This window comes from Pagrus pagrus (genome assembly GCF_965226575.1).
Source record: "Pagrus pagrus genome assembly, chromosome: 6".
Classification (NCBI taxonomy): Eukaryota; Metazoa; Chordata; class Actinopteri; order Spariformes; family Sparidae; genus Pagrus; species Pagrus pagrus.
The window spans coordinates 29,451,920-29,524,008 of NC_140190.1; the positions used below are offsets into that span (position 1 = coordinate 29,451,920).

The 72,089-nt window shown below is 40.3% G+C and overlaps 1 protein-coding gene across 2 annotated transcripts; it reads left to right on the forward strand.

Annotated features, from left to right (window-relative positions):
* The first annotated feature begins 877 nt into the window (after positions 1 to 877).
* LOC311258640 (BMP/retinoic acid-inducible neural-specific protein 3-like) lies at positions 878 to 57,749 on the forward strand. 2 transcript variants are annotated; one of them, XM_084355111.1, is made up of 8 exons: positions 878 to 1,457; positions 1,737 to 2,047; positions 23,717 to 23,907; positions 25,900 to 26,084; positions 42,926 to 43,031; positions 43,480 to 43,716; positions 48,577 to 48,799; positions 55,769 to 57,749. In XM_084355111.1, exons 2-8 carry the CDS (start codon positions 1,794 to 1,796, stop codon positions 56,883 to 56,885), a joined length of 2,313 nt encoding a protein of 770 aa, XP_084211237.1. In that variant the 5' UTR covers positions 878 to 1,457; positions 1,737 to 1,793; the 3' UTR covers positions 56,886 to 57,749. The 2 variants fall into 2 exon arrangements, with proteins under 2 accessions (XP_084211237.1, XP_084211238.1); XM_084355112.1 differs by having other exon boundaries at positions 1,740 to 2,047.
* The last annotated feature ends 14,340 nt before the right edge of the window (positions 57,750 to 72,089 follow it).

A 72,089-nucleotide genomic window follows, 5' to 3' on the forward strand; every position in this document is an offset into this window, starting at 1 on the left:
TTGAACGTCTACAGAAAAGCTGAAAGGCAGCACATATCCCTCCCTCCGTTCGCCTGCTCCCTGCCTCTCTGATCCACGCTCGGTGTCCGACGCACAAGCGCGCGGATAGAGCGGGGATAGAGCAGATCTAATTAAGTTTGCTGATGGTGGAAGTGATGATTATTCTGCAGGAAGAAAGGAGAGGGAGGACGAGGGCAGAGAAGATAACGAGAATAACAGCAGGGGGCTGACTACACCCTCTCCCTCCTACTCATGACCGCCGTCATCACCACCACAACCATCATTAAAGTCATTATTCAAATAATTAAAACTTTTTTGGGGGATTCATCTTCACCAAGATGATATCCATTATGGCAATCTACATTTAGTAGATTGACTCCACATGTAGCTGAGTCCTGGATTGTTAATTTATTAAACCTAATTCCATTGTGATGACTTTTCCTCTAGTTCTTTAAATAACTCAACTTTTATCAAATATCATTTGAACCACAGATTTCATTTTTCCGGGTAATAATGTGTGTTTTTTGCCTTATTTCTTGAAGGAAATTGAAACTTTTAGCAGAATTAAAGAAGAAAGAAAGAAAATTAAGACTTCAAATGTTAGTCGACTTATTTTCCTTCTTTCCATCCTTAGTGTCCACTTTCCCTCCATCCTGCTTCATCTTCATCGCTGTTTTTCTAAAATGAAGCATCTGACTCCAGCACATCAGCATCCTCTGACCGTTCCTCATCCAACCTGGCCCCCCCGCCCTCCTCCCTCTGAACACCTCCTACTCTCACTTCCTCCAGTTACGTCTCAGCCAACCGGGAGTGTGCTCGCTGCTGGAATAAATTAAATTGCGGCGGTGTGGTACAGGGGAGGGAGAGAGAGCCGCGAATGCCATTCACACATTCCGTGCGCTGGAAGTCCAGGCACCGTCAGCAGCATCGGCAGCTCTCCGTGCGCCCTGCGTGCGCCCCGAGCGCGTCTCTCCAATAAAGAGCAGAAATGAGTTAGAGGACAGCAGTTATCGACGCTTCTCACATGCGGGTGGTCATCTGGTCCCCGCACATTCACCGACTTTCTCGCATCCCGGTGTGTTTTAAATAATTAGTCCACCTGGAAGGTTTGACCCTGTGCGCTCTTGAAGCATCGTGTCCGCTGCGGCTCATTCCGTTGGATTGGACCTACAGTATCTTACTGCGCATCGTCTGAGGCTCTCCGCTGGAAATATGCCACTGTGAGAAAGAGGAGAGGAGTGCGCTCTGAGGAGGTTGGATGTCATCTTGTGTTTCGTTCAAGTTGCGCTGCCTCTAATTGTGCGTCTGTTTGCATTTGTGGCGATAACCCTCTCCAAAGTCCCTCTCCAATGCCGCCCCGTCTGTGCACCGAGCCGAACCCAACTTCACGGTCCTATCAGGGGATTTTGCGGAGACTAATTCTGACCAGCCACGGACCACAGTACTTGCACAATAAGGTAAAAAGCAAGCAGAACAACTGCATTTTAAATATTAAAGCTTGTGAAACATCAGATTCAGTTTAAAATACATTCTTTTAAGATTTAATTTGCTTTATTATCTACATTAACTGCACTGTAGATATGCTGACCTCTAAAATGAGTGACCCTTTGCCATAATTTCTGACCCAGCAGTGCTTGACAAAGGCATCTCTCTCAGGTCCTTTTATTTTAACACCACCTCACTGTTTTCTGTGATTACTCTGCTTCAACTCCTCTCCCTCTCCTTCCTCCTTCCAGCAGAACTCATCCAGAGTGCAGGGAGAATGAAGAGTCACCGGGGCCGGGGGAAGCAGCATGAGTGGCCCGTGCATCTCCATTAGACTGACGGCCCTCATGTTTCTATGGAAGTGGTTAATACTAAGCCTGCTCCAGAGCTGGGTGTCAGTAGGGGCCTGGGCAGCGGACCCTGCCGGAGCTGGCTTCAGCGGCTCTACTGGGCCCCTGGGCTGGCTCCTTTCGGACAAGGGTCCTTTTCACCACTCACAGGAGTTTGTTGATTTCACGGAGCGCTACCAACAAGGATTCACCACCAAGTACAAGATATACAGGTGAGAGACGGTGGACAGGAGGGTCAGGGATCATTGTCTGCATGGTCTGCACAGCTGAGAGGCTGTTTGCGAAATGTAAAACCACACTGGAGCAAATGCAGATATATTGTGCAATTACATGAAGCCCGACATAATTTAGCCTTTCATTCTCGTGGCTTTGCTTGGAGAAAAAGAGGGATTTTTTTCAGGATCGTTAGAAAATTAAAGGCACGAGATCACACAGTACTTTTCTTTAGACTATAAAAGATGCAGATTTAGTAGGTGGCAAACTGTGGGATGAAGCATTGAGACGATTACTTAGCAGAGTTTTGCATACAAATGAAAGCTCTGCATGCATTCTGTATAGATACAAGCTTCTTTGGGTGCGACTGCCTGATTCCCCTTTCTGTGGGCTGCGGAGACATATGGTTTGAGTACGATACAAACCGTCAGAATGTTGCATATCAGTGGAAACTCAAAGTGGAGATACCGCAGGAGGGTTTGGGCAAAGCAGCGGGACGTAACAGATATCTGACTGAGCCAGTTGATGTGTGACAGTGGGAAGACAGGATGGCTTCAGAAGTGTGTGGTGTGAAGTATAGTGGGTGTGTGCTTAGAAGCAGCAGGGTATTGTTTGAAAGCTTGCTACAGGAGGACATTTTTCTTCACTTTTTTTTTTTTTTTTTTGCAGACAGCAGAGTGGAATTACAGGGAAAACTGAATGTTTCCATATATAAACTCCCACGTATGAACTCGCAGGATATTATGTACTTGTCTACTTGTTGTCAGTCGGATACGTGGCATGAAATAGTATACAACATGTGTGTTTTATGCTGCTTCCAAGTAGTGTTTTTAAAATGCCAACAATTCAGAATCCAGCATCTTGTCGATTTATAGTTCACCCGCCCTATAGGGAGAAAGATATGGGCTGAACAGGCAAACCATAGTGTTACAGCTGTAAAACTCAAGTGCACCTTGCAGGCTTTTTCCATTTGTGTGTCTGCAGATGTGGTTGTGTGTTTGTGCTGGTGTTTCCCTCTGTGTTTTATTGTCTTGAGGACAACATTTAAACTCAACTCACACCAATTAAATCCCTCTCGGCGGTGGTTCAGTATCTGTTTTAGGCAGGGACCCACACACATTGTAAAACTATAGGGCTGTCAGTGTGTGTGTGTGTGTTTGTGTCTCATCTAATGGACATATAAACTTATATATGTTTACTTTACAAATTGCCACGGTAACTTCAAAGCGTCGCAGTTCTCTCGAGGTTAAGAAGTTTAGTGCAACCATTTCATAATGCATTTTCCATTATTCACTCTTTCTATGAAGAGCTGACCTCCTGTTTTCAGCCATCACCAACAACAATAAGCTTCCCTACAGGATACTGTCGGTTTGCGTGCGCATACTTGAGTGTCTGTACTGTATTGTGCGTCGAGCCAGGTAAGTGTTTTGATACTCGCTGATGAGAGCGATGCTGTCAGAGCGTCCACAGCCCTGCAGTAGAGGGGCTGGTGCCAGCTGAACAGAGGTTTGACTGACACTGGCATTTAGCAGCTGACAGGGGTGACAATGCCAGGCAAAGATAGGGAATGTAGCGCTGTTGGCTTCCCCACATCCATCACTTTCTCCCTTGCTGCCTCTCTGCTGGCCTCTTCTCTCTGTCGCTCAGGATGTCTCTATACCTTCCTGTCTTCCTTATTGTTTTCCAACCTTGGCATGAAAATCATTTGCATACACAAGATTGGCAGTTTTACTAAAACTCGAACGGACATTGTTTGGCTTGTCATCACTAAAACTGTAGCGTTAAACCTTTTTTAGCATTCTGTAACCTACAGCATGACTTCTATTGACCTCTGTCAGCAAATAACCAGAAATGCAAACTTGACAAGTCCATAACCCTGCTTTCCCCTTGAGCTCTAGTGGCCTTTTCTGTTTTACTCTGAAGAATACGAGTAAGCGGACTAATTAGAGCAAAAAATTCGACAAAAACTCAAGAGAGGAAGTAGACTTTCAGCCTGTTAAAAAGTGGAATAATGTCCCTGCATTGTCATTCGCCTTCCCCGTCTTGAAAAACAAGTCTTTTTAGGCTTTAAATATCTTGCACTCGGAGCACTGTCATCCATCGCTGAGCAGTCGAGGATGCCAGTTAGTGGAGAACTGAAGAGATCAGAAGTGCCTTCAAAATGCAATGGGCTGCACAGTTTTTTTTTTTCTTCCTTCCAAAAGAGACTCATGAATTTTGAAAGCCAGGCAAAGTAATCTTTGAGTCATTCGTATTGATCAACGACACTGTTCTGCTTCTTGCAGACACAATACGGTCCTTTATGGCTCAGTAAAAGTCTCGTTATTGCCTCTTGAATCGTCACCACTTCGTGTTGAAATTCTAAGTGCCAAACCGATGCTGAGGAGCAGCTTAAATGTCTTCAGTTTGGACATAGACATTTGTTCCTTGTAACTATAGGAAATCAGTGGCACACACCGAGTTCACGTACATCCATCCACAGAGAGGAAGACGGGGGATTAGTAATCACTTTTAATTAACCAGCAGGCTGAAAGAAGTTTAAATAAATACATTGAAATCCAACCTCTGTCTTTGCCTTTATCTCCACCTGCATCTCACATTTTCTCCCTTTTCCCTCCCTCCTCCTCGCCATCCCCCGCTTCTTTTCTCTCCCTCCCTCCCTCGTCAAATGATCTCAAACCAATTGCTCTCCCTCGCTCATAAATATTCTCCAGAGCTCGGTTGGCCTTTCCCGTCAGGGGGCAGGGGAGAGGGAGTCGGCGATGAGGGGGAGGACCGGAGGAGTTTGAGCACCGAAAGGAACCAGAGCTTTATCCCCCCCTGCTGGCCGGTCACTGCACCAGAACAGCTTGTAGCCATTTCATATAATGAATTTAGATATATGAAAATTTGAATGGGGTATTATTCAGAGTAGAAGTTATAAAGTTTATAATTTTTACACTAACAACCTTTCATTGTCTGTCTGGACTGCATGAGAAGGACATTAAAAAGCTGGGAGAATTAAAGCTCCCCGTCACACCAGTGTGCTGTAATGTAAATGTGATTTTCAAACTGCAAATCCTCTGAGTGAAAGAGGTTTTCTCGTCTCAAGGTCCGATCAAGTGCACAAGTGGAAGCGACGAATTAATGGATTCGTTGGATTCAAAAGCAGTGAAACCAGGCATATTGGCACTTAGCAATCTTACTTCCAATGTGATTGCAGAAAAATGCGCCTGTTATGTCGGGAATAATGACAGTTTTAAAACACCTATTCATTATATCATTCCCTCTCATCTCCTGGCGAGGGTCACAAATCTCATTAATGTGGCTTTTCATTTTAGACTGACAGCCGCCAGCTTGTTGCATCTTTACTTTTCTCCCACATACATCTGGTTATATTTGAACAAAAGACACAATTAAATTAATTACCAACATTTCTTTGTTTAATCCTTTTGTCCACAGGCGTAGCATGAATTCACGTTTGATATTTGTGTGCAGTCGCTGCTGGTGCACATCAGTGGTGGAAATGGGTATAAAATGAACAAAAGCATGTTTAATAATTTAGAAGCTTGTGGAGTTGTGAAATCAATTCAACGAATGTGAGAAGCTCTTGCTCCATGATTTCTTGTGTGTAGCCGAGCCATATCCACAGACAGTAGCATATTAGTCAAAATGTCAGCTCCTCCTTTCTTCTTCTTCATGGGCCATAAGTTTTATAACACGCCTCATCTCCCGTGCTTTCGCCTCTCTTTTCTCCTGTCAGCCCACAGGCTTTTACATTGACTTCATTTGATGTAAGGAGTTGTCGCTTGTAATTATGAAGTGATTAGTGTTTCAATTATATGCAAACATGTTTGTTAAGCCAATGGAATGTGGAGGCATGGCGCTACAATACCTGTGCTGTAATCGTGTCATTTAGAAATGGAGGAGGAAGAGCCTATTGTGTATTATCTGCCTCGTCTTCATGATTCCTCCGTTGTGTTTTGAATGCTTTAGATGGGACAGCACATTTAAAAGAGATTATAAAATGGGGTGGAATAGATGGCAAACTGCTGCATTGTGTTTACGAAGCAATGAGAGAAGAGAGGAGAGATAATATCGTAATGCACTGCAGTGAAACACAAAACTATACGAAGCCCTACTGTATATCAGTCATCTGAAATTAGCAGCCCGTCACAAATATACTGGTATCAATGTATGTGTTATCTGATATACATCAATAACAACTTTCTTTGTACTGAACATAATCCAGAAAAAATTGCTTGGGGTAATTAAAAATTAATTCCCAGTAAGTCCCAGTGGGTACTATGTGAGTGCACTGATGTAATTTGAAAAATAAGTGCTAAATAATGTGTTTATGTTTATATTCTTTATATGATGTGCATATTAGAATATTACCGACATATCAACGTTGGAATTCTATTAGTCCCTAATATCAGTGTCAGCATCGGCCGCAAAAATCTGTATCAGTCAGGCTGCGTTACTATAGTAAACCATACTGTAGATAATACAGAAGGTGTACAGGAGATAATGATATAACATTTCTAAATGCAAAAATCTTAAAGTGTTCACTTCTCGTAAAGGCTAAATGTCGTATATTTAATACAAATACCCAAAGGACGGCTAGATTTTGGGGAAAAATTTCACACTCACCTTCACACCTACAGGCAATGTAGTCACCAATTGACCTAACCTGCATGTCTTTGGACTGTAGGAAGTATCCAGAGCACCCGCAGGAAACCCATGCAAACACGTGGAGAACATGCAAACTCGACAGAAAAAGGCCAACACGTTTTTGCTGTGTGGTGACAGTGCTAACCGCTGCACCGCTATGCCGCTCCTGGATTTAAAATACTCCAAAACAATTACCAAAAGACTGGCTTTACAATTGTTTAATGGGAAAGGAATGGAATACAGCACATTTGTCAGGCCTCAGTGCTCTGAGTGTAAACTGAATTTATGTTTACATGAAAACATCTTTCTGCACACCTCTATGACGATGTATTTAAAGTTGAAACAGACTGCTTTTCAAATTCCCCCTCCTCATGTTTGCCTGTGGAGGTACTGCTGGCGCCACTGTCACAGCGACAGTGTTACCAATGTGGCTACCGCTACCGGCCAGGCTACTGTCCAAAGCAAAAAACAAACACAAGAATCCCAATTTGACCTAGTTTATTTTGTACAAAGTCCAGCCTGGTGGCGGGCAGAATAGTAGAGAAAACAAGTTGATAGGAAACCAATCTATATGCAGATGATGTTATTTTTCTACAGCCATTACACTTTGCATTTGGCAATTATTTCAGATGAATCAGTTAAAACGTTATGGATATGGTCTGGTCATATTAAGGAAATTAAGTTGCTGGGTTAAAACACCCCAAAACAATTATTGGTCATTTGTTCAAATGCCTGAAATGGCTTTTTACTTAGCCATAAAACGTCTATGCAAATATTGACAGTTGTCTCTTAGTTGCTACAGCACCACAAAACCTCTCATCAAGGGCGTCAGGGTGGACAGTTGGGTTAACAAAGCATGAAACTTTAACACCGTTTTAACTTTTTTTTCTAAAAGTCTAATTTGATTTCTTTGAACAACCACAGTGATTTTTTAATCGCCTTAACTTAAGTAGTGTAGGTGCCAATACAGAGCAAACTTTCATATTTATCATTTTGTAATGGTTTTGGAGGGCACTGACAACCAATTTGTCCTGCGGTGAGGGATGCCAGATCAATAAAACACTTTGGAAGGCAGTGACAAACGACCTATTATGTTGTTTCATTTGGAGGAATATTTGGGAAGATTGCTTTAATGGTTCATGTTGAGACTGAATGGGACATTAACTGTGGTCTCTGGCTTCAGTGTAACATGGATGTACACCAAGACACCAACAAGTCCTTCTTAAGAGGTCTATTACATAACAGGACTGTGAGATGTTCGTTGTCATGGAATCACAAACATTGAAACAATTTGAGGACACGCTTCGTTTATTGTTGGTGCTGTTTCTTTAAATCCGAAATATATTCCAGCACTTCCTCTCTGCTTCTCTACTTCCCTGACAGCCAAAACAAATCTGACCTTGTTGCACACAATGCAGCCGCAGGTAGAGGCTGTGAATCCTCGCTGCAATGGTCTTGTTTGTTTATAATCAATATATTTGTTTCTGGAAATTACTATGGTAGAGATTTATCTGGAAACACAAGGCAAAACAGACCCAGAGAGAGTAGAAGTGTAGACCAAGATACAGTTTTCATCGAACTACAGTTTTTTTCTCATGCATGAATGCCTGGGCGGCTTGTTCAATGAGAGAGTTGTGCTGGAGACTCCCAACAGAGGGTGAATGTGTCTCCAGGACAGAAGCAGAGCAGCCTCCTCCTCTTGATCACCAGCAGCGATGGCAGTGACGAGGACTTCATCCAGCGCAGAGCTTATGGCTTCTGACAAGTGTGAGATGGGGGAGTTATCAGGGCCAGAGGTCCATGGAAGCAGCTTTTATGAAAGAAAGACTCTACATGAGTGTTTGACTATGTTTTGTACGGATCATTGGGCTTGGGCCTCATACCAGTTTCTGTAGGTATTTTCTCGTGCTGTAAAGGTCAGTTTATAATTGGGAGAAAGATTTGGATATCAAAATGTGTATCAGTATCGTCTTACAATGGAGAAGGAGCCTGAAACTAAGAAAACATCCCTGCTACTCCTTTACTAAATGGTCAGAATTCACTCTGTTTGCCCAAATTTAGCATGTATCACCAGTCATGGCCTTTCATGAAGTCATAAAGATGGAGACACTTCATGTCATGATGACAACAAACTCCTATTAACTGTTAACTAAAGGAATTCCTTTAACCATCGTTACAATTTTCATTTGTTTGATTGTCACTTCTTTGTGTTATGATTGCATGTAACATAAAACTGCAAGATTCATGAATGCAGTTTTTACCACATGCATTTTATCTGAGAGAGAAAATGAAAGCAAATGTTAGAAGTAGGCTATTATCCAACCTGTATTGTAAATTACAATACATATTGCTAAACATAATTTTGGTTTAAGCATGTTCCATTATTGTTGTGAACATGCACTTCCTGTATAATAAACAAATAATAGCATGCTTGCTTGTTTTTTGCAAATCACAGATATGTCAAAACTTTATATTTCCTCATGTGGCAACTTTACATTTCTTTAGGTTCAGGTTTCAATTTTACATTGTACTTAAACCTCACCTGACCATTGCACATTGTGTAAAGGGTTAGGAAAGATCATGTTTTTGCTTAGTATATCTCTAAAAACACCCAGTTTTGTCACTAGATACACAGCTTCAAATGGACCGAAATCTCCTTAAAAAGCGGCTTGACATGTGCTGACATTTAGTAAAAAAAATATTTTTTTGTTCCCACTAGCACAGCTGAAAAATGTTCCTCCTTGAAGATATCCAGAGGTTTTGAGCTTGAATGTTACCATGTTTTAACAGTGGTCTCTGACATGGAAGCCTTCTTGCCAGCTGTAAGGAGACGACCATTCCCTCCACCTCCTGACATGGAATTCAGTTCATACACATGTAATGTGAATGTAATATATGTGAAACGTATTGTGGCATTGTTCATCCATGGTTTGCAGAAACAGAAACTGCCAACATTTTATTCCAGCGACTCGGTTGTGTCCACTTTGAGTGTTACTTCAAATTAAAACCTTTTGATAGTTTGGTTCAGCTGGTGACAACCTGGTTCAGCCTTCATGTAACTGGGCCTGCTCACTGTACTGATGTCACTAAATACTCGGTAACATTGTTCACTGATGATAACACTGCAAAATGTTCTCGTAACTGATGGGAATGGGAAAAAAAGTGTTAGGCAACTAAGTGTGCAATAAAAAATGGAGAGCTGTAAATGTGAGCGACTGTGTCATGAGGAGCAGGATTTAGCGTCGCTGGTGGCTCTTCTGTCTTCTGTTCCTTTTGTTTGTGTGTGTATTTGAGGTTGAGTGTGTATGCACAGCATGTATTAACAGTATGTGCACGGCTCATTATATACACAATATGATTCCAGGCTTTCCTTGTTTTGTGTGCGGAGCAGTCTCTTGTCAACAGTGTTATGACAAATTGCAGTACAAAAGGGATCAGTAGTCTTCATGTCAGCTCACCCTCCTGCAAATCACGCTCTCTCTTTGATTCGCCCTTGCTTTCTGTTATCAGAGGTGTAGTGATATTCACGGGAGCTGCAAATCAATAATGCAATTGCTTTTTTAACAAAACTCACCCTCCTACAACATTTTAGCTGTTTTCTTTCACGCTGAGCAGCATTTCACAGTTTCACAAAATTGCCCATAGTCTGAATGACCTTAGTAGGCAAAATAAGGTGGCAAAATCGCATGTGGTTGTTTTCCTTTTCTTCCAAAAGGAATATAAATGTAAAAGCTTTGCTAAAAGGCAGAAGAAAAAAAGACAGAGATAGCCACTTTGTTCTATAAAGGGTGTAAAGAAATACAAATGGTTTTGGTAAACAGCTCAGTCAGAGTGATTTACAGGAAGTGACCATTTGAAACAAATAGTTACACAGTACCGATTTCTGCTCTTTGAGGGACGTCTCAAAGAATCTGAGCAACAAGGATGATTCCTCTCAACATGCGCACACACACACACACACAACCATAACATTTTAAGTCAATAATATCAAAAGCACAACATCTACGAAGGAGGTTGGGGTGGTGGAGGGGCAAACAGCATCAGTGTGAGTGTTTCAGCAGAGTAGAGTGAGAGGAGTGAGTCAGGTCATGTCATAAAGGCCACTGTGTGCAGTTGCCAGTGATGGTAAAGCATGAATGAAGCCGATCAGCTAATTCAACCGCTTCTTTAGAGCTCTGCCTGAGCACAAGTAGCACAAGTAGCATTTTTAAAACTAGTCAGACCTAGTAGAGGTTGTCAGGGTCAGGGACAGGGCTGAGAAAGTGTCTGACTACAGTTTGCATCCTGTCGCCTGTGTATGCTAAATATGTAGCCTCAGCCAGCAAATAATTAGCTTAACTTAGAATAAAGGTTGGAAGCAGGGGGAAATAGCTAGCATTACTCTGTCCAAATGTAAAAAGTTTTCCTCTCTCAGCACTGCTACAGCGCACTAAAAATGTGTTATAATTCCTCTTTTTTTAAAGTATCAACATTTAAGCATTAAAAAGTCAAGTTGTTGTTTTATTGGGGGATATGTGGAATATTTCCTGTCGGGAGCTGGGAGCCAAGGAAAAATCCTGAGTAATGAGCAACAAAGAGCGACTTAAGTTTTGTTCTCTCTGACTTTAGTTCTCTTTAGTCCATCTGTTGAGTATTATTTAAGAACCTTAACATTTAGGGCCGGATCTACTAAGATCCCAAATTGCTTGTACTAATCTGCGTGCGCAATCTAGAAATTTGCGTGTGGGGTTGAACCGCGGTTTGCGGGCGATTTACTAAGAGTGATTGCATTAATGACAACAGGTGCAAACGTGTTGGAGACATGCCTATTTAAATGAGGGTTTAGCGTGTTTCATGGTTTTCAGCATGGCGAGTTTGAGAGAGCGAAAGCGCAAAGTGAAATTCGACCCTTTGGAATTAGAAGTGTTGGTAGAGGAAGCGAATAAACATTTCAATGAGCTGCAGCAAAGGAATCTGACGGTCGCGCAAAGGAACGCCGTGTGGGAGAAAATCGGTGAAAAAGTTAATGCTGTTGGAAAAAACAGGCGAAAAGGAGATACAAAGACATCAGAAGAAGAACAAAAGAAAAATTGGCGTATAATAAAAGGTCTGCAAAAAAAAAAGGCGGGGGCACCGTGGATGAGATGCCTCTGACCAGCGTTGAGGAGCAGGTGCAATCCGCTCTGAGTTCCTCCAACAGCTCCAAAATGGCAAGGCTGGATAGGCGATATGTTCTAATGATAGTTTCCTCATTCATCCCAAAAATATTCACACGCGGGTGAAAAATGCATTCTCGGCGTCTCCTTCCATTGTTTCGGTGACTCCTTCTTGCAACAATAACGGCAGCCATGTGTGCGCAATTACAAACCGTTTGCACCTCCCTTTGAGACGTGTTAAATATAGACGCAGTTTCTATTGGTAAAATTGTTTTCAGGTTTGATAAATCACTTTGCGTGTGCTAAATTAATATATTTACATTTTCTCCACCCACAACACGCACAACTGCGTGTAAACGCCCCATGTTGCATATTCATTGCTGCAAACGTACTAACTGAATGCAGACGCGTTATTTTGCACCTTTGACAGACGCAACCCTTTTTGTGCACTAGTGCACTGCCTTTTTGTGTTAGTAAATCAGTTTGTACATTTTTTTGCGTGTGCAAGCAGTTTGCACACGTTTTAATACACGCAAACCTTTAGTAGATCCGGCCCTTAGAGTTTATTCATGTAGACAATATATCGATATGATAACAATATCATGATGATTGTCTTTCTTGGTTTTAAAGGCTGCATTACAGTCAAGTGACCAAACTGTTCTAGCTGTATATCCACATTACTGATTAATTTTTTATCAAAAATCTCATTCTGATAATATTAGCACCAATAGTCATCCCCACAGTATTGTCACAATACACAATGTTGAGGTATTTGGACAAGACTATTGTGTAATTTGATTATTTTCCCATATTGCCTAGCCCTACGTCCACAACAGAGTTTATGAAAGTGTATTACACATGACATGAAATTCATTTATTAGATTTTTAATCCTTCCAGCCTGCATTTAATGCAATACACAGCTACTGCATTAAATTGCATTGGACTTTATGGAAAGCTACTGCTTGCGTGACAATTATTGGCAGTTGGTTTTGAAATCACTGTATGGTTGATGAGAAAATGAGGTTTCAGGAAAAATGGATCAACTCTTACTTTGTGACCCTCAGGGAGTGGATAAAGCGATCTGACTTAACAGCTTAATTCAGTGCTCAAGGAATAATTTAATGTCAAATGCCGTTACTAGACTACAGATCCTATTACAATAGGCTGGCTCCCTAAATTGGTACTCAGTCATCAAAATTTTGAGAACCCCTGATCTATGACACAAAATATTCTCCTTACATACTTGTATCTACAAGTTTCCTGGGGATGTTATTGGGGACACGATTATGGGGAATACTTTAACTTCTTGGCAGAACTAATGTATCATCATAACTAACGTATCAGCAACACATTAAATGGGCTAAGCAGTAACAATAGTGTTAGTAGTATGTTCCCACATCATAAGCCAATTCAACTAGCTAGATGTCAGTATTGAACAAATGTACATGAAAATGCCGGTTCAGTTTCCATCACCAGAGACGCCGGAAGTTGTGTCCATAGTTCGCACAAGGTATCATGAGGGAATAAGGTGGATACATCAATGTAGTAACGGTATTAATATGCTGATTAAGATGTCCATTAAGGCGGAATCCACTTCAGCCCCTAAAGGTAGGACTGAGCTGCTTTCTTCTGCACCATTTTGCCTCCCCGGTGCAAGTCAGTCTAATCCTGTGCAGCAGTTTTAGTGTTTGTGGCAATGGTTTCAGTCTTAGGTGGTAATCAGGTGCTTGATGCTACTAAGTGTTCCTCAAGTATACAGTTCAAAGGCATGCAAAGCAAAATGAGCAGGAAACAGTATGTTGTCTTGTTTATAGGACCTCTCAGCAGGTTTAATAGGATTTTCACAAATTAACGTCTGATGTTTGTTTGATGTTGGAAAAACTGTTGGTGGCAATTTCATGAAGCGTTCGCAACCAGCAGCTATTAACTACATCATTACACTCGGTTCCTCCGTCTTGATCTCGCTTTCGTTCCATTTGTCTCCGCCGGGGGTGAATAACTAAAAGACATGAGTCTCTCCATTTTTTTTTCTCCCTCCGTCTTACTTCCACTCTCATTTGAGTCCGCAAGTCTCCTCTTGTTAAGACTGGATCATCAGTTGATTAGTGCCACTATGAAGGTGCCTTTCAGGAAAAGGCTTGCTTTGCACTGGCATGTGTACAATCTCCTTTGATGTCGCTGAAATGAAAAGCCTCTTTGTTTGTAATTCTTAATTTCTGAAATAATTTCTCTGTTGCTAATAGCGTGTGCATCTTGAGAAGGATCAATGTCACATCAGATTAAACCAAGAGAAGAATAAAAAACAGGAAAGAAAATAAATTTGCAACATTGAAAACAGCAGAGTGGTTTCAGATTGCTTGCAAGGTCTTCCAAATAAATGTAATTTGGTTTATCTTACCATGTGAAGCATGAAGGACTTTTCTTCCATTTTGCACAATTCTCTTTGGGGAGGTCCTTGAAATAACTTTGAGTCTGCATCAACCAACTGTTTTGCACAGCGGGTTATTTTGGTATCTGGGGTAACCCAGCTACAAAACACAACAATGTGTTCTGGCTCAGGTCTCTTTGATGATTAGAAAATGTTTGTCTATCATCTCAAGGTACATCTCTTGGTAGCTTGTGTGAGTTTTTGTCTTCTTTTTTGAAAAATTAAGATGTAGAGAAATTACACAAAAATAATCATTTTAATTGACCTGATACCTTTCTTGTTTGCTTTTTGTTTTTTCCCTGTTCTCTTATGTTTTTTTAAATACAGACCTCCCAGAGCTTTCATTATTTAAAAACGTGTACTTTTAGGGTCAAAATGTAAAAGATTTAGAACTAGTCTTGTCATCACTAGTTATAGATTTTCCAGGTCAATTGTATCTCCTAGAAATGACATCTCATTTTGAACAGGAAATATGTTTTAAAGGAAACATACCGCTACCCGAATTAGTATTTTAACAACAAAATAGCGAGATTTTTTTATATATAATTATCTGCAAAGTTGCAACTGAAAAATGATACACTTAACACATATTTAATTTGTTTTACCCAACCTAAGCACCAGAATAAATGTTGGAAACCACTTACATTGTGGAAATGTACCATTTCTTTCAATTAAAAGTTTTAGTTTTATCCTGTGACAGTGCTGTGCTTATGCTCTGGTTAGGTTTAGGCACAACACCCACTTGGTCAGGGTCAGGAAAACATCATGTTTGGGCTTAAAATGTCTGTTCTAGTCACCACAAACATGGCTTGAGATGCGGTTGAACACAAGTTGAAACACAACCTTGAACTGCGGTCGCTGGCTTGGCAGCGTTCTTGCTTGCAGCTCCACTACCATCCTCTCCACCTTTGGATACAAAATTCGGTCATAAACTGTGAACGTATCAGTAGTTTGCAGAAAACATTTCAACGTGGTGACTGGGCTGTTTCCTCTCTTGCAATACATATCTGAAGCAGGGGTCTTCAATTCAATTGCATAAAAGTCCAGTTTGAGAAAATGTCCTCAAGTGAAGGTCCAGAACTTCATAATGTCTGACTTGCATTCAGTGCCATATACAGTAGCCTATACTGAAGTAGCCTAGTAGTTGTGTCACCGTCTGTATGTGGTCAACAACTGACTGTCAAATTAAATGAAGTACAATTCTTTATTTTTTTCTCGATTTGATATATTTCAGCAACATTGTCAGTTTTTACATTGAACTGGAGGGGCTGTAAATATGTACTTCAATAATAAATAAATGTTCTTTTCTCATTGTAAGTAAAATAAGGGTCGCGTTTTAAAATAGAATAGGCTACATAACAGAGAGCTTTTGAAAAACATGACTCTAAAGTGCTTAATTTTAGAAAAAATACAGTTTACCTTGAGTTTCCCCTTATTTTCTTTTTTGTTAACTCCATTTCACATCTTAACATTCTCAACCAACTGTATGAAAACAATCTCAACACCTCTTAACAACTGAACAGTTATTCTTTCCCTCTCATGCCTCACTCCCCCATCTTCGCTTGTCAGTGAGCAAAGTGAGCTTCAGCTATTCCTGCCAGGACTTTAAATCTGGGCTGTAATGGTTTCAGGGCCGTCCTCATACACCTGTGTAGGTGCTCAATGTGAGCCTGGAGCCATATTTTCTTTAAATAACGTTCACAGTGGAGAAAGCTGCCTTTATTTTTGGTGCCCTTAATTCAGATTTGAGTGTGTATGTTTGTTTAAAAGACTTGTGCTTCATCTCACAGCAGTGCTTAACAATGTTGCTTTTAATAACCTCCACGGTATCAGAACGTATGAGACGTACTGGTTGCCTGTGAGAAGAATCAACATGTTAGAGTCCATTCTGGATTAAAAGCTGTTTTCGTTGTCCACTTTTCTCTTTTTAGAGCACCACATGTGAAATACCTCTTCTCCGAATGACAGATTCCTGTCTGTATTATATCACTCACTCGAGTCGCCCCGCTTGTCCGAATGTGCTGAATTTGATTGGCTATGTTGCGTCATGTGAGATGATTTACAGCACATGCAATTGTTCTGTGGGTTTCAGGGGGCCACTAACCAGTACTGTAAAGGCTGGAAAAGTGGTGCCATGTAATATAGAAACACTGGATAGGATGGCCTCTGGGTCTGGACCCGGACCGGGGTCCACCGATTGGTGACCTCTGATCTAAAGCATTATTAAACTTTTTATTAAACCATAGTCATGGTTGGGTACTTGAAGCACTTTGTACAAATCTTAGTGCTTTCTTCCCCTGAAAAAACTTTGCAAGTGAACGTGATCTATTAGATTCCCACTGAAACTGAACTGGTAAAACAAATGAGTCGTATAAGTATGTAAACAAACTCTCTGGTAGACAAATGAGTTTTTAGGACACCTAATATGTAACAGAATCTTATGTGCAATGAAAGACAAATATGTGATTTAAATAAAGGCTCCATATTGCATGAAGTCAGATGTGAAATTAGACTTTCCTGAGTGAATCCATTAAATAAAGTAAGTCATTTAATTAACCTCATCCCCTTTATACCACTGATATGGCTCAAAATGTCTACTAATTACTATATAATGGAAGAAAATTGCCTCCACTGCATTCCACAGTTTTTCCAGTTTGTAAATATTGTGCAGTAAATCACAGTTTGAATCCAGAGTGTTGATATGAAGACCATCGATGTGGACCTAACTGCTGTAAAGTCATTACACAGTATCTGAGTAAAGCGGCGAAGAGATGCGAGTTGGAGGAAAACCGTGTCTTTGGCAGTAATCAGCTCGCTGTCGGGAACTGTGTGTAAATGCAAATACTCAGAACACCTGCGACGACAAGTCGAGTCATTTTGACTTTCTCTGATTTATCTTCCTGTTTTTCGATGTGACATTCAAATGTTCTCATGATGAGCTGAAATGAGAATGCACTGTAGCTCACCACATTATAATTAGCATGATCGAGACACCGGTGACGGAGGAATTATAGAGCTGTTAGGTTTATTCATGCTAAACTAATTAACTTGCATACATATAGTGAGTTCAAACATAAATTATATATATATATATTTTAATGAATCTGCTTGCTCTTTGCTGTTTTAAAAGTTGTGTGTATCTGTGCTAACTATACTGCAAATGTTGACATAATACAATTAAATCTAAGATGCTGGCAAAGTGTCATCCAGTTTCACATCTGGTAACAGAGGTTTGGGTTTTGCATCAATTACAGAAGACCCTCGCACGTTGCCAGTCACATGTGACCTTGTGTATACGGCTCATGAATTGGCCACACAATTGTTCAGGCTAATAGGAGCAAATAACTGAATTAATATGCAAATCCCTCTGAAAGGATTTCAAATTGATCATGCATTAGCACAACCTCATTTAGCTTGATTTATTTCCCAAAGTTTGAAAGACATGGTTTGGCCCTCCCTGTGTGGTTTCCAGTCATTAAACAGAATTATGAAGCAGTCAGAACTTATCTTTTGGGCTTTTTTTATTAACCAGAGGGTCAGGATTTCACCCTGCAGCAGACTTTATATAGACACTCCCTGAGGTATTTTTCAAAAAGAATAATGACAGAGGCTGATCTAAACAACAGTGTATGTGGGCCAGTGCCACTGTAATTGTTCATGTGATACAGTATCACACATAATACAGTTTTACTTGATGCTTGAAATTAATTCAAGAAAAATAAAAATAAAGACGATACATTTTGGTAACCTTTAATTTACAAGCTGTGATTTAAAATCCGTGAAATCAGGATAAAGACAAGTTGTAGTTGTGGAAATATTTAGTTTTTGTATATCCTAACCTAACAGAAAGAGGGTGTTGGCATACATTACCAAAGTTTACCAAAATCAAATCAAAATTCTTGTCGCACAAAACAAATGCAGCAGCCAGTTTCCATGGCCAGGTACCTTCACTACAATACATCTAATGTATCTGTGTTTTCATTTCAAGGTGAATGTGTACACTTGATAATGTTACTATGTCGTTCTTTACTTTGTTGTTCCAAAGAGTTCATGTTACACAAGGTAACAACATTTCATGGTACCTACCTTGTCTTCATTTCATATTTTTTTAATAATTTATTTGTAAAATATTGACATATTTCATCCAGATGGGTTACCAGCCACACTGGCCATGGGAAAGTTATTACAGATTTACAGTTAGACTTATTTGTGTTGAAACTACCTATATGTTTGAAAGAAACAACGCACACTTAATGTCTGTAAATTTAATGAAATGAAAAAAGAATTCAACAAATGAAAGTAGTAGCCATTTTGTATTAAGGTAGCAATGTTAAAAAGTTTGAACTAACTTACAGAATAATCCTTTGAGCTAAAAAGCAGTTTTAGATTTGAATATTGCTTTAATATAGACTTTATCTGCTACCAAGTGCCCTCTTTTGATTTTGGAAATCACAGTGTTGTCCCCTTTTGATAACATTTAATTTCCTTATAATAAGGTCCCCATTAACATGCCTCAGCAGTAGCAGACACTAGCCTTCTCAGTCACATACTGTACTGAACACTGACACAATCTGCATTGCTGTGCTTGTAGCGTGTTTCAACTGCGTCAGCAGGTTATTCGCCGGGTTGATCCCCTGATTTGTTATGTTGGGCACCAAGCGGATCCCTCAGGCTGCCTGTACGCTGTGATCAATCTCAGACACCTGGGCTTTGACGGACAGGTAGCAAGGTATGACTCCCCCGGTCTGATCTCGGCCCCCCGTACCCCCTGCAGCTGCTCACCTCCTAGTGCGCAACGCTCCAGATCGCTCAGAGGGGGGGCTGACAGGTAGATGTGCAGCGAGCGCCCCGCTGCACAGAGCTGCAGGTGAAATAAACCCGCTGCCTGTTTGTGTGAGTGTGTGTCTTTGATAGGCTATTGCAGTCGCTCAGCTTCTCACTGAAAACAGTTAGGGGTAAAATAAACCTGCAGTCTTCCATGAAACCCAAGATCTTTTCGGGTGGTGTGTAAAAGGTGAGGTTGAATTTCACGTGCTCGACATCAGATCTGTGCACGTGTGTGTGTGTGTGCGCTGTACTCTCCAGCCTAGCTGTGGCACCATTTATAAATGTCCATCAGCGGGCAGCATAGCGAGGCACTGTGTCGATCACAGTTAAGCTCTCCCTCTTTCTCTCTGCGCTGCTCCCTTCTTCAGCCGGCCCCAGTGGACGGAGAGAAACACTAATGGCCGCTCGTTATAGAGAAACACTGACATGAAACGGGTCTTAATGAGCTGTTTTCTGTTTTGTATTTTTCTCTGGGGGTCATTGTTATTGGTGGGAAATTGATTGGCAGCAGGCCCGCACCCATGGGGGCTCTGCGATATTCTGGGCGATAGCAAAGTTGTTGCAGCAAGGGCAGCTTTGTTGCGATGTTTGCAGCTGCGGGGTGTGTGAATGCATGTGTTTTTGCATGAGGGAGCCGGTGTGTGTCTACTGGGTGTTGGAGGGTTGTATGCACTGTTAGAGAGAGAAAACACACATCGGAATACCCAGGGTTCCCATTTGCTCCCTTGCAAAGAATATTTTAAGCAGTGTTCGGAGAAAACTTTACATTATTGAAAGTTTGAGGGATTTTTCTTCTCAGAAACCACATTAGTGGCTCTACAGTATCTCTTTTTGCAGTCCTGCGCTATTGAAACCCAGCTTACCTTCAAATTAGATTGTGTTTGCCTGCCTGTCACAAATTGTTTGCATTGGATGTTACTAATGGTTGGAGATAAAGATAAGTAATGGTGATAAAAATGAACATACTGATTGCCATATTGCATTTTTTCTTAAAAATCAATTGAGACTCAAGCAATTGAGATAAAATAACCAAATAAGGAAGTGTGTTTTGGCCAGAGGTGGACAGAGTACACAACTTCACTACTTGAGTAAAAGTACAGATACTCCTTGTCAAATATTACTCCAATACAAGTAAAAGTAGCTTAGTCAAAATATTACTTAAGTAAAAGTACTAAAGTATTTGCTTAAAAAATTACTTAAGTAAAAGTATTTAAAAAATATCTCAGGAAATACAGGAAAGGAAAGTAGCTTAATGTCATTATACAATACACTGATGCGATTCTGCTACAGACGTGTTTATAGCTCAAAAATAAACAAATAAAGGCAAGAAGCCTCAGAACACAGACTCAGCTGCATTCACCAACACATGAAATATATACTATACTCACTCTATGCTACTCTCTCTCTCTCTCTCTCTCTCACACACTCACACTCACACACACTCTCTCTCTCTCACACCCACACACACTCTCTCTCTCACACACCCACACACACACACACACACTCTCTCTCTCTCTCTCTCTCTCTCACACACACACACACACACACACACACACACACACTCTCTCTCTCTCTCTCACACACACACACACACACACACTCACTCTCTCTCACACACACACACACACACACACACTCTCTCTCTCTCTCTCTCTCACACACACACCCACTCTCTCTCTCTCTCTCTCTCTCTCACACACACCCACACACACTCTCTCTCTCTCACACCCACACACACTCTCTCTCTCTCTCTCTCTCTCTCACACACACACACACACACACACACACACACACACACACACACACACACACTCTCTCTCTCTCTCACACACACACACACACTCACACTCACTCTCTCTCTCTCTCACACACACACACACACACACACACACACACACACACACACACTCTCTCTCTCTCACACACACCCACTCTATCTCTCTCTCACACACACACACACACACACACACACACACCTAACCCCTACCTTGGACTCTTTGATATGAATTGTATAAAAAACATGAACAGAAAGTCAACTCAATCATTTAACTGCACTGCAACAGTTGCCATATTTTTAAACCGTTTAAAAATGGCAACTATGATACTACAAACACATACAATTACGTTTAAAATGTTCATCTGCAATTTAACCAACATTAAGCTAGCTAACGTCAGTAACAACTTCACATACCGCGACGTGCTTTTTCAGGTTGGAAGACGAGTTTTTGTAGGCCGTGATATAATTTGTTCGCGATAAGCACAACAAACATTTAAACTGAAACGAATCAAACATGGGTTTGAGATAAGGCCACGGGTGCTCGGTGGGAGTTTCCCCCGTGTTTCTCCAGTTTCTTCCTCCATTTCTTCGTATGGCATGACGTAGTACAGGTACGGCAATACGACTAAGACAAACCATACGCAAATCAGCAGAAACAGTTTATTTTCTCTGAATTTTGCACACACAAAAAAAAAAAATCATCAGCTGACGTAAGCTCAAAAGTAGCGAGTAACGAGAGCATCAATAGAAATGTAGTGGAGTAAAAAGTACAATATTTGTCCTTCAAATGTAGTGGAGTGAAAGTAAAAGTATCCCCAAAAAATAATACTTAAGTAAAGTACAGATACTCAAAAACTGTACTTAAGTACAGTACTCAAGTAAATTTACTTCGTTACTGTCCACCACTGGTTTTGGCTAATCCAGTTGAATAAAATACCTGACTTGCATTAACTTGCGTTGAAGTATGCAAAACAGTATAAGAAGATGGAGCTTTATAGCTTCATTTAGCTCATTTTATAGTTTTGTAACACATATTTACCGCATGGTTCAGTCTCAGTGCTCTCATCAATCCTGTTTCCAGGAGCAGCAGGAAGCTGTTTCTAGCAAATGAGCTCTGACAAACTCATTGTATGCTACCTGCCAAGCACTGGAAAAGACAGTCAAAGTTAGTTGCTAGCTTGTGAAGACAGAAGGACATGTACTGTAGCTGCTAAAGAGGCAGAGATTTGTCTCAACGCTTGGTGGAGACCAAAACAGAGCTACAAGGAGAGGAGATACTGAGTTTGTCAGAAACACAGCTCCCAGTATTGTGACATTAGTTTCAGCATGTAACTATTAAATTAGCACGACAATAGCATTATGTTAGCCTTATATTTCAGAGGTTTGTGTCTGGTGGCTTGTTTTCTGTCCAAAAATACATTCATGCAGTTTTGATGGTGTAGCCAGTTTGGTAGCAATTGTGGAGTATAATATATAACACTTAATATCTTATATTCTTGGACAGTTGTCACTCAAATGTGAATAATAAAGGAGGGACTAATAAAGGAATTCTGAATTCTGATTCTGAACTCATCCACCTAAAAGGTCAGCATGTTAACTTAGCCTGGGTCGAAGTTGTCGCAAGCAGGATGCTGGAACTTGGGCCTGGTTCTTGAGAAGTTGTAGCATTTATTCCCCCACAAACAGCATAAACTGTACATACACTGCACTGCTACCATCACAGCATGACTCCCAACGTCATACTCTCTCTCTCTCACTGTCTAGCACGCACACTCACTAAAGGTACCCAACTCACTGAGCTACTTGTATATCACATTTTGATTTGAAGATCTTCGACAATGACCCAATGCTTAGGCATAGTGGGCTACCGGTCTTGCCGGAGGTGTAGTATTAATGTAAAATATGGAGATCGAAATGTATGTTGTGTTGCGGCCATCCTTTGACAAAACACGGTGTATTTTTACATGTAAATCTCACCTTTTGCAGCTTAACACAGCATACAAAATTCAAACTCAAATGCATGTCAAATTGTGTCTGTGTTCTTCTTCCCATTAGACAAGTCATCCACCTACCCAACAGTGATCGAAAGGTCTTCAATTTCTCCCCTCCTATGAACCATGTTTTTTTATCAGCTGTATTTGAAAAGCCCTAATCTATGCATCAAGCAGCAGCACTCAGTCTGCACTTGGTAGATAAAGGCAGCTGGCATGCTCCGAGGCCAGACTGAATATCAAACGACTTTAGATGAAGCCCGTTCCCTCCAAGAGAGGCCCTGAAAGCAGCAAGACTCCATCCATGATTATAGCCCGTCCAGCGCCTCAAAAAGTGACTCGAGATGAGAAAAGATTGCGCTATTATTTAAAATCGGTGGAAAAACACAATGTTTTTCACTATGGTGCAAAGCAATTCTCCGAGCCGGAGGTAGAAACAGCATGAGACCATTCATCTTTTAAAGAGTGGCACATAAGATTCACTTAGAGGTCGTGCTGACATCATATTTTATGCCTGGCAAGGAACAGATCTGGGTATGAGCCTCCTCATGTGGGGCAAGCTGTGTTCTGTCCACTTTAAAATCACAACAAAGGGCTGCGTTTTCTTTCTTTTCAAGAACTGAAAACAAGTGTTCAGACCAACTTAGTGGATTTGGTGTTTGAATTGTGTTTCCAATGAAAATGTCTCATAACAGATTCCAGATCCCTGTCACTTCTGACAATGATAGATCCAAACAGGGAACTTACAGTGTATGAGTTTATATGTAGCTTTCGTCTGACAAATGTGCCTGCATGCAGCATTCATATGTTGTTTGTCCTTTGCTTCCATTGAGTTTGTGTTTGTGTGACATTGCAGGGAGTTTGGCCGCTGGAAGGTGAACAGCCTGGCCCTGGAGAGACAAGAGAACAATGGCTTTTCCTTGCCGCTGGACCCAGAGTTCCTCCAGACCATTAGGCAGCTGGGCAGGAGGCCCAGTCTCGGCGCCATCACTGACAACATTATCAGAAAATACGGAACCCATTTCCTGCTTTCTGCTACACTGGGAGGTAAATAAAGTAGATGGGCAGGGGTTTACTTTGATTTTATTAATGTACATTAACACAATAAAAAGGTGAGGCTTTGGGCATCCAGAATGAACATGTGGCCTTTTTCCACTGCAGGAAATCTACCAGGTATCTTTTTACAACCTCAGGAAGTTTTATCATGTTTTCATCTTGAGGAACTAGAGTCTGAATTTAGTAGTGAGTCAAAGAAAATGTAACTATTCTGTATTTGCTTTTTTTTCAAAAGCTCACTAGATCTTTTCTAATTTGAAGACATCTTAAAGTCTTGTTCCCAAAATCCATACAAACAAAACATCATGCAGCAATAAATTACAAAGAACTGCGAGATGAATCTGCAATAAAAATATTTTTTTAATGAGTTTTCACACTGTTAACAAAAGTCCAAAAGTTCAAATATGTTGTGGTACTGTATGTGACCTATTTGCCATCTTTATTCAGAAAGTCTACAGTACATGCATGCAAGACATGCATATTACGTATTATTGCTTGACCACGGAGCCCTTCACGTACAAAAATGACTCTAGAGGAGTAGGTAGAGCATCGTAATTTTAAGCTGAAGGCCACTGATCAAGCTGCCATTTCTGACAAGTTGGGAGTGATGATGTGTTGGCTGGAATCCCAAGTAGAAATGGGATGAAGGGAATTTGATTTTTATATTCTGAATGTAGTTCCTGCGGCTCATGTTCCTAGAACTACTTTGGTGGAAAAAGGCTGTTGTATAATTCCAACAACAGTGTCCTAAATTTGCCAGCCCCTTCTTTCTCTGCTTGTCCATCATTGTTGCTGTTGACCATCAGTTGTCAAACACAGGTGAATTTCATCCTGCAGTTAAACATAATTGAAGTGCTATACCGTTGCTTCTCCTACTCACACCACTACATATAAAAAAATATTGTCTCAGCTGTGACTGAGGGGCTGTTTGTGGTTTTTCCAGCTCATATTCTCCAATTCGACATGTAAAATCTGTATTTGGAGTTGTCTGACAAACATGTCAGTGGATCCCGTGTTTCCATAACAATAGATGTAAGTTAGCCAGGGTACTGTAATGCTCAGCAAAGCTCCCGTGGCTATCTGCTGCACAATCTCCTCCCAGCTCCTCTGCTGGCTCTTTTCATCTCATATCTCTTGTGCATAAACTCAAACAGTCTCAATGAATACCAGCGGTATTTAGAAAAGATCGGGGAGACAATCTTGCACATGATGTGTTGCAAACAAAAAGAAAGAGGTATCACAGCTGAAGCATGGCCTAAAACAGCCTTGGTATTACCTTTGGCTAGTGTTAAGGAACAGGGTAGTATTCATCTGAGCAGTTTTAAAGTGGTTTTATTTTCATTTAAAGGATAATCTAAAGTGTTTCCAATGGTTTCCTTATTTCAATCCTCTTCTTTCATAGAAAAAGTGTCTATACTGTGCTATTCTTATGACTTATGAAAAAATGTCATCTTTTTTTTCTCTGGTTGTTAACAGATAGTCAAGACTTGCTAATAGACAAAATGAGTTGTTAAAGCTGTTTTTTCACACTGCTGTAGAGATGTGTTAACCTTTATCTACCCCCAGCGGTACTGTATTATACTGTTAGTTCTACTGTAATTTCTCTACAAATTAAGACCACATTCCCCATGAAACCCAACACTGTTAGGAAAGATTTTTCCATCGATCTTTCACTCTTTCCTCTAGTCAATACACCATCCTCTGAAAGCTTCGGCCCTGTTTGTATTGAAAGACTGGCTTCATAAAGCATCTCAATTTGTCAATTACACTGTAAGCTGCAGACTTATCACCACATTTGACACCAAGGTATTAAATTAGCAGAGGCAGTTATGTTTTTTTTGTTCTGAATTGTTTTTATTTTTAAAGGTGATTATATGCAGATGAAATGTGTTCATGGGTCAATATTTACCCATAATGTGAGTGTGTGTTCAGGATGAGTCATTAGCGAATTTTGTGTGCATGTCTGCGTGTGTGTATTCACAGGGGAAGAGTCATTAATGATCTTTGTGGACAAGCGGAAGTTGAGTCGGACGTCTGAAGTGACTGAATCCAATGGCACAGCTGTGACTCTGGAAGCTCTGCACCAGCTGGCTGCCTCCTACTTTATTGACAGAGAGAGCACCCTGCACAAGCTGCACCACATCCAGATCGCCTCCACTGCCATCAAGGTAACGCCCACTGCTCTCTGGGCTTTTGTCAAACACAATAGCAATGAAAAAAACAAGCAGATAGACAGGTTCAATTTGCGCCTATTGTTGGATTTTTATTTTTTTTTTTCATGTATTATTGCAACAATTTCAATGAGGACACGGTTCAAATTAGATTTTGTTTCAGTGGGTAAATGTAATTATTGTATTTTGAAAATATGGCAAGTGGTCTTGATTAGCTCCCTCGCTAAAAAATTAATGAAATCATGGCCAGTATGGAGCGTTTGAATGGAAACCCTACAATCAGCAGGTTTAGCTCAATTTTAATGAGGATAGCTGCTATTGCCAGCCAATCAGGGTTCATTTTTTTTCTACTGTCTCTGTGGAATTACTCTCCAAATTAATTCAGTATGTACCCTTTTTTTTTGCCTTGCAAACATTACAAACATTTAGTGACCTACATAACAAGAGTATGTATCAAAACAATACGATGATAACAGAATATTCTGGGATCATTACCATGAAATATTGGCTCATATTTCAAGTCTTACTGAACGCGATGACATCCACAAAGTTAGTTTGTTATTTAGAAACTTTGTTTATTGTTCTGAGAGATGCTATTGAAGCCCCTTGGACAACACACAAAGATCTATTAAATTTTCTTTTCGTTTTTTGTGCAGTACGGTAGGTGCGAAAGGTTTTGTATAATAAATACAAAATTCTTGCTGTGCAACGGCTGTTTGTGTTTTTTTTTAAGATATTAATAGTGCATGTGCTCCCCTCTGGGCATAAGTATTGGAACAAATTAAGACACTCTACAGTGGTCAGTACTTGCCAAGTACTTACCACTTACTACCAATTACTGTACGCAGCTTACGACCCATCAATAGGCCCTCGGTGGGATACTCTGGCCCACTTCAATTGCAGAATATCATTATGCTGCAGAATATTAAAGCACATTTTAAAAGACATAAAGGAACTTCAGTCCTTGGCTGACAAAATTAGAAGCACATTTACAGGCCGGACCCTCTGTATAGACTGATAAACTTAAGCTACCTTTTCCATTTTTAATTAATGAACCCTTCATAGTGAATGCACTTTAAGACCTCACCTAATGTTGTTGCCAAGAACCCAGTGGCAGCTATTTCATAGGTTACCTCCGGATATTTCAATTGTAGAACTTCTCCAAATAAATACTTTGATGGTGCATTAAGAGAAAATTATCCAGAGAGAATGCCTTTGGTGAGGAAACCTCTCTATTACTTCTCTTTTCTCAATTTTCTTCTCATCATAAATCTGTTGATGATGAGAAAATGTGTCATCAAAAAACTTTTTAAATTAAGGAACTCCTTCCCACCTCTGTTTCCACTCTTTATGCCAAGTTCAGCTAACTTGCTGCCAGTGGTACCTTTATTTACTGTAAAAACATCGAGCCTTCAAATGTAACTCAGCACAAAAGCAAATATGGATATTTCACAAAATGTTAAACTAGTCCTGGAGACAGTTAATCAAGTAGAGGTATATCTATTAGTTAAAATGTATTTACTGTATATATTTCTTTATGTTCAAGTGATGTCAAGTACATGACACCGTGCACTGATTCTGTTTTTCATTTACCTCTCTTGAAGTACTTTTGTGAGCTGCAGAGGGTTTTGTCTAAAGATGTCTCTTCATTGTGTCCAAATAAAACTTCTTGTCACTTGTTAATGCCTTCTGGGAACACACCTATAAGTGCTTTCTTTCTCTTGGAGATCTACAGGATGGCCACATTTGTCGGTGTGTTCCAAAACCATTACAGATCACTGTTTCAAAATTGTGTTCTTATCTGCCACTGATTAAGTCTTGGTTTAGTTCAGGCACAAAAACTAATAACAACTGTAAGGGACCTTCATCATCATTGTTCCAATAATAATCACTTGGTAATTATTATGGAATGACTGCCATTATGGTTAAAAGAAACCAGCATAGACTGTCGGAGACAAACAGTGGTCTCCCAAGTTTAAGTTTAGTGTTTTGTTGAGTCATCTATGCACCTTGACCTCCACCCTCTGTGGACTACTTCCCTTTGTTTTCCACAAATATGAGTCATAATTCATATGGTGTCTAGAGGGCTTTGTCACTTGAATGTAAACATATCCATGTTGTTTTAAAGCTTCTCTTCCCTCCATTCTGGTGTGGTGCAGCTAGTTCGTAAGCCAAGTATTATGTTGAATGTTGAGGACTGAGATATGTCAGTGACAAATCTTTCCTTAAAAGTGTGTTTTTTACGATGACATTAGGTAATGTTGAGTGAGCTGTCATCGCCAGTCTGAGCTGCAGCATTACTGCATTAATTAACAGCATTAATGATATTTTAATGTCATTTTTGCATTTTGGCACTTGAAGTTCTTTAATGTGGTGAAGCATTATTTATACGAAACAGGAAATATGCAGTCAAAAAATGGAAATAAATCTTGCAGTGCCCTTGGCCTGTCCTGCGGCACCCCAGGGTGCCATGTCACACACTTTGTTCATGTTGTCAAGACTTTATGAAATTTAAATATTCTTTTTATGGAAAAGAAACAGAATCTATATGCAAAAGACTGACTGATCTAGTTGACAGTCTTTATGTAGACGATTGATTAAAAATTATACATTTCTTCTTGCTAATCTTACAATGTATTCATTTTATATGCTGCTTTGATTTGATCGGAGAAAACATGCACACATGCTCAGTGAGCGAATGACAGCTCAAGCAAGAGAAGAGATGAAGTCAGCAGTATTGTTTACATCCCTCCTTGTTCTTTCATGTGTGTATTCACAGGCTCATATATGGAGCAGTGTGCTATGAATATCAAGATATGCTTATGATGTAAATATCACCTTGCATCCTTTACTGCTTAATACCTTCGGGGTGTGTTCATTCATCACTCTGTCAGTTCTTATCAAGAAAAATGAATCGAATCGGCCGAGTTTGCCCTTCGCACCACAGACTGAATTCCCCGGGCCTTCTGAGGAATCTGTTTCCTCACGTGGCTTTAACGTGTTTACACGCTCGTCGTAAACAACACAATGAAGTCATGCAGTGTGGGTAATATCAGCAACCTGCAAAAACCCTCATCTGAGACAATGTCAGCTTCCTCATTCTGTTTGACTTGTGTGTCTTCTGTGGTTACACCTGCCTCTGCAGTGGTGGTTCTGTGACTGGATGTACCACACCCAGACACATCTGATACGGAGAATAGATCCCCTTTTATTATTTTAGCTGTGTTTAAACCTGTGGTACGACCCATTTATTTGTTGTTGTTTTACTGCTGCGTCTGGTAAAATTGAAATTGAAAGAATGCTGACATTTCCTGAAGTGCGCATATATTTAGGTATTTATTTGCTGTATTCACAACATGTAGGGCTGAGGTAAGATGAGATGACATGACATAGTATCCGACAGAGAACAGAATGAGGCTACAATGATGATAAAATACCTTTGAAACATGAGCGCTCTATCTTTACCTTCAGAACATCACTTCCTCAGCAATCAGGCTCGGTGTCATCATGTGAACGTGTGTACGTATTGTAGTGTGAAAACCAAAACATCAGCCCCCCTTTTCCAATTTTGCCTACTTATAAGAAACTATTCTAAGTCTTTAGGTTCATCTAAAGTAAAATTACAAAATTATTGTTAGTGATGATATAGCCCAGCCCATTCTCCCGTTGAAACTACATTTAAAAAACGTCTGTGGTTGCAGGTGAAAAGATGTTGAATGGCTCTCAAATTAAAGTTTTTTCACTGACTATTTGGAGATGTTGATTAAATGTTCACATTGAGTATATTGCACTGGGTGATCACGATGTGGTGTCTTCGTCAAGCTACAAAATCACTATTATTATGAAAAATGTCTGTAGTTCAAATCCTGCACTTGAGACATTTTATAATTTCACTGCAGGGGTCAAGAATCTAACCACCAACCTTATGACTGGTGGATGACTACTCTACCTTCTGAACCATAACCACCCCTTGTAGTTTGGTGGCATCAAGCCTCATATTTATTTCTTCAGCTTGTGCACCTCACCCCACATGTTCATGTTTGGAAAGGTCAGAGCTGTAACGCCTAAGTACTATATGCATGTGCTGTAAAGCAGTAAGCACAATGTTTTATTTTACATGAATCTATAGAACTGTTCCCATTACAATGTCTGATAAGCTTCTCTGTGGCAGCTCATGGCCTTAGGGGCTCATAGTTCCATATTAATTACATCTTAAATGTGTTGAAATCATGTCTGTGTGTTGTTTATCACATTTCGACTACCAGTGCAATATGACTTAGGAGATATAACTTCACACTAATAAATATTGTCTCTCTTTCAATATCAACTGAACAAACTAGCTTGTGTTTTGTTACACATTGATGTTGTAACTGCATTTCAGCCAGTCGAAAAGAGGGTGGAAAGACATCTTGAACGTTCTGACTAGATATCATCCAGTTTTCAACCAGAAATCAGTTCTTAAATCCCAGTTAGTGCTGACCGGCATGTATCAGCATTTGGTCCATTGAATGTCAGCACACTGTGAAAGCATCCGCAATTTGACGGAGCTGAGGCTGATGCATTCCAAGCTTGTTTTCTGTGACCAACAGACCATATGACAGTTATATAAAACAGAAAACAAAAAATATTCTCACATTGAAAGAGCTAGAGCCAACATGTCTGGTATTGTCTGCCTTTTACCAAATTCATTGATTGAAAAATATTTCTACCCATCAAAAATAAACCCCTGATTTCATGCTAAGCTCACAAAAGGCTGGTTTTACTTGCCCATGTGTTGCTAACCATGCTGACCATGTTGTGCAAAAGACCTCTTTGGTAAGATTTTATACAGGGCTGCTTTGTTGTTCAGGCTGTAAATAAAATGGGAAAAACTAAGAAAAGGTGACCACACGTTTTAAAATGCCCTTCTATGATCAGATTGTCAATTTCCCAAGTTACATTTGGGGTTTGAGCGAAGAAGAATAAGATGAAGACTCTTAACTGACATACAATCATACTCATATCTGACCCACAGGAATGCTCATTCACCATACATGTAGTATAATATACTGTGACATAAACTCTCAGTCTCCTTAACATGTACATGCCCAGATTGTTATAGTTATCAGTCTGTTGGGAAGGGCGGTGTCTTATATTATATTATATCAGAAAGAAAACAAGCCTTCAGCACTGGAGGAGAGAACTCCGCTAGAAAAGCAGACATCATGGTCTATTTCCTCCATTCTGACTGTGTAGCTGCAGCTACAAAACTAAATTGCTTGCCTTTTTCTGTGCCGCAGCCCATTTTTCATTGACTTGTCCTTAGTGATGCCCCACTATACAGTCCATCAGAGATAAAACTGTACATTCTCTAAAGTGAATTGGCAAGTGGACGTTGAGCTGATTTGGCAGCCACCACTGAACCAAAGTGCTGCTAAAAACCCCTCTGATTGAGATGAATAGAGAAGGAGCCCTCTGGGGTACATTTGTTTGTGAGGCGTTTTCAAGTGACTGATGTAAAATATTCACAGCATCAGCAGCCTTTAATTCTGAACATGGGTCTTTTTTTACCTCACCCCAATGAAGACGAATGCCAAAACAAGGCTGCCTTTAAGAAGAGCACTGGTCCCCTGGTTTCAAGAGATAACATATTTTAAATGGTGGAAATGCCTGGCCTGGAGGACTGAGCACAGCAGCACTGGAAAATAATCAAAGACGGGAAAAATGAGATAGGAGTGTGGAAAAAATGGCTTTGCTGTTATGTAGTGTGATGAATCAGCTCTTCCATTTCAGTAATTTCCTTTGAGAGTCTCTGTCATTTGTCAAACATTTTGTGGTATAAGTTAAGGTGTCATATTGCGACTGAGCAGACGAGACGAGAACGAGACAGACCAGCCTTATTTAGCAGGCCTTTTTAGCCCGGGATCAAAGTGCGGCAGGTACACAGGAAATGCTGCATCAATCAATGTGCTTAGCTTTTATTTGGGGCCCAGCTCCTATGTATTGAAGATTCATTAAACTAAAGTTGGGAGGAGAATATCATTGACAGGGAGGAGAAGTGATAAGGAATGTTTGACCCAATTTGCTGTGCGGAGCCTTGAGTGTTCAGTCAGTCATGCGGCGTTACGCTTCATTTGTCGGAGTAGGAGAGAACACAAGTAAGATTCGAGCTAGAGAAATCAGATAATGGCTGCTGAGGAACGGTTTGCAGGGAACACAGCTGCCTGAGTTTGGGGGCAGTTTTGATGGCCGGATAAACAAAACAAAACCAAATAAAAAACAAAGCACTTTGTTATCACAAGCATGGATGAATAATTCATTAGGGGCAGATCTTCATTATTCAAAAGGAACATAAATGTTCTTCTTTTGTCTTTTCACAGTGTTTTCAACCCCTTTAACCTTTACAAGATCTATAGGTTTCTTTCCTGACAGGGGAAGAGGCGTTAGATAGATAATTGTAATAGCTGGAATCAGCCGATCACAGACCATTGATTATTATTAAATGTACTTGTTAGTAATGAGTGACGTAATAAACACACCATTAAAATGTTGAGTTAATAAACAGATATATGTATTTTTTCTTGATTTCAAGAAGTAGGTTTGAACCAAAACTATTAGAATTATTAAGCTTTTTGCTCCCCTAGACAAACACACTGCAGAACTCTGCTGCTCACTGGCTACTAACTGCTAACAGCTAGCTAACTCTCCTGCTGATTTCAATACATATTTTGCAGTGACCTCTTAGTTTAACCAGTGCAGCATAGTTGTGAGGTCGTGCTAGGAAGCTTGGACTGAGGGGATAGATGGTCTTCATATGTTTCATAGGGCTTGTAGCCAGACATGACACTAACTATTCTTCTATCAAGCAAAAGAACAATGGGATACCCTTAGTCTCAAGCCCTGCAGAAAGCTATGGCATTTTAGTGGTGCATCATCTGATCGGCAACTCTGATCAGCCTTTATAGAATCCACTGATCAAACTATTGAGAACAAACCCAGCTGGCAAATTGTATAGGTCCACACAGGAACAACATCAGCTAGTCTAAGCACAGTCTTGGTCATAAAGTACAGCTGAAGCCTGTACCAATAAGAGCGTGGATAGTTCTGGACTGAGTCTAGCAAAGTCTTAGCCAAGTCTGATCCAAGAGATACAGCTCAAGGTCAGCAACACCGCCCAAGTCCAACAACACGCAAGTACACCACACATGCAGTATGGCCCATTGTTAGTGCTTGAATCTTTCATTTCTAGATGTGGGCCTCATACATCATGCCCAACGTGGCCCGAGCTGGGTCATCCAGTACTCGGCCATGTGTCTTACTACAGCCTTGATTACATCACTCAAGTCTGACTGTGTATGCAATATGTCCCACATCATACCCATATGTGGCCCAAGAGTACACTGCTAGCTTGGAATCAGTAATGATCGGTGGGCACACAGTTGGATAACCTTAAACCTTTAAACTTCATGGAGGATGGCTCCTGGCTATAGACTCATATCTGAGGTCCAGTGTCAAGATTTTTAAGAATTTCACTTTATCCAGCTATTTCTCTTTAATCTTCTCTCTTGGCCCCCTTTCAAGTGACTTTCTGTAAAAGGAAATAGCTTAGTTTCTTTCAAAGAGACTCTGTGACTCAGTGAACATAACACCACATACAGTATTATATGCCACTTTCCCTACCAAAGGTTCCCCTCCGCTCCCCTGTGGCTTGAAGCCGCTTTTTTTCCCTTTTTTTTTTTGAGGGCATGCAATAATCTCATTCTGATGCTATTTTCCTCCTTCTCCCCTTTTTCTTGCTCATAGTTTATAAGCTTATCCCTTCGTGGTTGACATTAGAGTGTAAGCCAGTGCAACAAAGTGGTCTTAAAATGTGCATTGAAATCCTCAAAGACTGAATAAACAGGCATAAACGTATCCCAGATGCAAATGTGGATTTTCACATCTTCTACGGCGTGGTGATTAAGCGAGTGACAATTCTTGAAGGTGCAGTGAATGAGGCAATTTTGAAATGAGAGATGATTTTCATGAAACATTAATGCCATCTCGTAGTTTTTTTCCAGAAAGCAGAGTGCAGCCATTTAAAGTCCATTGTTGCTCAATGTGACAACACAAGCCCCACTAAGTGACATTTTATGCTGTTTTTGTGGAATTATTCATATGAGGGATTCACAGCGGTGATGAATCTTCATCAGTAAAATGCTCTCACCTAACTGGTCTTACAATAATATTAAAGCCTTACATTTTTAAATAATGGATGTGCCCCAGAGCCATCGCTATCAGTGGACCATGTTAACAGGCTAAGTGCTGCGTTGCCCTGCAGAGGCCCCACACCAATAACACAGAGGCTATCATCAATCTAAATACTGTGCAAGACAGGCCATAATCTGATTTAGATAATACAGGTATTTTATTAGCCAACTTGTGGCGTAATTTCATTTCATTGTGTTCTTTTAATTCAATTTATTAGCTCTAAATATTCATTTACAGCTTCTGAGTGAGATCAGGCATAGTGGGGACTTTCTGCTTAGTCTTAGTTCTTCTTTTTATGATTCATTTTACAGAGCTGATTGATGAACATTTCTTTATGTATGTTCTTGTTTTTCACTATCCTGCTTTCTTTATTTGCTGTGTCATCTCCTTGCAACAACTCTACTATTTCACGTTTCCGTGGCAAATACAACATGATTGAACTTGAGAGGTGTGTGTTTTTGTGTGTGTGTGTGCATTACCTATCCAGTGGGAACACTGGAACCAACAATCTCTCCCCCTCCCTTGTAGAAACTGAGTAAAACTAGCAGCTGTGCAGTGTTCAATCCAGTTACAATGCCAGATTCACTGGCTCTGGCTGGCAAAGTCGAAACAACACGTCCTGAACCACCGCACTTGTGTGCTGGGTCGCTGGGAGTGGAACTGTGTCAACTTTCTAAGCAGCAATGTTTCCCTGAACGATGTCTCTGGCAGCAGGCAGAGCGGCATTTTCACAGACAGAGTGTGATGCAGAGCTAAAAAGGATGCCCTCAGGGCTCACTTGGGAATGTTTGCTTGGTGCTTGAATATACAGACTAGTGACAATTAGAGGAGAAACACGAAAAAAGGAATGGAGCAACATAACGGATTCGGATGCTTCCACACAGGGCACGAGAGCTCAGTGAATGATGTAAATCATATACGCAATGACACTCACAGTCACCAGATGTCAACTCGGGTGAGCCACTGTGGGAGAAGAAAGTCATGCATGTGTTAGATAGCGCTTTCATCATCAAAACACTAAATGAGAGAAAATCTTTGGAACTCTATTAGGGCAGTGAATGTATCCCTCCCAGGAGCACTGGAGCTGGTATAACAGCTCACGATGATCAAACACCTAACTAAGAAACTTCATAATAATTTGGCACCCATCTATAATTGACTTGCTCAGTTAACTTGCTCTCCTTTTTCCTTGATGTGGTGCAATACTTTATAGGCCTAAGCCCAGTCCGCATGGGACTCATATTACTGGGGGACCTCGTGATTTAGAAATATAACCCCCCACATCTGAATTTCGTGTGGCACATTCACACAGAATATGCAGTCTGTATTTTACTCAAATTTACTGACATTATCCACCGAATATGAAGTCAAGGCTCCGTGTAAGATCAACATTTTAGAAGCAAAGCATCTGTTCTTCAGCAGCCACATCAATAATACAGTTTAGAGTTGTTTTGCCTACTTTCTGCATGTGTTACAAGCACAAATACATGTTTGCAGCCCATTTAGATCAAGCAAAAGATGCTTTGTGGTTGTACCTGAATTTGACAACCTTTTGTTGCTCCTAACTTTCTCTGTCATTACTTTTATACATCAATATAAACTATCACACAGCTCTCAACTGAAAACAGATTTCTTTTTTTTTTTTTTTAAGTTTGACCCCAAATCAGAGATGCCGATTCACAGGGGACTAATTGACATGGTTTTGGGATTTATTTTAGTCATTTCCCGGTTTATTTTGAAAGTTCACTCTCTTTGTGTCATGTTTTGCTTTACACTTCCTGTCTTTGTCTTTTTTCCACCTTTCTCCTGTCCTGTTTTTGCACCTCGTATTTCATCTACATTGCTACTCTTGTTCTACGTGTCATCCTGGTTTGTTCTGTTGTTTTTAGGATTCTTGCTTTTAGTTGCCTGCCCTTTTATTGCTTACCTTTTGTTTTGCTTTTAATCTTTGTTTGTAAAGCTCACTTTTGGTCACTTCCAACTGCCAGCTGAGATTCTTGCATTTGGGTCCTTTTTTTGCTAAACATAACACAAATATTATCACATGACCTCCATGTTGGAAGAAAAATGGTATATAATTTGCAGTGGACCTTTTTTTGGCAGATCTGCATGGATTAAAAATCACAGAAGACCTCCACAATTAAACCCTGAATTAAAAAAAAAAGGTGGAATGCTGTGTAAAACAACAATAAAAACAGATTTAAAAAAAAAAAAATATGAAAGCCTTTACAACTAATGTTTAATTTGATGTTATAACTGATAAACTTAATTCCTTTTGTAAATACTCAATATGAATTTGATGCCTGTAATGTGAGAATTAAGTGAGAAAAACTACAGCATCTCAACTCTTTTACAATCAGGGTTGTAATACAACAGAGAAGTCCTCAGGTAACATTAGTCCCATGCAAATACGGCTGTATAGGAAGATTCTCACTGTGACTGAGCCTTTTATTACCTGCCAGCTTACAGGCTTGCTGGTTCAAGAATTCTGTGCAAGTGAGTGGCAGAAGACGGACAGATACAGCACCGGAGAAAATGACTTGGAAAAAGGAAAGAAAGCAAGAAAATGAAAAGGAAACTGAACCATGCATTAGCTTTTGTATGATCAGAATTCTGCTCCAGAATTCTTGCAATATAGCTCACGACATTGTTGTTTGTCCAGTGTAATGTATAACATTTTGATACAGTACATTTCACTAAACATCAATATCGATCCTCTATGATTGGGATTTGTCATATTGCAATAAGAAATGTATTCTTGTTGCTATAGGGATATTAATTTTAAACAGATCAGTCAGGCCTGAAGATATGTTAAAAAGGCAAACATTTTTACGGCTCTACGCGAGGAAGATGGAGGATTAATAAATTCTAAGGGAGCATTTAGATGGCAAGAAAGACATCAAAAAAGGCAGGCCTGTAGGGCAAACTGAAATTCATGCTGATAAGATAAACAAGTCACGTCCACAGCATGTGTAAGTATCACAAACTGCTTATTCTAGGAAAGCCTTTAAGTGCAATTAAATGTTCCATTAAATGCAGCTGTTCGTTATTCCAACACAGTCAGCGCAAATTATCTTGTACTCAATTATGGCACATTAATAATTCCCCCTCCAACCGATCCATGTCATTTACATATCACATTTTTGGAATCACTAGTATTTTCTTGCTTTTAGCAAACATTGCCCCATGAGGTCTCGGAAGTAGTGAAATATACAAAAAGGATTTTTTTTCTTTTTGCGGTCGATTTCTAATAGAGAAGGCTGACAGTGCACACAAGCTCTGCTCCACTGGGTTCTTTTTGCAGATGGTCTCATTGCTATGCATAGAAAAGCCATCTTTAGATTTGCATTTGGTCAATTTTCCCCTTTAAGTTGGACATCTGTCTGTGTTGGAAATTAATCTGCGAGTCCCTACGGAGCCTGTTCGGATTTTAATTAATTGTGTTAACGCATCAATAATAAAAAAGAAGAATGGAAGTCAGTTACTCTCTCCCACACTCTCTGTACCTTCTGACTGTCCTGTCTAATATGATGATATCTCATTCAAAGGACTTTATTTGAGTCAATGTAAATTGGAAAACAGTAGCTCAGATAATTATTAATTAGGGAGAGACTGAAAGAGATGCTGGGTGTAAAGAGCTCCCAGCTTCTTTTCATCCTCATGTCACTCCCTATTTAGTTTCCTTATTGACCTTGTAGTTGTCAAAAGTAGATGTCAAAAGAAAAACAACTTTTCTGCCCACAGCGGCAAAAGTCTCAGTTTACCTCCTGGCTGGAGTTGCTGTCATTAATCTGGCAAGGAAACGTTGTTACTTTTATTGGACCTTTGGGAAAATATTAAAAGAAGACACCGTCATGGTGTTTGGCAATAATTCGCGAGTGACAGCAAGGAGATGGATTTCCCTTCAGGTTGGCAGTTTATCTTTGCTGCCCGTGGAGTCTGGATATACGCATGCTCTAAATCAGGCTTTTGTCAAGGATGATTGAGCTGAGATTGTGAACAATCTAACCATGAGTTCAAAGGAGAGGAGTTGTATTGTGTGTCTGTGTATCATCGGCGCATATCTGGTGTTATGTCTTTGAGCCTCGGATAAAGTAGCATCTTTCAGATTTTTTTTTTATGCCTATCACAGACGGTATTCTGTTTTGTTGTAACTCTTGTTTCTCGCTTCCAAGTTTATACGAACACAAAGAGTTTCTTTTCATTCTCTTCATGCAGTTTGTCTTTGACATCGTGCAATCTGTAAAAGTGAAAACGATTTTTATGTTGAGGTAGTCTATTTTCTACTTGCAACATCCGTCATGGTCCTGTCATTTCAGTTTAATTTTATTTATGTTGTATGTGTTATCTGGGTTTTTGTGGTGGCTTTTGCTCTGTTTCCCTCCTGTGTTCTTGTGCTCCTCCCCAGTCTGCTTTCCCTCCACACCTGCAATGCATCTCCATCATTAGCCCAGCCCTGTTCCTAGTGTTTTTCCACTCATTACCCTCACCTGTGTTTCTCTGCCTCTGTCCACCTGCAGCTCACCCCCTTGCTAGTTTAGTTTGTATTTAAGTCCAGTGTTTAGTTCATTCTTTGTCGAGTCATCTGTTGTGTGTCCCTGATCCTGATGTTCCGTTGCGTCTGCCTGTTCCTGCCGTTGCCGTGATTCTGAATAAAACCTCTTCCGTTGTACTTCCTGCCTGTTGTCTCCTGCTGTCGGTTCCACCTTCTCTACTCCAGTGTGACAATAACCAGCTAGACTTCCAAAATAAATGTTGCTTACAAACAGCTCACAGATCATGACATATTATGACTTTAGGACTAATAACATTGTGAAAATGTCACACACAAGAACTATGAGGTTAAGTGTAGGAAAAGATCAGATTTGACTACCCACATTCAGTACTGTAACGAACGTTACCTAAGTACCATGAGGTACAGCATGTATTGCATTTCTGTATGTCATCTTACTTATTTAAAATGACTACAAAACAAATCAATCTGACTATTGGTCACGCCCTACCACCCAACCACCCTCAATTCTGATTTTTCCTCACTCTTATACTACTGTACTTCACAAAGCCTACCTATAGCATCAAACTTAGAATGGTAGAGCCACAGACCAGGCAGCTGTAATTGATGCATTGCTGGACAGGCTGGAATCTCCATACTTGAGGCATTTATTAGGAACTTTATTACCACGTTTTACTCAGTGAGTTTACTTTTCTTTGTTGCATGTTTACCACCCAGCAATTCAAGCAGCCATCAGGGTTACTTTTTGCACTCTTGCCATGGATGTTAGCCGATATTTGCTGCAGCAAAAAAGTTTTTCTTCAAGAGAGTCTCTTCTCCAAATGTTTTCATGTCATTACATGAACTCGTATGATATTAGATGCACTCAGTCTCTATTGTGAGTGGGCAAGCCTGCATGAAAACCACTGCACACACAAGTACTGAACACAGCACAGTGAGAAACAAGCCCTTGAAATGTTTTACTCTCCAACTATGGAGTGAAATGGTGCTCTGAGAGCAATCACAGGATTTGGCACGACAGGGAGCCCATGCACGGACCCAGACCACTAGTCCATGATTTAAAACGGCAAGGTCCTCCAAATGAGCATGATGGGAAACTTTCGTTCGTTGAGAGTATGAAGAGTATGATCTTGCCTGCTGCATGTGCTTGCACACAGTTATGTCTGTTAAAAACAGTTGTCTACAGTTCTACATCAGTCTGATTAATGTAGTCAGCAGAGTACGGAGTAATAGTTTCCGAAAACTGAAGCAGTCTCTATAGAAATAGCTGCTGTCTCTGTGTTTTCTATTCAGTCAACCTACATGGTATTACATCATTTAAATTTAGAATTAATATAAATATGGAATATTTGTCGGAGTTAAGCCAGCGGAGAATTAGCAGTGAGTTTTAATAGATTGCCCAACTGGTAATAGAAATAAACAGCCTGAGTGGAGCTGTGGATCAGTGATCTGTCTGAACCGCTACAAAAAGCTTCATTTGTCCCAGATAATCACTCCTTTTATTAAGAAGACAGGATCATTCTACTTGTTCATAAGTAAATACAAGCAAGCAATAAAAGGAACATTATCTAGTTGTCCACACTCTGTTAGGTTTGCTGTCATTTCGTTCTTGCTTACCAAAATGTTACATGAGCATCGGAGACTGGGTGCTTAAATTCCACTTCACCTCCAAAAAAACAGCTTTCACTATTGCTATGGCAATTTGGACTTCTGTCACAGACCAGGTGAAAGCTCAGAGTACAAATAACAGAAGCTGTTTTCATGAATTTGTTAAGCGTATTCCAAAGTTATTTTCACATGGCTCTCCAGCAGAGATACCAGGACACGGGGATGTTTACCGCACCGACTGTTTATTCAGGCACAGAACGGCTTTTTGACAATCCTTGCAAACACAAGCCGCTGCGTAACAGTCCACAGGCCTCTGCATGTACACATTTTTCATCAAATAAACTCTCACTTCTCAAATATGAGCAGGGAAGAGGCTGAACAGAGTTCCCAGTATGTGCGTAAATCGATGTGATTTTCTTCTTCTCCTACTCCTACACACTTTAACCTGTTCTGAGTCAATTAACCTGACTCAGAATAGGTGTGTAACCATGCGCCCTCTCTGCCTCCAGCTGCTGCTTCCAACACGCCCACTCATCACAGACCACTCATATGCAGATTTTCCTCCCAGTACTTTTTGTCAATTTAAGCTGTCTGACGTGACTTGGAGATAAATCTTTAAACAGGGGAATGTTTTCATTGCTAATTATGTAGGCATAGCTTTTGTGTGACAGATTGTCAGATATTCAAAAATGCCATGTTGACGCATGGCATGTGAATAAATAAGACGGTCATATCCTCTATAGACTGCCTGGTAGATGACCCCCTCTCAGCGCCGAACCAACAATTTCTGCCAACTTGTTTGGCGCCTCATTTCATGTCACTGAACCGTTTCCTAGATTGTAGAAGAGTTCTCCTGGGACAAGACAAACTCATGCTAACCAAATGTGTTTACGCTCCTCAGGCTGCAGTGATTTCATATCCTCCAGCCTTCAGTTCTCTCATGGAGACTTTACAGCTCCCAAGCAGAAACATAGTTTCCTCTGGGAAGATTGTCACATTGCTTGTGTGAACTGCACGTAAAAAACATGAAACAATCATAGTTGAAGTAATCACACCTACTGACATTATGAATCCGATGTTGTTTGTATTTCTGCTACAGCTGTGCCACAGGTGCAACACAATTACCAAATATCTAGTGTGAAATTAATCTTGCGGCCTTCTAGACTTTCCACGATTTATGAGACCAAATGGCTCAAATTGTGACAGTGAAACGAGTCATTTCACGGGCGTGCGACACTCAAAAACATGTGTGACATGTATCCACTGTTTTACAGCTGCTTCTTTCACAATGTAAGCTTATGGGAAAAAGTATTTTTGGCCCTAGTGCAGCATATGACATCATTACATAATTTGGCCATGACAAAAGTTGTATTATACACCCAAAATTCTCAGCAGTTAGAGTTGCATTGTGGGTAACATACTGTAGGCACCAACATTTGATAAGGAAAAAGAAAGTTTGGAATTATGAATATATTGTAGATCTTGATACTAGGGCGCCGCTCCAATTTTGCCCAGTGGCCACTCACAGTGTTCCCTATAAAGCACCAGTGTAAAAGAGATGTCTGTAAAACTGTTGACAGGACACTTTGAGCTTACCCTTCCTATTATTTTGATCCATGGAGGTTTTATATTTGTAAAACTGAGTAAAGCGTTTTAAAAACCTTTGATGTCACCACAATGTAAAAAGAAGTGAACCCAGAAGCTATAAAACGTTTTGGTGTGTGCACCAGGTGAACAATTCTCATTGGACTGAATGAGTTCACTAGTTTAAAATATATGCTGGAATACATTTTAAAAAAACAATAAATGTAGTTCTGCTTTGTTCATTTTAATACAGTCCCTTGTGAGTTCGACAAGTCATAGGAGTGCAGTGCTGAATCTGAGCCCTTTAAGCCCCAATTTTAAGAATGAGCCCACACTTGACAGCCATTATTTTGTTGCCAAGCCTCTCGTCACATTTGAGCCTGTGCAGCCCTGTAACAATATTACATACTTCATGTAAACCTTTGCACCAAGCAATTACATGAATCCTCAGGTGTGCGTATAATTGAATAGGATGTGCTTACACTAGCATCACAATGGATTTTAGCATGTTATGGGTGTCAGTGGGCACTGTAATGGGTAAACGCAATGTAGAGATACATTTGACAGATGACATTAGAACTTACTTAATATGCTTTATTCCAGGGGACCTTATCACAACTCAATTTCCAGCCCATAGCTCACAAAGCCATTCTCCTGTCCTGATCTGCACAATGGAGTGGCCTAAATAATGCCTAACGTATTTTGTGTTTCTCAGAAGAGCAGGTAGCAAAGGGAAAAGGTGTTTTTAATCTTATTCTGCATGACATTTAGTCATGCAGAATGACTGTTCGCCTCTTTCGTTCTTCTCCCTTTATCTTTCTCTCTCTTTGTGTATATTTAATGCCATTAGTGGGTTTCTTTCGCAGTATGGATTATTGTAATGTGCCTCTTTTTCTCCCTTTAGGTGACCGAAACAAGGACGGGCCCTCTCGGATGCAGTAACTATGACAACCTCGATTCTGTCAGCTCCGTTTTGGTTCAGAGCCCCGAAAACAAGATTCATTTGCAAGGTTGGCCATCCATAATTGAACTCCCCCAATTTCTGATGGAATTGTCACAGTGTCTGTTCTCTGGCAAGCTTATAACTGCAGCACGAGAGTGTCAGAACGAATTTAGCTTCAATCACTCTTCTTTTTTTCTTTTTTTTTTTGCTGTGCATGCTTGCAGAGTTCTGAAGTGAATCCCAGACAGTAATGATTCAGAACAAAAGTAGCAGAACTGTGCAGTAAAAATAAAACTTTAAGTGAATCTTAGCATATTGCATGTGACGCCAAGCATATGTCACTGTGGCAAAAGCAAACAAACAGAGGAAATGAGTTCTGCCTTTCAGTGATTTACAGATCTAACAAACAACTGCCATAAACACATTTTCTGCAATAACTAAAGTACTTACAGCTCCCTCTTCATTCATCCATGTGACATTCTTATGTTTTTGTTTTGTTTTTGTCCTCGCTGTAGGTCTTCAGGCCATACTGCCAGAGTACCTGAGGGCCAGGTTTGTGCAGGCAGCTCTCAGCTACATCGGCTGTAATGAGGAGGGCCAGTTTGTGTGCAGGGACAATGACTGCTGGTGCCAATGCGCCGTGGACTACCCCCAGTGTAATTGCCCCGAGGTGGATCTGAGGGCTATGGAAGCCAGTTTGCTGAAAAGCCGAGATTCCTGGAAGATGGCCAACCAAGACTTTGAGGAGTCAGGTCAGTGTTGTCTTTTTTTCCCCCCCCACCAACAGCCAATTAGACCCTATTGCTTGAGGAGCCCATGGGCACAGAAAACTAGGGACAATTGCATCCAATTCATGTAATGAGAGGAATCAGAGGAGCAATTTTTAAAGCAGCATCTTGCAGGACAACAGAGAGGATCATTGCATGCCTGTTAACTGAGATGACATAGATGTGATGGATTAGGTGCAGTCATAGCCTATAAATTTGTAAAGAAAAATGTTGACGACAAAACGGGCAATGTGCAAAACTTTTATTTTAAAGCCTTCAAAAAATAATCTAACGTTATTGACGTTATGTGAAGAAACAACAGCGTTGATGTTATGTCAAAGACATATAAGTACTGTTTTGCAGAAATATCTGATGTTAGCATGCTAAACAGCTAGCCTCTCTTGTCTTAAAATACAACTAGGGGTGTCCTGTCCCCAGCTGATGAGCCTTCTTGTTCCAGGAGTCACAGGCTGTGTCCCAATTCAGGGGCTGCATCCTTCGAAGGATGCATTTGAAGGCTATGTAACAATGCCGTGCGAAGGCTGTCCCTATTTGAAGGCTCCTCCAAATGCACCCCACAAATGCAGCCTTCTTTTCCCTCTTTTTGGAGGACGCGCTGCTACTATCTCCTCCCTGCCTCCCATATCCCAAGATCCTTTGCGCAGCCGGAAAAAAAAGAAAGAAAGAAAGAAAGAAAGAAAGAAAATGGCGACATCAAATGGTGTAAATCGTCACTTTCACCGGCCTGGGTGGCAGAAATCGTGACGGAAGAGTAAGGGGCAGGAACATCTGGTGACGCAACCAGGAAATGCTCCGAAGGTCGCATCCAAAGGACTCGCCTTCGAAGGCCGCAATAGCTGGGTCCTTCGAAGGATGCAGCCCCTGAATTGAGACACAGCTATAGTCTTGGTCAGAGCCGCAGTTATCTGCCTCCATAGTTTATGCCGTCTTTAAATGGCATCCTTAGGTCTTGGAGGCTGTGTTCAGTCGCAGTCCGGTATCCAGGCATGTTAACTGGGAGGCTGCTCAGCCCTGTTGCCAGCAGTGACTTCCCCTATTATTAAAGGTCGGTGTCCAGGCAGACTCCAGTCAGCGAATAGGGCCACTTAGCTCTAAGGCTAACTGAAGCTATTTGATAAATATTCGTAATAAATATTACAAATTACACCTTTACTAGCTCTGAGCTTTGAGAGGTTTTGGTCTAAACTGCATCACAAAATAATTGATGGACATGACTATGTTGCAGCTGATGCAATGACACATATCACCAAAGAAACGGTGTACCATGTGGATAAACTAATGCTATTTTCATTTTACAATATCATTAGATATTGTGGTATTCTTCAGATTTCTTTCTGCTAAATTAAATGTTTGACACATAAGGGTTCATCACATTGATGAAAAAAATCCAGTAAATCCAATACTGCCATAAAGCAGGCCTGTCTATTGATCGGTAACATGTTCCACAGCGGACTAATACAGCAAAAGATATTAAAGGCATTGCTCAGCAGAAACGGCACTGAAAAATCTGTACTGGCTGACAGATTTGTCATCTCACAGTGTGCGTTGTCAGAACGTCTAAACCTTTTCTTTAGCATTCAAACTACCTTTTGTTGAGCCTGTCTGTATACAGAAATTGCACTTTGCAAATCTCACAGCCCAGGAAATGAAAGGGCAGCATTTACGGTAATGTGAATGGGTCAGCAGTGATTCAGTCGAATGAATGTTTTTCAGTATCGTAAGAGGAACTGTCACTCCCAGACTCAAACCACAGTTACTGTGACCTGTTACCAGCCTGTGATGTAACCTGTGATTTAATACCTTGCTTCTTTCCTATTTTAACCAAAAATCGATCGCACGTGCTTTCAAACAAGCTTTTTGCAAGGTGATCTTATTGATGGAACACTGTCTAGTGACCACTTTGACATTTATCTCAAATGCTGCGCTCTAAGTGTATCATGTTTTCCACTGAATGTTCCAACGTAGCTCCTTTTCTGTGTCCCCATCGTTACTGAAACTGTGAGTTTCAGTCATTTCAAACCCTTGCCTTAAGCTGTTCCTTTTGCACCTTGCTGGTGTTATTACTGGCTACATGCTTCTGCACTAAGGGCAACTTGATTAGCACTCAGCTGGCAATAACTTAAGCAGCAAGGTGCCCTGGGAACCACAGTTGCAGTGCTGCATTAAATAAAGAAAAATACAGTTCCCTTGAAACCCCTGGGCATCCACTTGTATTTTTGATCTAATAGAGAACAACTAATATCAGCAGCAGAGGAGAGGGATTAATAATCATGACTGAGTGTTAAATGAGTCAGCTGATGGCCGACATGACTTGCATTGACCTTCCACCGAGTGTGAAATACTTTAATTAGGAAACCTTACATTCTGTTGCTGGATATATTAAGTTTCTTTACTGCTTAATGCTGTGGCCTGATTAAGTTTTCAGTGAGACAAATAATAAAGTGACGGACATATTAGTACATTGAAACCCCTTGACGAGAGGGTACAATGTGGGGATGTGGTCAGAATGTATTTCAATATTTTGCATTTTCCGTATAAGAAAATACCCCCTGCTCAAAATTAACCCAACTAACAAGACACATAATGTATTAATTGTAACATTATAATATAGCAAGTAAAAAAAATCTCCCAATGAAGCCTCTTGACACGCATCATCTCGCCCCCTAAAAATGTTATTTTCATGCCCAGAAAGTGTCTTTACTGGTGCTACTCCAAATCTGACAGTGTCTGCTATTTCTGAAGCGCTGTTACCCTCCTGGGTTCAGCGGATGACAAGATAATAATGGTGGGTAGAGAGTTGGTTTCCAGGGATGAGGTATCGTTGTGTTGGTGATAAAATAATAGCGGTGTTCAGCAGCAACTTTCAGTTCCCATTTTCCACAGGATACTCCCCACTATGAACATGTTTAGTTACTGTTATAATAATATCTCCTCCTAACATGGAAATACACAGTCAGTTTACTATAATGACATGTTTTACATTAAACAAAGCTTAGGGGAAATCGCAGCCCTGTCTATTTTCATTAGTTACCATCCTGATGAGGCACTTTTAAAAAACACTTTAAGACATGTTACCTAACAGCCAAAGTTTGTTTTTCACATTTTGTTTTAATTTTTGTTTCCGGAGTTGATGTTTCAAATGTGCAAACAAGTAAAGAAAATGCCCATTGTTCTCGAGCACCCCCTTGCCCATTAGAACAGTTCTAAGGGATAGTTGCTGAAATCTCCTCCTATGAAATGGGGCAACCCTTCAAGACAGTCAAAGGTCATCAGTTGTCGTTGATGGTGTTTATGTAAAGAGATGTGACCAGACATTTCTACTATGCCGCCTTCAGCTGTGATGATTTCTCTTGCGTTACTGTTGTAATACTGTTACAGAAACAGTGCCATTTACCACTTATCTGATGCAGATGGAAAATAATGGATTCTAATCAAATATAAAGGAAAACTGCTTCATTAAGTCAAAATACGTCAAAATTCGGGACGGTCATGCACAAACCAGCAATAACAAGCTAGATAGCTACTGAGACATCAAACTAGTAGCGATTGTTTTATGCTTGTTTTGAAGAAAAGTAGTACCACAGGAGCAACAGAGTCCTCATAACCCTTGGTTTGAAGTGTGCCTCTGAAGAACCTCCGTTTGGAAGGCCATGCAGCCCCAACCCTTTGCCCTACCCCTCTATGTCAACAGGTATCGGGAGACTCCGTCCCCTTGGCATGAGCACGCAAGCAGAGGGTTAGGGCTAAGCGGTAAGGGCAGGGGGTGTATTGAGATTGGATCATTATCTCTATTAATATCCCAGGTTGCATTAGGATAAGGTAAGGATAGTTATATTAGACAGGGACTGGGAGACATGCAGTGTAACAGGACAAAAAAAAAAATTAAAATTAAAAAAGCAGCCTCAGTGCCGCCCCCTTGGCAACAGTCCCATTAATGAGCCTGTCTTTAAAAAAATGATTGACACAGGCAGGGTACAGCAGAGACGCAAAATTGGTTTTGGTCTTTTCATTTATAGGAATTTGTGTATCAGGCAAATATATACTAACAAAAGAGTTATTCTTGAAACTCCCTTTAAAATATTAGACGAATGAATATGTAAAAATGCAATATCTTGACTGATAGAAGCTGCAGCATGTAGCCTCTCTCCTCAGGAGAATGTCTCTAATTTAAAAATGTAGGCCAGGGAAAGCTATCCCAAATACCCCTTTTAATATATTTTATTACAAGCTGTTTAATCAACGCATTAATTTTTGCAGGAACGTGTAATACACCTTGCATAATCACCAGGGAAGCCATTGACACAATTGGTTTTCTAATCAGATGCTGTATTATCAAGAAAATGCTAACTTATTACAAACAGTGCCGACATTTTATCATCAGTGTTGCACTTGCATCGATTTTCCATACAGCCAATCATGATAACAATGCTGGTGGTATTGTTATTGAATGCTTTGTAAATTGCATCTGTTTGCTGTACATTGTGTGTGCCGCAGACAGACAGCAGCTCTGAGGATATTATCCTCTGTGCTCACTGTCCACACTATTTCCTTACAGACAGACCCCGAGTATTAGCCCTGGAAAATCTGTCGGCTGTTCATTAATGGGGGAAAAAAACTCCCAATACTCATATTTTGCTCTGCCCTTCTGCATTAGCATATGTGTCAGACAATATCACTTCCAGTTTGCCCTGCGGCTCCTGAGCCCATGTGGCCCCAGCAAAGTGATTCTCTCATTTGGCCTGACTAAATTGAGAGTAAGTTTGGCCTGTGTTGGAGGAAAAAAAGGGTCTCATCGTTCATATTGCATCTCTCTCTGACTTCCAGATGAGTTTCAGAACTTCGTCCGAAGGCTTCCCACGTTCTACGCCCTGAACACGTCTGCCATTCAGTACTTCTGGAAGATGGAGCCGACCATTCACCAGCGCTACAAACAGCTGGAGCTCAGCACCCAGCAGCTCCTGAGCAAGGCGCGACGCATCGTCAACAAGCTCTTCACCCTCAGCAAGAGGTGTCGAACTCAGCCCAAAATTATTATGCTGAGGGAGAGGTGAGAGGCTGATAAGTATTCTTGCTGACCTTTCTGTTGCTACGGGTGTGGAAGAGTGTGTGTGTGTCTGTATGTGTGAAAATGAACAAAAATTCCAAAGCCTGCAGCCACATCACAAGTCCTTTCAAGCAAGCCGTGAACGGCAGCGCTCATTTATTTTCTTCAGCCCACTCTGTGCGCAGCGCTTTGTTATCCCCCCAACTAGGCATTATGCTAATAATGCACGCAATATATTAGTGCTTTGATATTCAACCGAGGTCCTTCTGAAGTGAGCTATAGTGTCACACCTGATGACTTGGCTGCACTCCCAGCCGAGGTCTTCTTACATCCAGGGAATCAAAGCTATCCTCCTGTGAAATTAAACTTTGCAGTGTTTTTAAAGAATACACTAAGTTTGTGAGATTCTCCTGTTGGTAAATTAGCCTGTGATGAAATCATAGACAAGAAAAAGTTTTCCTCGCCTCCTCAGTAGATCATCATCATTATCTATTTTTGTGTTTTTCTAAAAAAAAATCAGTCATATAGTGTGCAAACTCTGAGCTTATGAAAAAGAAATGTGATTAAGTTCAGTACAGCTGACGCAGCCAGGTTTATTTTAGGAGCTATTTCAGGTGAGAAACCAAATATTCATCTTCTCCAATGTGATTTCTTTTTTTTTGTTGCTGCAGCTACAGTCTCCGCTCGCCCACCTTCCCTTCCTGTTAAATAAGGGAACATAATCCCTGTTCATTCAAACAGCACATTATTCTTTATACTGGAATTTTACCAGTCACACAAAAAATACGTCACCCCATACATACATGCATGATCTGTATTGTTAACTCCAGAACCATTAAAGAAAGATGTCTTTTCTGCCTGTTCAACATAGCAGATGCTAAAGTTTCAGCATACAGCACAGTGGCTACAGAGCTGGTCCACACTTTGATGGGATATTCAAGGATTTACAGCCTTCTTAAGGTGCTAAAATGCCAAATTAGAATTCTCCTTATTCACTAATAGACTACACTGAGATTTTATCCGCCAGTGAAATGGAAGAAAAGCGGCACTGATGAAAAATGTGACTTTGGTCTCATGCAATATGTATTTAAAGGCTTTTCTTGTTTAGAGGCGCGAAATATAGGAGGAGGGAATGGTAATACAAATAGCCGTTACACTAGATTTATCACCGTAGGCTGACCACCGCCGTAGAGGAAACTGCATCTGAAATTTAACATCGAGGAAAAAGCAGGAGGAAAAATCTGCTGCAATGTTTTATCGGACACGCGCACGGAGTGAGAGTCTACATCCTGAGAGAGAGAGGAATGGTGTTTGCTAAGACTCAAGACTAAAATCAGTAATATAACACCCTGTTACCTGTCACACAACTTTACCTTTTTGTTTTTCCTGCACGTCCCCCTGCCTCTTCCTGAGTCCTAATGGCTCACTGCAGCTCCAGTCTGGTGCAATATGATTGAAAGAGCCAGAAATACTCATTAAGTAGGCTGTGATATTATCTGTTTACAGATGTTATCTAGTCCAGGGGTCTTCAACATTTTTCCAGGCCAAGGACCCATTAACTGATATAAAGATGGAGAAGGGGCACCATACTACACATAAACCGGGCCTGCAATAACATGCACGTAGGTGCCGTTTATAAACAAGCCGTGGCTCATGTTAGACATGTTGGCTTCACCATCCTGAAAATTCTCTGGTGGTTTCTGAGGTGGAGGGTATGTCAGAGTCTCTTGCCTTGATAAGTCACTAAACGATCCACTGTGGCTCACAATAATTACTGCACACATGGAATAATATTGCAGATAGCTGGCCAATGTGTTTCAATAATACGTAGTTAGCCGAATGGGTCGCAGTTATGAATTGGTGACACACACTGATTTAGTGTACGGTTAGGTTAACTTGCTCAAATGATTGCACAAGGAATCATGGGTAGACTAGGCAAGACAGTCACAGACCCACTATAGACCCAGGATCTAGTCAAAGGACTTTTAGCAGTTTTACCACCTACCCACATTGACTATTCATAACTCAATAACTGATCTCTTTGTCGGGCTGACATCAGGCTATTTAACTACCATTTCCTCACATATTGTATGGTCCAGATACTCAAATTATCAGTTGGTTTTCATCTAGTTTATTTTTCTCAAGCGTGTGTCATTATTGTCCCATTATATCCTACCTTTTGAAGAAAGATTACACACAGTCTTTTCTTACACAATAGTCCAGCCTCAGATGCTACTTAGCAGCAATTTATGCAAGCAGGTGAACTGCAGCTGGCCGCATTTACATCCGTCGTCTTTGTTAAAACCAAGCTAAATAAAGAAACTGCAGTGACGCAACATTTGCAGCCCTGACAGCAATTTGCAACAGGCTCAGTCAACATCCCCCTTTGTTTCTAAGAGCTCACAAAGTACAACAGCAAAACGCGAAAGAAAAAACAGACGATGAAATATAAAGTGACTTGTCAGATATGTGGAGATGAATTGAAAACAAGTCACGTCTGCATATGCACCAAATTTAATATTCAATGTTTTTCAATGCTTCAGTATGTGAAGCAAATTCAGGGAGAGCAGTAAATGCATTAATGAGATATAGTGGGACTGATGAAAGTAAATACTTAAACTGGATCATTTGGATCCTGCTGTGATATAAACCTGGTGCTCTCAAAGGAGAGTCTGTCACTTTATATTAACATGGTTGAAAGCAAAGCACTTAGAATAAGAGACGCCTTCCCTGCCTCGATTGAAATGTTGCATATGACTGTATATCAAAGTCATTTAACTGCGGGATATCATGTATACTATTTCTAAAAATCTGCCACAACATACATATTTGGCTGACTTTAACCAGCTGCAATGGTGTTTTTTCTTGTTTTACACACAAAAGAAATACAATGATTTCCTGTATTCAAGAGTGTATTTCCATATTTCATTGTGTGTAGCGACCTAGTTCATGGAGAACTTTTGCCTTCTCTGTGAAAGAAATATGCATTTAAGTTTGCAGCCATTATTCACGTACTGATGGTCTTTGATCATGGTCTTTGTCAGTTAAAGAAAACACAAACAGAAAAAATATGCTTTGTGACTTAACGTTGCAAATCCATTTTGCAGTTTCTATTGTAACTTTCTAGTACAGCCTTTGAAGATGAGGACAGTATGTTTTCGCGGTTTTGAGCTGCACCGTCTGAAAATACAAGGTGTCAGAGTAGCAGTGATGGACGCGCAACACAACTGATGTTTTTTTGTGGTTCGCCAAAGTAAATATATATCGTTTTTAATGGAAAAAATGTGCTGTGTCTTCAGTGGAGTGAAAAGGCAAGCTCACTAGTGAAAATTGAATCTGCAGCAGAAGGAGAAAGTTTGTGTGTGGCACTGATGTGTGTGAAATGAGCTGACAGACAATGAACAGATTGCAGAGTGAACACCCAGCTTCTCTTCGGCCCGTGCTGCACACTGCGTCTCCATGACAGTTTACATGTCCTGCTGATACAATGCGCTTTGTGAAGGCGGGACAGCTTCCTCTGTCTTGCTGTGCACAGCCTCCACTCTGGAGGTGAGATATGCACAAGTGACTCTGATGAGATTCGGAGGAGCTCTGTACTGATAAAACCGTTAACACGTTACATCAACTGTGTTTTGACAAACTGCGACCAGATTTCAACTTTAATGATGCTAGAAAATGTCTTTTGCTCAACTATTGTACACTGTAATGTTGGAATATTGTATTAGAGTGGCTTCCTGTTTCCAAGCTCTCATCTTTCAACTGTGGACAAACACTGCAGCGGACATTTCCTGTAGCCTTCAGCTGCACATGAAAACAATTTTTACCGTTTTCATGCTTAATACGGAACGCTCATCACAAAACAAAACAATCTGTCAAAGTACTAGACTCTATTTTTCTTCCCATTTAGAGAGTGTACTTCGCCTTGTGCATCTTTTATATACTTTTTTACCTCATCATGGCGGTGTGAACTGTATTTCTACTTCCACTGCTTAACAAAGGCAGCACAAAGTGATTTAAAACACATGTATTTCATGCACTGGTGGTTTCTGGGATTTTGGTGTATTTTGTCTTCTGTGCAAAGAAAATGTCCAGGAGATCGTTTTAGTTCATATTTCTGCTCTGGACATTAATATGAGGGCGGAGTGGCTGAGACAGAGACACCATTCACTCTATTACAAGACACTGTACCATCAAAATGATTTTTAAGCTGTTAGTTTAAGGTAAAAAAAAAGTTACATTCTGTTGCTTTAATGTAAGTAATCAACTGGGGAGGTTTCATGGTGAAATCTAGTCGAAAGTTTTACCCTCATCACCATTTGTGTCTGAAAATGCATTAAATCTTGCAATTCATATCTTCTAAAAGGTCATTTCTCCATTTATTTTTTGGAATCTCAGCCAGAAATTTTCATTTCAGTAGCACTTGCACTGACTAAACTGTACAGTTTTATTCCGATCTATATTCTGAGGGTTTTTAAAGGAGAGTGTGTTAATATTCTTTCTTTAGACTCAGACTTCCCAAGGAGAAATTCCTTTGCACAGCACCTTACACATCAGACGGATGGTACATAGGAAAAAAAAAACATACATTACCAAACAGCAATTACAATCCACACTTGATCCTGTTCATATAAATCATTCACAGAGTGATTAACATACAATTTTATTTCTAAAAACATGACAAAAATTGATGTTTTTAATCAATGTTAACTGTTTTTTTTTTTATTTATGGAGTGGTAATAGTTGTTGTTATTTTTTCACCCTATTCACTTGTAATATCTCCCCCATACAATGAGCACCTGCCTTGAAAAAGTGACCAGTGCATCTGCAGTTTTAACATTACCATCACATAACACAGTGTGATAATATCACACTAACTTTGCCCTCTCTGTGCCATTCCTGTAATGATGATTTCCAAGTGGCCCGATTACAGTCTAAAAATATGTCTCTTTTCAATTCATAATCAAACCAATTTGCTTTTTGAATACATTGTAATAGATCAAACAAAGATTAACATGGTTCCATCAGATTACGTTCTCAAAAATTCAGAACCTCTCCTGCGCTGAATATGTAGCAGTTTTCAAATCAGAGCGTTTCAAATGCATAGTCAGTCCTCTTCAGTTAAAGTTTCAGTTTCTCCAGTTCAGTTAGATTTATTACAAATTACTTTCATCTGCTCTCCTTTGGCGACGGTGCTGTGCACAATCACATGCATTCAACATTTATCAATGTGTCTCATCAAACATTCGGTAAGCGAAAGTCAGCGAAAAACACTGCCTTAGAATTTATCCCTGTGTAGAAATGGGAAATGGTCCTCCAGATAATGTACTGAGGCAGACACTTGTTTTGAAATGCTGAAATATGCCTCATATATTTGCTCCAAACCTGGTTCGTGAAGTTATGGAAAGAAACCTGGCAGACTTTTAATAGCTTTGATCTAATATTCATCATGAAGTTAAAATTCCCAGTGCCGCACACACTGTGCAGCCCAGCTATTATTTAGCCGAACAACTGTTTGGACAAATGTTGTTCTTTCCCTCAAAAAAATATGCTTTGAATGTAAATTACTTATACATGCACCATTGTTTCCCCTAAATTAATTTAGCAGCTGCACACAAGCACAATAACACAACTGCAAACTCTGCTCGAAAACAAAAGTGGATTCAGAAGTGTGACAGATGTGAAACAAAGAAAGTCAAAGACTGATTTATGACATTATATTCTTGTCATGCGGTCCATCTGTTTCTCTTTCACAAAATATCTCAGGAATTTTGATTTACCATTAGAGCTTTTGTCTTAGAATAAATAAAACATCCAGTAATTGTTATTTATATAGTCATAGTCACTGACTCTAAATCATTTCTCTACACGGGACTAAATCATGCATGAAAATGCCCTTTTTAAATGAAATATCCTGCTGTGACATTTATGATGTTAAATACTGTTTCTTAAAGGCCCAGATGACAGATTTTCTTTACCAGGAGGGGTTTTACATGAAACACTATATTTTACCAAAGTTGGAGCTGAATGGTTATCAAACATGAGAAATGTCTCTCACTGGTTTAAACTGGATGAGACTGTGTTGGAAAAACATTATCAGAATCTGATTTAAGTTGTTTGCTGTTAGCTTATTGTACCGTTGTCAATCACCTGATGAAGCAGATTAGCTCGCTTTTTAGTGTTTAAACTTAGAGAGAAAACTCCTTAAATGTACTGACTTCACAATTTTAGCTCGTCAAGGTAACTTTTTTTAGAGCAAAAACATTTGTGAAACTAAAAATGTGGACTGGGTATAATTCCTAGAAGGAGTTGATCAAAATGTTCAGGGATTTGAATGGAGCGCTCCAATGTGGGCCTCGCTTGGCAGGTGTGACTCTCTGGAGAATGTGAAGCGATGCAGAGCCACGGAGAAGGGCTGACCTTTAGCCGTGCCGCCCTCGCTCCCCATTGTTCGATCACGAAGCAGATGAGGGAGATATTAGAGCTCGGCCATGTTTTTCTTTTTCTTTTTTTTCCTTTTTGCCACTGACATTGAAACACACATCACAGGATTTATTTGGTCATCCTGAATCACATTTGGTATATTTGAGTGCAGGATGTGTCATCACAAATATGTTCTTAGAAAAGATTGGGACAAATTTTGTATATTATTATATTCCTACTTGACAAATAGAGATAGCTGAGCAATTAACACAGAGGACACAAGGTAACAACTTGGAAAATATGCATATTTTCTATTTTATTGGGTCTTTAACTTATTATTGTAATATTTAGTCCCATGCATTTTATCTATTAGATTGTATCTCTTAATTTTCAGAGTCTTTTTATCACATAACTCAAAGTAGCTTCTGTGTGGTCATTCTTAAATGTATGTGTTTCTGAGCAAAATTGTAATTCTTAGAAAACATTTCTAATAATATTAATGGGATGTATTTATACCTACAGTAAATACATACTGTTCTGTCTCTGTTGCAGGCCTTTCAGCTACTGGCTCAACTACATCCTCTCCATCATGTACTGCAGTGAGAACAACCACATCGGCTCCTACCTAGAAGAGACCAGGAGCTGCTCATGCCCCTACGAGCACCCACCCTGCCAGGGTGTGATCCCCTGCACGGTGGGCGAGGGCACCTCCTGCGCCTCCTGCTCCTACGAGAACCGCTCGCGGTGCGCCACCTGCAACCAGGGTTACATGCTGAGTCAGGGCTTGTGTCGCAACGAAGTGCCCGACTCCACTGACCACTACATCGGCTTCGAGACGGACCTGCAGGACATGGAGTTGCGCTACCTTCTACAGAAACGTGACAACCGCATCAGCATCCACGGGATCTTTGTCAGCAACGATGTCAGGCTGAATAACTGGTTCGACCCGTCATGGAGGAAGAGGATGCTGCTGACGCTGAAGAGTAATAAATACAAGTCAAACCATGTCCACATGCTCCTGGGGATGTCTCTACAGATTTGCCTTACCAAGAACAGCACTCTGGACCCCATGCTGTCTGTCTATATCAATCCGTTTGGGGGGAGCCACTCGGAGAGTTGGATCATGCCCATTGACCAGAACATTTACCCAGACTGGGAGAGGACTAAATTAGACCTTCCCTATGACTGTTATAACTGGACTTTGACTTTGGGAAACAAGTGGAAAACGTTTTTTGAGACAGTCCACTTTTACCTACGGAGCCGCATCAGAGGGCCCTCAAGTAATGGAAATGGAACTGTATATTATGAACCCATGGAGTACCTGGAACCAGGACGAAATCTAGGCTACATGAAGATCAACAGCATCCAGGTATACGGCTATAGTATGCACTTTGACCCGGAAGCGATCCAGGACCTGATTTTACAGCTAGACTACCCATATACTCAGGGATCGCAGGACTCGGCCCTGCTGCAGCTGCTGGAGATCCGAGATCGGGTCAACAGGCTTTCCCCGCCCGGAGCGCAGCCTCTGGACCTCTTCTCCTGTCTGCTGCGGCACCGGCTCAAACTGTCCACCACAGACGTTGCCAGGATCCAGGCAGCGCTGCAGATTTTCAGTGCCAAGCAGCCCAACTCGATGGAATACGAAACAACCAAATTATGTAGCTAATAAGTGGGCAGGCGGCCAGGTGCACAGATGGCGGAGCAGTTATCACACAGGCCTGATGATGGTTAAGAGCAATTCTGGAGCCGTGCAAGGGACATTTGGGGGACATTTTCATTGCCGTCATGGATCTCAAGAGTGCATTTGGGATTCTCATGTCAGCTTTTCGTATAAATTTGTACAACATTGTAGAATTAAGGAGGATTTCACCAAACTTGCCTCATAGCTTTGTTTCCTCTCCTGATGACAATAATGACTTTGACAGTTAATAATATCAATTTAGAAATCCCACCACCGACATGTTGCCAACGTGCTGACGTTTGTAGGTTGCACAAATCAAAGTCACTCACATACATACACAAAAGCTTTTGCTGATGAAGTATTACCCAAGCAATGTAGTCATCTCACAAATATAAACATTTCAACACCAGCATGTGGTTTTGTTTGTACTTTTTGCATCACATTTTTTTTTTTTTTTTTTTTTTGTTGTGGGTGCAAAAATGAACATAGAGGCATTCTTTACTATCATGTGTATCATCTACTCCTCCCCTTTTAACCTGGGACATACATAATGGGCCCGTCATTGTTTTTAGCTTTCCATACAGTAAACTCATCCCTGTTTTTAAACTCTACTACACATTTTTGTAAGAAAAAGACAAAAGCTAAAGAAACAGTGAATAAATAGATGCTGTATGACTTCAGATTTGCCGAGAAAACATGACACCACGATCACGATATATGTTACATGTGCTTTTATTTTTATAATGCTGTTGTTTGTGAAACAAAAGTTACAAAAAAACACTGTCTATAAAATGTATAATACAATTTGTTAATACACTAAATAAAATACATTTTTATGTGTGGTCTATAGATGGTGTACTTTTTACTTACTTGTACGTTTATTCCTCAGCAGACCTCCATTACAGTCCATTACATTTGGATCTTACAGTGAGTCAGCATCCAAAATACTTAATACTCATAAATAACTATTATAAAAATAGCCTGCTTTTTACCTGCTCTAACATGGCAAACCTCTGGCGTGGAAAAGCACTTTGTCTTCTTCTTTGTTCGTTGATAAGTGAGTAAGCTTCACTCGGCTGTCAAGGATTTGACAAGTTTGGATTTTTCAGTCAATCAAAGCTGGCTAAAAAAGGTCACCTGGAGCAACTCCTCTAAAGTACAGGCCATTTAGAAACTCTTCTTTCGGTCTCCTGGTATTATACAGGCTCACTGTCACTCGTGTCTTTGACACTTGAATAGAACTAAGCTATTGTTATTATAATTATGATAATTAAACCTGTGCCTTTTCTGCTATGACATGTCATAATGTCTGCTGTGAAAAAAAGCAGACAGTATTTGACTTGCCTTTGTCATCAACAATTATGAAACATAGCTGCACACACTCTCTAAGTATAGATTGAATACACAGAAGTAGGATAGTAAGATAGATTAATTAGAAATCTATGTGAGTTAGGTAAAATGTTACTAACTACAGACTTTAATATGAATATTAACACATCTCCTGTAAGCAGTGTGCTGTTTGAGTGAGACTCAGGATTTGAACACTAGTGTTCAGGATGTCTGTCCACCCACCATCCACCCCATCACGCCTTCTGTGCAGAACAAGAATGAAGAAAATAAAGTGGGCAAGAAAATGATTTGTTTTGCACAAATGACAACTCGTGTTTTTTCTTCTTCTTTTTATTGGCCCCTGTCTAACTAACATACTAACTCATGTCTCTTAATATTATATCTGATATATATATATTTACGTGGATGTTGATTAAATATGTATCAGACACACTGAAATTATTTTTACCAGTCATTGTTCAGAAACATGTAGTTAAAATATCCCTAAATAATGAATGAACTGGGAGAACTGCATTATGAATTTGAAGGAAACTCCTAAAAACTGACGTGACGTGAAAAGCTGGAAAGAATACGCCTCACTCTGTTGGATATGTTGGAACTACAGAAACATTCAGTCCACTTAAGAGTGAACAGTGGTGGAGGAGTTTCTGCCATAACAAATTATCCTCGGCCAAGGACAGAAACTGGCTGTCAGAGAGAATACAAAACTGACAACGGACAAGTACAATTTAGCCTTTTATCAAGTCACTAATGGAAATAACATAAATTAGCACAGTTCGTCTGACCTGAATGCTTTGAATATGACTCTTTGTTAAAGATAAATCATGTCAAAGTTTAATGAGGCATAGACTTTGCCAACCTCAGTGTCAGAACTCAAAATACTTCGCACATTCCCACTTTTACACAAACAAAATAGAAGCAAGCTGTTTTTTTTTTTTTTTAGGCAATACCATAAATAGGATCGCCTTGGGATGTATTTAATAATATATGAATGTTATTCCCAGGTATCAGTTTCTAAAGGTTTGACACATTGGGAGGGTTTATCACTAATCCAGCCAATGAGTTCTGCATATCCAAAACCTTTCCAAAACAATTCTAAGAAACGTGTTCAAAGCAGGAAAAAGGTATCAGATCACAGGGATGAGTTGAAAATGCATCAGTTTAGCCAGCTGCATTCAAGCTAGTGTCATGTTGGGAAAAAAAAAAAGCAAAATTCGGCAGTTGGTGAAAACCATTAAGAGCTTTTCCACTCGCTTTTCAAAATTGCATCTCTAAATGACACTTTTTAGCACTTTTCTGAAAGCACATTTGACAGAAAAACAAGATTTCTTTAGCAAAACTTTGCAGTAGTTTTCTTGGATGGCGTAGTAGACGTCAGGAAACCTAACCAAAAAAGGATTCACGGTCAGCTTCATCTGGATCATTAAATCTAACTTCTTGGGATATCCTTTCCCCTTTTTGATGTGATAGGAATTCATAAAGAATTGATATACAGTTTGTCTGACAGTTTGTGTGTCTGATTTAAGCTACAACTGATCATCTTTGGCTGATTTTTTAAGATATGTAGACGTGCATACAAAGCTCAAAAAGGCAACAGGAAGAGAATTTCTGGCCTTTGGATTTGTGCTGATGGATGGCTGCTGGAGGCAGTGGGGAAGACACGGCATCAAAGCCCGTTATCTCGGTTGGTTCTCCCACTGGTTTGTAGTCTGGTGTAATTTGCGGGGGTTTATGTCTTACTCCTGTGAAATAAAAGCATCTCACTCCAGATCCCCCAAGAGCCTTGTGCTATACACGTATAGCAGGCAGCCCTGTCTGCTCCACACGCAGCCATTCTCTCACACCTCTTGATGTTTAACCATTTCCTATGATGAAAGCAGTCAATGTGGAAATGCAGGTTCTGAGACTCAAATTGCCTGGAGTATTCCCCATCACACGTTTAGACAGCAATGATGCTTTCTGCCAGGAATGTCAGAAAAATGCAAATCGCTCCTTTCGGCTGGAAATGTGGAATGAAAGGACGGATCAAGTAGGAATTACAAGCAGAATTTGAAAGATTTCTTGCCACAGGTTTTTCAAGATTGCATTAGCTGACCTGAAAGGAATCATTCCAATGGGCCACAGGTCATATGTCCCCCAGTTCACATGTTCCCAGGGTTAGGGTTAGGGTTTTGAACAGAATACAATAGGATGGTTAATGCGTCTTAGCAGAATATCGAACCAAGAAACATAAGACAATGGGAACATGGGGTTTTTCCAGGGTCCTATGTTCCCAGGACCCTGGAAAAACCAGGATCCTGGGAACTTAGGACTCATGGAAAAAAAGACAGAGGGAACAAAGGGCCCCGGAAACATACTGTAGGAACCTTGGAACATAGAGAACAAAAACCACATCCCTCCAGTTTCCCTCATGGGATCTTATTTCAGAAAGAAAATCTGTATGGTAGTGAAATGTAGAGAGACAAATAACTGTTTGATCCCGTTTGAATTGTGCCATGAATTACACATATGCTTGACAATTCAAAAGATATTTTTTCAACTTGAGAAAGTCATACGTTGTCATAAAACTGATGAAATACATATTATATATATGAAATATAGAAATATAACTGTGAAAATGCATAATTAAAGGCTACACAGCCAACAGCCTGTTTGTGACGGTGTCTCTTCGTCTCGTAACTGAAACATTGTAGAGGTGTTAACTCACTCACAGAATTGACAATCGACCCGTTCACATCACTGCAGTTGTCAATATGACCAGATTTATTTTGATTTTCATCTTTGCTAATACTTGGTGACATGCTGAGTGAGACAATGTAGTTCACTGAGCTCCTTTGTTACTGGGAAGTCAGGACAGCTCCAGCTGTGTTTGTGCTGACCAAAGCAGGTCTTTTATGCCCCAACACGATCTTTTCCCAACCCTAACCAAGTGATTTTGTGCCAGAGCTGCAACTTCTGTCAACAACAACCTCAAGACATGCGTTTGATTTGTCATTAGATTAGTTATTGAAGTGCTGTAAAAGCACAAAGCTCGGGACTTTTTGATGTGAATGAGCCCTTTTTGAAATGCTCCTCCCTCTGATGTCACAACTGGAGTGGTGTAGATGTTCTTTAGAGGAAATGTACCCAAAAACTTCTTAGACATACAGAAGTGTCCTCTCTCTTCAAAGGGCTTTCCTATAAAGTTATTTAAATTCTCAGGTTTATTTTTTCTTTTTAATTACACTGTACTATTCTTGACATTGCATTTTATTTGAACGGCACAATTCAAACAGGATCAAAAATGTACATTTGTCTCTCCCCATTGACTACTTGAAATAAGGTCCCATGAGCCCCACAGGAAGGGGCGAGACATCAGCACTCTATAGGATCTTTATTTGTTTATCACCAATTCATAACAAAAGTCATCTCATGACACTTTTCCAAATGGATCAGGTCTTACCCACACAGAAACCTCGGAGCAGAACCAAGCTTAGTGGTGGGCGGTCGTCTGCCTCGATCAGTTGGGTAATGGCTAAATAGGGCCTTGGGAACATAGAAACGCTCCAAGGAAAAATCAGCATAAAGATCAAATATAAACACAAGAATACATTTTGATTGATCTGACCTGGTGATTCACAGTATTTTATGTAAAATCACATGAGAACTTTCCCAATTTCCCAACATATACATTTGAAATACAGAGTTGTACTGAGTAATGGGTTGATTGAAGAATGTATTTGTGCCTTTAATCTGAAAACACTGTTGTGTCCAAGGCAAATTACCCACTGGTACAATAAAGTCTCACTTATCTGATCTTAACCCTGCACAAGAGACTATGTAAAATGGAATGATGGCTGAATAATTTATATAATAATATATAATAATAGTTTAATTTCAGAATGAACACTGTGGGGTATTAGCTATAGCACATACTGTGATATTGGCAGTTGCTTGGAAACCATACATTTTTTTGCTGGTTATATCTCAAAAGCATTAATGTTTTGTTCATTTCTTTTCTCATATCAGAGCTAAACCACTGTAGCATACTAATATTGCAATTGCACCCTACCAGCAGGGAATTTCCCCCCTTCAACATTTAATGGAACAGAGTGTAAGCCCCATCATGCACCACAGTGCCTGTCGCCCTGCTTTTGTTGTTATTATTCTGCATAGTGATTTGGTTTGAAATTACCCATGCATTACAACAAAGAAGTGACGTCAGTGTGGAATGTTTTGCTCTGTGACTCCATGAAACACAGTGAAGCCAACATTGTTATATGGATTCACAACAAAGATGTGATGTTTTCATCAAACCACAGGTCCAAGAGGGAACAGTGAGGTAAGCTTGAAATGAATTTCTTCATGCTTAGGCAACCTCATAATCCATCCCACAAAAACAGAAAAAAATAAAAACATCATGACCAGTTCGGGACATACTGTCTGTTAATGGTGCATTAAGCTCAGTGTGCGTGGTAACCAAAGCAAAGGAATCCTCATTAGAGAGTCTGCAGTCCTCTATTATCAAGAAAAATGTGTTTTGCCACATCATCTCGTGCCACAAAGAATTTACAAAGATAAGATTTTATTTTTGCTGCTTTGGTGATAAGGACTATCCCTAACATTTGAGACATACCGATCATCAGATGCTCAGACAGGAGCTCATTGATGGCAGCTGTGAGATATTTGGGACATGACTACATGACGTAGTGTTGTATCAGCCTCGTGTCATGGTCCCGTCAGTGTTACATGTTTTCTGTTCTTTGTGTGGTGTCTTGTGCCCCGTTTCCTCTGTGTGCTGTTTCAATCCTGTGCTCCCACCCAGTCTCCCTTCCCTCCTTCCCTGCACTGCATCACCTCCGTTAGCCCAGCTGTGTGCCCAGTGTTCTTCCTAGCCTATCAGCTCCTCCACTCATTCCCCTCACCTTTGTTTCTCCGCCTCCGTTTGCCTGCGCCACATCTTTTCGTTAGCTTTTTGTCCAGTCATTAGTTTACTCAAGTTTGTCAAGTCATCTGTTGTGTTTGCCTGATCCTGCTGTTCGCTTATCCTGTCCCTGTGGTGTATTTTCAATAAACCTTCTGCAACTGATCCGCCTGCCTGCTGTCTCCAGTATTCGGCTCCACCTTCATCTGCTCTCAGCTTGACACATTGATGGGAGTCAGATCTCAGACTTTAAATCTGAACCATTTAGCTTTCAGCCACATCCATGCCTTCAGTACAAATTAACGGATATTTCATTGAACGCAAAAGCTGATAGAGGTAGCTTTAATTATGTGAATGGATTTTCAATTAATTGACCATTCTATTGTTTTCTAAGTCCTTATTTTCTCATGAAGAAATAAATATGACATACATGAGGCATGTAGGGAGTTCCCATGTGAAGCTCCACTCCAGGCCAGGGAGCAATCAAACCTGATGCCCCACTGGAGCTCACTTTTGAGAGGCAGACAGAGCTGTGGTGGCATTTAATGAGAAAATGTGGTTCAGGTTGTTGTCAAGGCATGCATTATGTTTGAAGGCTTTTGTCTTTAGAAGTCATCAGTTTAACTCAACTCATTAGCATAAAAAAACACATCTTCAACTAAAATCATTTCAGTTTGTCGTTTGTCCTGAATATAAAAGTTGGAGGACAAGATGACTGGAGTAGGTTTTTTCTTTTATTTATCTATTACAACTTCCTGCCATTAGTTTGACACTAAATCACTGATCTTCAGGCGGCTGTGCCAAGAAATTCAACTGCATGCTTGGAAAGAAAATGAAGAAGACTACAGGCTGTGAAAATGGATATAATGATGGATTTAAAGAACTTAAAAGTTCTGTTTGTATACAAGATAACTCTACAGTGAGCATTTAAAAACGGCACACACAGAGCCGTTCCATCACAGCATAGGTATTGATTGAATTGATCACAACATTACCGGTCTCTGGTCATGCTGTCATTGTTGCGTCTTATGCCGTCTTCCCTCCTGTTCTCTTGTGCTCCTCTACAGCCTATTTTCCCTCCACACCTGTCTTGTATCTGTTAAATTAGCCCAGCCCTGTTACCTGAGTTCTTCCCCAGGCTGCTTTCTCTCCACACCTGCACTGCATCTCCTTCATTAGCCTTCCCTCACCCCAGTTTCTGCAGCCCCTTCCCTGTTCCTAGTGTTTTCTCATTCATTACCCTCAGCTCTGTTTCTCTGCCTCTCTCCACCCGCACCTCATCCCCTCGTTAGTTTAGTTCCTATTTAAGTCCAGGCTTTTGTTCAGTCACGGTTGAGTCATCTGTCGAGTTTGTGATCCTATTATGTTTCCCCGATCCTGCCATATTTCCCTGTCCCAGCTGTTGGTCCCTAATAAACTTCATCCACTGACATTTCTGCCTGCAGTCTCATGCATTTGGGTCCACCTTCTCTGCTCTCATCGTGACACTAACTGAATCTCTCCTGTGCTCCAGGTCCAAATCTCATCCTGCTGCTAAACATCATCATCGCTCGCTCGCCTCTCATTCATCACCTCAACCTACTCATCTTGATTTGTCTTCACAATAAATCCTGTTTTACTTTAACAGTGTAATGCCAGACATTATCAGCAGCAGTGTTTGTTCTACTTCTAGGTCCAAACACTCACTGCTTGTAACAGTAATCATTTATTTGTATCAGAAATTAAATTTTACTTCGTAGCCACTTTTTCACGTCAGAGAATGTTTGACGTACAACTCTTAAGTAGCATTGTTCCCTCCTTGATGTTCTGTTATTTGAGAGCTTAAATATTTCCGCAATCATGTGCTCCTCTGCTTTTATTGTTCAGCGTCGTGTTGTTTCTCTTCAGTTTAGTCCTCGCTGCAGTTCCCCACAGAGCAATCTGTACGGCTCTTTGAAAATGTACTTCATAGTTCACCACACAAGCTGCAATCAGACACAATTCCCAAAGTGACCCCGAGAGTCACAGCCCTTTCTCCAGCAGAAAGAAAACACTCATGCAAACTCATAACGCCTTAATAGTGGCACTAAAATATAACGTTAAAGGATGAAAGTGAAAGAGCACCGTCTGCAGAGAATGTGGTGGGTGAAGGTGACAATATTATCATCAGCTCAATGCCAGATCCTCAGAGAAAACATTCCCTCAGAAACGTAAAGTAGGTGGTGAGACATGTCCCCACTTGGCAGAGGCAGCCTGTGACTTTTAGAAGAACTTAAATGACAAGCCGAGAGAGTAATTCAGTTCATATCACAATAAACGTCTGAAACACGAAGGAGTTTTGAAGGTTATTAGCATTCATGTGGCCTACCTGCAGTGTACTTGAGCTGAATATTTTGAGAGCAAATGTTTAGGGGTATAAGTTATTTTTATGCACATTATGCTTCCTTGCCAGAGGGGGTAAGTGAATCTAATTTAGCGGCAATAAAACTAAATTAATGGACTACAAGCATTGGAGCACATAAAGAACTAATTCCATCTGAAAGTAACATTAACACAGAGAATATGTAATTGCGAAAGGGGTCTATAAAAATAGTGATTTGGTCGGCCAAATGCAAATGTGTCCCTCAATCAACTCTGCCAAGTTCTGCTCAGGCGTGACATGCAGACTGGATCTGAGGCAGGCTTTTTTCCTCAAATCATCAGATTACAGTTTAGCCCTGAAGTGAATAAGATATTTGAGATAATGGAGTAGAAAGATTACCCTTAATCTAGCTGTGGACCCAGTTACAGCTGTGTTTATCTGGTCCTGTTGGTTGCCTTCAAAGCTTCACTGAGGTGAAAGGCGTCGCTCGCAGTAATGGACCCACTGAGAGTTTTCAGCTTTACAGAGCATTTAAACTTCCTTTAGCTAAAAGTTTTGGGTACTGCAAGCTCTCCTCTCAGCAACCCTTTTTCCAGTTTTTAGCTAACATGATCAAACCATGCTTGAATTCAAGGGCCCAGCACGGATGGCAGACAAAGTTAGAAACTACGCTAGCTGGCGAAGACAGTCAAACATGTAACCTAACATAGCTGTTTACAAGCCATGTAGGCCTAGCACTAAAATCTGCCATGTGGTCAGACACATGATGGCTTTATAATGTATTTGAGCTAGCTGTTGGACTGCAACACTTAGCAAACATAGGCTAGTGGCTGCCAAATATGTAGCCACTGAAGAGCGAGACTTTTCCCTATATGTTGGTGGAGACCAAAGCAGAGTTAAAGTGAGAAAGCAATCATGTCCAACACAAGCATTTCAGTAGACTATTGACTACTGTCTTGTAGTCAGTAGTCTACTTTCCCTCTCCTTTCTCTTTTTGTGAAATGTAACAATATCTTTGATGAATCAGACATGGGGGCCTGACCTTATTCCCGTTATATGAGATATGGATTGACCAGCTCACTCCTCCCAGTAGCTAGCCAAGTCATGAGTGAAGCTTGAAAGAGATTTCCTTACCGATGAAATACCATATAAATCCAGGCTAGTGTTGCTCATAACAATACGATACTTTGTACAAAATCTTAATGAAACATACATTTCTATGTTTTATATTACAGGGAACTCCCATTTTATTATTAATTGAACGTCAAAACATAATCTGAAGCCCAGACAGAGGTGAATCATTGTCCCACCCTCAGCAACAGCAAGTGCCAAAAGGACTTAGTGAATTGGGTTTCTTCTCCTCTTCTTTAGACTGCTTCTGCATAACCTCATCATTCTGACAGGCAGAAGGACAAATAGTTCAGATCATCCAGTTATTATTTAGAGTAGTTCCTGGTTATAGTGTAGTTACTTTGAACTGTGTCCCTCTTGATGATTTCTTTTGTGTGTTTAGATATCGATCTTTTAATATAAGACGAGATGCAGAAACGTCGGGGATCTGAAAAATCAACATTTCCGTATCGATCCACACATAACTACGTGAGGCATTATCAGGGGTTGGAACTGTTTGTCAGATCACAAAAAACTTTTTACAAAGACTTCATTCATTTGCAATTTCTGCAGTTTCCGTCTAGAAGTTTCTTGTAATTATTTCTCTCTTTGTTTCCAACCCCTTATGTAGTGAGCCAGGTGTGGGTGAAAGTGTTGTTCTCCAGAGACGCCATGCTCACTTTGACACCCACATTTGAGCAAATCAAATTTCTGAACAATTTAATCAAATCCCAGCTGAAATTATATTCACATTTTGTGTCTCTGATAATTGTCATATTTGGCAAGTTGGAGAATAAAAACTTTTCTGTGCCATTTCACTGTCTTTAAGTATTAAGCTGCGTATGCAACTGAAAAACAATGCAGACCCTTGTGTTATTATAGCTGCTTTGGATTAAAGGAAGCTGATAACGCACTTGTCTAAAGTAACATTCATCAAACTTTTAAAAGAGGTTTAGAACCTCTGATGTGAAATTGAGCTATTTCTGCTCTGGGCTTTCAAAGCTCTGTCAGTGGCAGCAGGATGCACCGCTCAGTCCTTACAGTTCTTATTAGGACTCAAAGCCCATTCCTCTGATCTCTTTTCATTCTTTATAGAACAGGAAAAGGAAATGAGAGGCTTAACAGAAAAACTACAGTAACAAAAATATGCTAACCTCATTTCTTTAGAAAATAAAACACATGTCTCTTTTTGTTCCTGCTCTCTTATCCACCACTCTTTGAACATCACAGTTTGCCCTCTTGCCCAACCTACTTATGCATGCCAGCAAAAAAGTATTTTGTGTCCATTTCTATTCCAATTGCTTATGATAGCAGGAGCGCCATGGTTTCCTCTGGGGCCGAGAAATGCTCATTTGAAAAATCGCCCAGACGTGCATGGAGGTTGCCAACCTCAATTTTTGATGCAGTAGCTCATTTTGTGTGTCTTCCTCAGGAGTCACAGCCCAGCCCCACCGGAGGCCTGGACGCACTAGCCAGCCAATTATCAGGGCCTTTTCCTGCACCTGCCCACTGCCGCCCTGCATGTGGGTCTGCAGCCCCACTCGAGGCCAGGGAGCAATCAAGGCTGATGCCCCAGTATAGCTCAAGTCTGTGAGGCTGACAGAGCATCGGTTGCATTTTATGAGAAAAGTTCAAGTGTTGTAGGCTGTAGTGAAAGGATGCATCGTGTTCTGAGGTTTTGGTCTTTAGAAACTGTCAGTTTTGATCTTATCACTAGTTTAAGAGTAAATAATACAACCTTTTAAACTGCTCAAAGAAAAATATTTCCATTCATTCACTCTTGCATGGAAAATTCGTAGGTGAAAAGGAGAATTTGTTCAATGTAGGATTATTTTGGTGAAAAATAAATCGGCCTTCATAGGCAATAAAGTTCAAGCACTCCTGATATGCAAAAAGCATTTGAATGTAATTTTGCTCAGTTTATGCGCAGTTAAGAATCTCTTCCCAAAGAAAGTCAACAAGCCTTACTTGTTTACTTTGTATTATTTATCACTTTGAATCTTGCAATTTTATCTTTTATTATTATTTTATTGATAGCAGTAAACTGCTTTTGGGTTAACACATAGAAAAATATTGGGGGGAAAAAAAAGCATGTAGAGTTTTATAAATTACATTCTAACTACGGCAAATCAGGTTGACATATCTGATGTTCTGGCATTTTAAAAAAGTATATCTACATATAAAACCATCTGCACAAACCAGAACATGGAAATGTCGTAGAAGCAATCTCCGCTCCTGGTGAGCCCTAATCAGTATTTACTCCTCGCTCCAAACCCTTATTTCCTATTTCCTGCTTCCTCTCTGCCTCCACACTCTGTCCATCACTACCTTTGTCCATCATTGTAACTAAACACTCGTATTTTTGTCTAAAGCATGAAGAAAATTCTATGTTTCTTTCAGTCTGACTGCAGTTAATGGAGTGAGTAATGTGGTGGACGCTGCCTGACTCACAATTGCATTATGGGGCATCTGCTCGTGGGATGCAGCAATCTTGGAGCAAGAGGGAGCACAGACACTGTGACTTTCCAAAAAGCTGCTCATTGCTCCAGGTAAAACAACATGCCAAGTGCACTCTGCTCATGTTCACAGACTCACACAGTGTCAGGGCAACAAATGAGGGCTTCAGTTAATATTGGTGTGTATCAGCAATTTTAGTATGTCTCGAAAGCAAAATAACTCTTTGCAGTCTGTTTCCCTTTCACTTGAAGCCACTTTTGGGTATGTGTTTCTCCTGCAAATCACAATAATCCAACACTGTGATCAAAACAAGCTAAGTGATGAGTGCTGTCCTGGAGCTCCAGCCACATGAGACACAGGAGAATGAGTGTTGAGCAGATAAGAGGAACAACTTGTCAGAGCGAGGAGTGGCTGGGAGATAAACTGATTGAAGTCCAGATTGGATGTAAAAATGGTCTGCATAAGTAGTTTCTGTCATTCACAATCAATTCGACAGGAACAGAAACCCAAACAAGCTTTGTGTTTAGACACTCCAGTCTACCATGTTCTCTGTAGGTGATAGGTGATTTTGTTTTTACCTAATCTGCTTGATAGAAAAGCCTATAAGATGGCATCCATCTCAACCAGCCTTGAGAAAGAGGTAAGGTGAGGAAGGGAAAGATGATATCATCACCTTTATTTTTGTGAAGAAGATTAAAGGGTGCAATAGTTCAGGGGCAGCATATCCAACCTGATCTCACAGAAATGCGTGAAATGAGCACGACCTCTTAATAACGCATTGCGTGCTCCTGGCACGCATTGTGTAAGAATTCCGTGTGATCACCACGCAAACAGTCTTCACTGAAAGTCAATTAGGATCCGTTTCGTGGCGGACACAAGCATCGTCAGCTTCAAAGACGTCACACTGTAAGTGTTGTTTCATAGATCCCGGAAGTGGAAATGTAGATTAATCGATATTCTGAAGAAAGATCTCTCACGAGCAACATACTGAAATTTCAGGGTCCTATCTCAAAGCGTTTGTGAGATATTAAAAAAGAGCAGCCGTAAAGGTCAAATACCAAGAAAACAGTGACCTTTGACACTTGTGAAGGTCACACGGGCCTGAATCTGCACATAGTGGGTGGCCCTAGCCCCCTGATACACTTATTAAAAATTCAGCCTGATAGGCCAAAGCATCTGTAAGCTATTAAAGAATTGCTGTTGAAACATTTCTCCCTTAATATGAGGTCAGAGAAAGGAGCATTATTTTTGACCCTTCTGAACGTCACAGAGCTCTGAATGTTTGCACACACAATCTACTAGACATTCTGGGACAAATATTAAAAGCTCATCTTCATCTCAGCCTCCTGCATCAAAGTCTAAGTGATTTATTAATGTAACACTAATCAGTGACCTCTGACCCTTGAATTCATAATAATGTTTTTCAGATAAAAAATAAAATTTCACTCATTATTAAATTAAAACTTACATTAAATGTGATGTGATGTGGACCAGAAAGATGCTGGTGAAAATTATGAAAAAAGAAAAAAAAGAAATCAAAATTCAAGCCAACTTTCAACTTTCACTTTTATTGTTGAATTTTAACAATATAGCACCATTTCATTCAATTCGACCAATCAGACACGTCGCTGATAGACATGAGGATTATGGGTAGTGTAGTGCTTCTCCGTGATATGACATTGGAAATAAAACGTGTTTTCTTAAAATAAAGTTGATATTACACGGGGATTTTGGACTCGACAGAAGCACATACTATCGTTACACAGTCTGCCTTGGATGGTTACAACGTTATGGCTAATAATCAGATCTTTCTTCAGAATATCGATTAATCTACATTTGCACTTCCGGGATCTATGAAACAACACCCACAGCGTGACGTCTTTGAAGCTGACGATGCGTGTGTCCGCCACGAAACGGATCCTAATTGACTTTCAGTGAAGACTGTTTGCGTGGTGATCAAGTCTTTACATGTTGATGATTTCAGTAAATTTTTTGAATGTTTTAAACTTAATTACATACAGCAACCTTTAAGATTTTACTCAGATGTCACCTTTATAAATCCAACTCACTCATAAAATATGATCCAAACTTTTCAGTTTTTCAGATCATCAAAGGTCTTCACAAAGAGCAGAGCCAACTATTTATTATACAACAGCTGCAATTAGATATGCGTAGGCATCCCTGGGTTCATGCACACAACCTTAAAACCACTCACCTCCTTGGCAAATTTCTACATAAAAAGGTGCAGTCACAGTGGGGCGGACACAGCTTTGTGGACCCATGAACTGATGAACCAACAGATGGAGCAATGAAAAATGAACTCTGCTGGGTTCAATGATGCCTCCCACAAGAGTCCATAACAAGCGGTTTAAGACTAATTAAAGAGGATGTGACAAAAAGGTCTGTGTGTGTGTCTTTCAACAAAGACAGTTATTCACCTTTATGTTAAAGGCCACTCCAACTGACATTCCTGCCATACCCCCTTTCTCACCCCCAATACGTCAACGTGGCAGCCTGGTCAGTGGCATTATGCTTCTATGGTTGACCCTGTAGTTACCCCTCTACTGTCATCACTTGATGTGCCCTTCTAGACAGTTGTGGTGGTTGGATAGGTCATACACAGGAATTTCCCCCCGGAGACTGCAGTTTGCATCCTATGTGTGACCAGAAGTCAAGGTTGAATTGTTTTTAAGTTATGATATCTAGGTTATTGTATGCAGATGACTTAACTGAACATAGTTATTTTAACCCAAAGCATGATCTTTTCTTAAACCTAACCTATTAGTTTTTGTGCCTAAACCTAACCTAACTGCAACCATTTCACAATATTAACAGTCCAAAAGTTGTAATATGTTTGTCAGCAATTTTGAAAGTCTAACTGGATGTTGTATATGTATTATTGCAAAACTTCAGCCCTTCATGCCCAAAACTGACCCTACAGGGGTAGGTAGGTAGAACATCATAGTTTTCTGCTTGAGGACACTGACCAAGCTGCCATACTTCATGAGTGGGTTGTGAGAATGTGATG

Bases quoted from the DNA above. Each gene is read 5' to 3' on its own strand.
- LOC311258640 (XM_084355111.1), top strand. From the start codon at position 1,794: ATGAGTGGCCCGTGCATCTCCATTAGACTGACGGCCCTCATGTTTCTA. The intron at 2,048-23,716 runs GTGAGAGACGGT...GTGACATTGCAG, and splicing joins ACCAAGTACAAGATATACAG to GGAGTTTGGCCGCTGGAAGG. The intron at 23,908-25,899 runs GTAAATAAAGTA...GTGTATTCACAG, and splicing joins GCTTTCTGCTACACTGGGAG to GGGAAGAGTCATTAATGATC.